The sequence below is a fragment of the Triticum urartu genome, chromosome 2, assembly GCF_003073215.2.
Source record: "Triticum urartu cultivar G1812 chromosome 2, Tu2.1, whole genome shotgun sequence".
In the NCBI taxonomy this organism is placed as follows: Eukaryota; Viridiplantae; Streptophyta; class Magnoliopsida; order Poales; family Poaceae; genus Triticum; species Triticum urartu.
In genome coordinates, this window is record NC_053023.1 from 338,630,942 (window position 1) to 338,703,030 (window position 72,089).

At 45.6% G+C, this 72,089-nt stretch overlaps 1 protein-coding gene across 3 annotated transcripts; it reads right to left on the reverse strand.

Moving 5' to 3' along the window:
- Positions 1-22,520: 22,520 nt before the first annotated feature.
- On the reverse strand, positions 22,521-33,954 carry LOC125537232 (ADP-ribosylation factor 1). 3 transcript variants are annotated; one of them, XM_048700535.1, is made up of 7 exons: positions 33,800-33,954; positions 33,296-33,468; positions 24,299-24,369; positions 24,066-24,185; positions 23,567-23,685; positions 22,845-22,926; positions 22,521-22,744 (listed from the first exon to the last, which is right to left on the reverse strand). In XM_048700535.1, exons 2-7 carry the CDS (start codon positions 33,441-33,443, stop codon positions 22,739-22,741), a joined length of 546 nt encoding a protein of 181 aa, XP_048556492.1. In that variant the 5' UTR covers positions 33,444-33,468; positions 33,800-33,954; the 3' UTR covers positions 22,521-22,738. The 3 variants fall into 3 exon arrangements, with proteins under 3 accessions (XP_048556492.1, XP_048556491.1, XP_048556493.1); XM_048700534.1 differs by having other exon boundaries at positions 33,565-33,856; XM_048700536.1 differs by having other exon boundaries at positions 33,627-33,810.
- Between the last annotated feature and the right edge of the window lie 38,135 nt (positions 33,955-72,089).

Below are 72,089 nucleotides of genomic sequence, written 5' to 3' on the forward strand. Positions count from 1 at the left end.
TTGTTGGGAGGGGTGACATTGCCCTTCTTGACATTGTTCTTCTTCTTCTCCTCAGAGGCACTCTCTCCCTCCCACACAAAGGTTTGCATGAGAGGAGGAGGTCTTTTGGTCTTGTCATTCTTCTTCTTGTTCTTGGAGTCGGGCACGTACCCAACCCCTTCCTTGGCCACAACTCCCGTTTGGTTGATCAAGAGATCGTTGAGGTTCTTCTTGCCTTGTATGCAAGTTGCAAGACCTCTCTCAAGTTTCCCCTTTAGCTTAGCGTTCTCCTCAACGAGATGCACATGCTCACAACACGGGTTAGTAGCATTTGCATTATCAATTAACATCATGCGAGGGAAAGTGGCTTTTTCCTTGGTTAGCTTTACTTGAAGTTGATCATGAGACTCTTTGAGGCTAGCATGAGTACCCTTCAAGACCTTGTGAGCCTTGTCAAGTAGATCAAACTCCTCTTTGAGTCTAGCAAGATCAACCTCAAGTTCGGCCTTCTCGGAGTTTAGCACATGAGAAACTATGAGGACATGATCATAATCTTTCTTTAACTTAGCATGATCAACGTTGTGTGACTCCTCAAGAGACAAACGAAGACCATGCTCTTCCTCAAGAGCATTGGAAAGATCCGAAATCTCATCGGCATAGTCACGACTATGCCCTTCCATCTTAGTGATGGTGTCTTCGTGAGCCTCGATCATGTCATTGGCTTCACCAAGTTGTTCCAAGAGAGCAACAAAGTGCTTCTTGGATTTTCCCTTGAGTTTGCCCATAAAGGCCTCAAACTCGTTAGCCTCCACATTAGCTCCCTCAAGTTCATTAATGCTATCCGTCGGAGAAGGATGATTAATGATGGTAGTTTTGATGTTGGAGGTTACCTTGTTGGTGGCTTTAGCCATGAGGCACTTGGCGGTGATGCTCTCATTGGGTGAGTCGAAGAGAGACACCCGTGAAGTCGTTGCAATGGCAACGGAGGCCATGGCAACCGACTCATCATCTTCATCATCGTCATCATCCTCATTGTACTCTTCTTGTACAACCAATGCCTTGGGAGGAGTCTTCTTGGTGAAGTTGTTCTTGTTGGGGAACGACTTGGCCTTGTCCTTTCGGATGAGCTTGCCACCATTGTCTTCCCTCTTCTCATACGGGCATTCCGCAACAAAATGACTCACGTTGCCGCAATTGTAGCAAGTCCTTACACGTTGCTTGCCCCTGTGCCACTCGAGTTGTTTTTGCTAAAGTTTGGCCTCGAGTTTTTCTTACTCCAAAATTGCCTTGAAGCAAGTGCCATGTATTCATGATAAGCATACTTCGTATCTTCGGGGTTGCTCTCCTCTTCTTCCTCTTCTTCTTCTTCAACGGTGAGCTTGGCCTTCAATGCAAGGTTAGGCTTCTTTGCCCGTTGAGAACGGAGCACCGCATTGTCAGCGGTCTTGTCCAAAATGTTCGTGGCCACAAACTCATCCAACACTTTGCTAGAGGTCAAAGTGTGGAAGTCCGGTCTTTGACGAATGACGGAGGACATGGCCTTGTGATAGGGCATCATTGCCTTGGGGAATTTGCGCTTGATCCAATTGTCATCCGTGTCCTTGCTCCCGTGATCTCGTAGTGAGACCGCGAGTTTGGTTACTCTCCGATAAAGCTCACGAGGTTCTTCATCTTCTTTCATTGCAAACTCATCGGCCTCATCTTGTACCACTTCATAGTTGGAGCGTTGAATGCTTGCGCTTCCCTGGTAGAGAGAGACGACACAATGCCAAGCATCTTTGGCCAAGGCGAAGGGACGAAGATGAGGTAGGTCTTCGGGTGGAATTGCATCTTGAATGATGAAGAGAGCATTCTCATTGAATTGATTGTCCGCGGCTTCACGAGGAGTGAAGTTGCTTGGATCATGTGGATAGAAACCTTCTTCAATGATTCTCCAAAGGTTAGTGTTCACATGATTTAAATGACGTTTAAAGAGATAGACCCAAGAATCAAAATCCTCATTTTTCACAATCTTAGGGGGAGGATCGGCATGATTCAAATGAGTGGAAGGAACTGGTCCACCATAACCAAGTGGTGGTTCCACATGGGCAAAGATGCCGGTGCCATTCTTACCACTAGAAGAAGGAGCCTTTTCACTACTAGCTTCCCCCTTGTCGGGGATAGCATCCGTCACCTTGTTGGCGGGATCACCCACTTTCAACAGTGCGATGGATAGTTTAAGCCCCTCAAGAAATTTAGTAAACATGCTTTCAACTTCGGTCGTCATGGAGGTTTTCAATGTCTTCAAGGCCACATTGAACTCCTCACGTGAGACCGAGGTTCCCCCATCGCCCGTAGACGAGATAGGATTCACACCGGAGTGTTCCTCCACACCGTCTACGGTATCAACCATACTCTTTGGACGGTAAAGTCCTTAATAAAGAGACGAGGCTCTGATACCAATTGAAAGGATCGATATGGTTGACTAGAGGGGGGGTGAATAGGCAGCTACCAATTTTTAGCTTTTCTTTACCAAATTAAACTTTGCATCAAAGTAGGTTATCTAGATGTGCAACTAGGTGAACAACCTATATGATGCAATACCAACAAGCATACAAGCAAGCAAGAGAAGTAACACTACAAGGCTTGCACAAGTAAAGGTAAGAGATAACCAAGAGTGGATCCGGTGAAGACGAGGATGTGTTACCGAAGTTCCTTCCATTTGAGGGGAAGTACGTCTCCGTTAGAGCGGTGTGGAGGCACAATGCTCCCCAAGAAGCCACTAGGGCCATCGTATTCTCCTCACGCCCTCACACAATGCGAGATGCCGTGATTCCACTATTGGTGCCCTTGAAGGCGGCGACCGAACCTTTACAAAAAAGGTTGGGGCAATCTCCAAAACTTAATCCGAGGCTCCCAACACAACCACGAAGCTTCACCACAATGGACTATGGCTCCGCGGTGATCTCAACCGTCTAGGGTGCTCAAACACCCAAGAGTAACAAGATCCGCTAGGGATGAGAGGGGGAATCGAAAATCCCTTGGTGGAAGTGTAGATCGGGGCCTTCTCAACCACTCCCGAGCAAATCAACAAGTTTGATTGGCTAGAGAGATAGGTCGGGCGAAAATGGAGCTTGGAGCATTTAATGGAGCTTGAGCAATAAATGGAGCTTGGGGGAGGAAGAGGTAGGTCAAAGAGAAGAAGGGGACTCCCTTTTATAGTGGGGGCAACAATCCAACCGTTGCCCCCACCAACCAGCCCCGCACAGGGCGGTACTACCGCTGAGAGGGGGCGGTACTACCGCCAGGACAGCGGTACTGCCGTGCCAGCCAGCGGCACTGCCGCGCAGAGGAGACTAGTAGGAAAGGACCCAACCGCGGTACTACCGCGGTGGTAGGGGCGGTACTACCGCCTCTACAACCGCGACTAGTGCCGCAAAACCCGACACGAGAAAAAGACCTCTCAAATCGAGGCGGTAGGAGCCAGACTGCCCAGCGGTACTACGGCAGTGGGGTCACGGGCGGTACTACCGCTGTGGAGCGGTACTGCCGCTTGTGACCCTTCGGCCGTACTATCGCTGGTAGTGCGGTACTACCGCTGGGGCACAAGAGAGAGAGAGAGAGAGAGAGAATCTCTCCAAAGATGCTAAGGACGAGACGGAGGTGCCAGGCACCCCAGCGGTACTAATGCTGTGGAGCCACGGGCGGTACTACCGCTGTGGAGCGGTACTGCCGCTTGTGGCTCCTCAGCGGTACTACCGCTGGGTTGCGCGGTACTACCGCTTGGACCCAGACAGGACAAGGAAGAGAGGAGAGAACTCTACAATGGAATGGAAAAGCTCGGAGGGTGAGAAGCTGATGTGTACGTGATGATTCCACCCATGCAATACCCCAGCGGACCCCCTCTTGATAGTATGGTGCCCTCTATGCAACTAGTCCACCGAGAAAGAGACGAAAGAGCTACACCGTCTTGAAATACACTCCGAGGGGAAGAAAGCGTCTCGTGCGAGGGGAGAATCTATGAATTATTCAAAGCACAAGATTAGTCCGCAAACATGTTGTCATCAATCACCAAAACTACCTTGAGAGAGATATGTCGTAACACCTACCAAGAGTCATCTAGATTCTGACGTCAATGGTAAAGAGTTCGATCAAAAGGTATACCGCTCCATGATTGGTTCCTTGCTTTACTTATGTGCATCTAGGCCAGATATCATGCTTAGTGTTTGCATATGTGCCCGATTCCAAGCGGCACCAAAGGAATCGCATCACTTAGCTGTGAAGCGAATTCTTCGATATTTGGCTCACACCCCAACGCTAGGATTATGGTATCCAAAGGGCTCAGAGTTTGCTCTAGTTGGATTCTCGGATGCTGATTATGCTGGTGACAAGGTGGATCGCAAGTCTACATCAGGCACATGTAACTTTCTGGGATGATCACTTGTATGTTGGTCTTCAAAGAAGCAGAACTGTGTATCTCTCTCCACTGCTGAATCTGAATACATTGCTGCTGGATCTTGCTGCGCTCAGCTTCTATGGATGAAGCAAACACTCAAAGACTATGGCATTCATCTGAAGCAAGTGCCACTCTACTGCGACAACGAAAGCACCATCAAGATCGCCAACAACCCAGTTCAGCACTCGAAGACAAAGCATATTCAGATTCGTCATCACTTTCTCAGAGATCATGTCATGAAGGAAGATATTGATATCATTCACGTCAGCACTGAAGAGCAACTGGCAGATATCTTCACAAAGCCATTGGATGAGAAAAGGTTTTGCAAGTTGCGGTGTGAGCTAAATATCTTGGAATCCTCAAATGTCATGTGATCATGCACACATCCTAACACTTATGCAAGTTGATGACTTAGATGTGCAAACACACGAAGTAACGTATATCTTCAACTAATGAAGACTTACACTCTAAGTGTGAATACATTAACGCGGAATTTGACTTCGGAGCGCCACGATAATTGTGCGTCGTGTCTGGGTCTAATACTTCCTATACGGTGGGTAACGCCACCACCAAACTTGTGTTTGGAATAATTTCTGTTGGCGTTACATTTGCAAAGTCTTCGCATTTGGTTTGTCTTCATTGTTAACATGGCTTCATGTTTATTTTCAATGTACTAATTTGGTTTTTGTCCTCTACAACATTCACTTATAGCTATGTCTTCTAGTTGAATCTTTTGAACTAAGTGAATGTGATCAGACCCTGACCTTTCTATGCTCCCGTCTTAAGTCTATCTATCCAAATCATATGCATTCTATTGAAACTGTCGAATGTCTTCGTTGCGTCTTTGTCAGCAGAAGATACAGAGACAAACATTAAATCTGTTTTAAATGTTCAATCCTTTTTACCTGAAACCCAGAGAAGCGGGAACGACCACCCGACAATCCAGGCGTGTGTGGGAACATGGAACAACCTCCTATGTGTTGCATGATCGCCACGTGTCCTTCAGATGTGAACCTCCAGGGGCACCTGTGTAATAATATTGTGCCGTCCCTGTCCCTATAAATACACGTCTTACCCCAGTCATTATCTCTTCTTCCACTCTCGCACAAACCCTAGCGCCACCGCTAGCCCTCGACGACACCGGCAACGAAGCGCTTAGCTACCGCGACCTCACCGACGCCGTCATCACGCCGGCCGCGGACATCTTCTTCTCTGTCGTCGCCGTAGGTGTCCTCCGTCGCCAAGTTAGGGCATGGAAGATCGAACTGCTCGGCCTCCTCTCCCACTCCGTCTAGCAGTTCCCCGTGTGGTAAATAAAACCTCTTTTTACAGTCTTTTTGATCCGATAGATTCATCCTTTCCAACCACAAGTGGTTTCTGTTGCTACAAAATTGGATCTATCATGTTCTGCATCTCATAGCATGCCTAGTATGTTCACTTATGTTTCACAAAGTAGTTAGATTCCTCACTTGTACTTATTCGTGGATTCGTGCAAATCTGGAACTAACTCACTACATATGAGTGAATGTCTTCGCACTATGAGGTCAATGTCTTCTAAACTGATTTATCTTCAAAATCTTCTAAGAATGCATATGACCTCTTCCCCTTCCCTCGCATCTCTAATACTGTCACAGGTACATGTCCGTGGGAGAATCCCTTGGTTCTCATAGTTTGCGTTCATTTGCAAAGTTCTTACAGCGTCACACAAATTCTCCTGAAACCAGTTCCTGTCTGACCAGTAGACGGAAGACTTCGACAATGTCGAAGCCTTTCAGTCTAAACTTCATGACAACTCAAAAATCAGTCAGGAAGGGCGGCAGACAACGCCGTGGAAACACTACTAAGGACCTGCGACCGGATCTCTATGAGTTATACAAGTCAAATCCAGAAGAAACCTATGGAGAACGCAAGAACCGAATCCAATGGATTCGAAGACATTGGGCAGAGGAATGGTTCAAGTACAGATTCGTCACCAAGGATTATGCTGAGAAGAATGCCTTAAAGGGCCCCTGGGGAGACATAATTTACAAAGGTCTTCAGCCCAAGTCAAAGTCCGAAGCTATTGCTCAAGGCTTCTACCCCTGCATGATTCGTGGACCTCAGCCTGCTAATGCCGACCCATCCTCTCTGTTATGGTGTCGTGAAGATAATCTGTTCAAGCGCAACTATCAGGCTGCAAAGAACTCGGCCAAGGAAAACAAGAAGTCTTTGGGATTAGACTTCAACCCAGGCCCCTCTGCACCACGAGCTGACGGCACACGCGAATCTGAACCCAATCTTATTGGGACCTTCTACAACTTAGAAGGTCTCATCACTCACATTCAGGTTCAAGGGGCAGTCATGGACCACTCTGCGGATGACACTGATTCTAATGAAGCACCTGCACCACCGAAGCCTGTGAAGCAAAAGAAACCAAAGGCTTCAAAGCCCTCTTCTGCACCAAAGGTCTCATGGGAGAAGCCTCTGGCCACTGCACCTCCTGAAGTCAGTGTGCAATCTGAAGATCTCTCACGCATCTCCAAGTCTGACAAGATGAAAAAGCCCATGCAACCCACTGGTCAAGCACTGACTCCTGCTGTTGGTTTGAGAAACGAGAATGACGCCATTGATATGTCCAGCGACGATGATCTTGGCGATGACGCTCTAGAGCAATTGATAAAGAGCAAGCAAGAGGCGGAAATGTTCAATGATCTTCCTCTCTTTGATGTGGAGATTCTGTACAAGTTTATTGATGAGTGGTTTGACAGCCCAGACCTCAGTTTTGATGATCTTCAGCTCCCAATTGTCCTCAACGTCTTCTTCCATGGAGCCATTGCTCCTGAGCTAGCTCTTGCACAGAAGATTGTTGAGCTGAAGCACAAGATTGATTATGAAAAGTCTCAGTTCAAGAAGCACATGGCCAAGCTCAATGTTGAAGCCATTCAAAATTTCAAGGTCATGATGCATGAGCTCAAGGAGGCATTCCACAAGAAATGAGAAGAAGCAAAAGGTTCTCGTGAGCGCATGAAGAATCTTGCTGCCAAATGTGTTCAAGGCTACAATGAAGCTGAAAAGTGCAAGGCTTTGGGGCGACCAGGCATCGACCCCAGAATGGCTGCCAAGAAGAAGAAGAAACCAGCTGTGGTCGAACCAGAAGCATCAAGGCAGGAAGAACCTCGCATTGTCTTCCCGGCCAGTATGACAGGCTCGAAGCCTAAGGTCCCCATAGTGGCTTCGAAGTTCAAGAAAACTAGAGCAGCTAAAGCCGAAGCCAGAAAGCGCAAGACCAAAGCCACCACTAATGATGCTGTCGGGGAACGCAGTAATTTCAAAAAAATTCCTATGCACATGCAAGATCATGGTGATGCATAGCAACGAGAGGGGAGAGTGTTGTCTACGTACCCTCGTAGACCGGCAATGGAAGTGTTGATACAACGTAGAGGAAGTAGTCATACGCCTTCCCGATCCGACCGATCCAAGTACCGAATGTACGGCACCTCCGAGTTCTGCACACGTTCAACTCGGTGATGTCCCTCGAGTTCTGATCCAGCAAAACGGTGAGGGAGAGTTTTGTCAGCACGACGGTGTGATGACGGTGATGATGTTCTACCGACGCAGGGCTTCACCTAAGCACCGCTACGATATGACCGAGGTGGAATATGGTGGAAGGGGGCACCGCACACGGCTAAGGAACGATCATGAGGATCAACTTGTGTGTCATGGGGTGCCCCCTTGCCTCAGTATATAAAGGAGGGAGAGGGGGAGGTGTGGCCGGCCCTATGGGTGCGCCTGGAGGAGTCCTACTCCAACCGGGAGTAGGACTCCCCCCTCTTGCCTCGTTGGAAAAGGAAGGAGGAAGGGAGAAAGAGGAAAGGGGGGCGCCCCCCCCCTTCCTTGTCCTATTCGGACTAGGGGGGAGGGGGCGCGCGGCCTGCCCTGGCCGGCCCTCCTCTTCTCCCTTATGGCCCATGTAGGCCCAATAACCCCCGGCGGGGTTCCGGTAACCCCCCGGTACTCCCGTAAAATCCCGATCTCACCCGGAACGTTTCCGATATCCAAATATAGGCTTCCAATATATCAATATTTATGTCTCAACCATTTCGAGACTCCTCGTCATGTCTGTGATCACATCCGGGACTCCGAACAACCTTCGGTACATCAAAACACAAAAACCCTAATTACGATCGTCATCGAACTTTAAGCGTGCGGACCCTACGGGTTCGAGAACTATGTAGACATGACCGAGACACGTCTCCGGTCAATAACCAATAGCGGAACCTGGATGCTCATATTGGCTCCTACATATTCTACGAAGATCTTTATCGGTCAGACCGCATAACAACATACGTTGTTCCCTTTGTCATCGGTATGTTACTTGCCCGAGATTCGATCGTCGGTATCTCAATACCTAGTTCAATCTCGTTATCGGCAAGTCTCTTTACTCGTTCCGTAATACATCATCTTGCAACTAACTTATTAGTTGCAATGCTTGCAAGGCTTGAGTGATGTGCATTACCGAGAGGGCCTAGAGATACCTCTCCGACAATCGGAGTGACAAATCCTAATCTCGAAATACGCCAACCCAATAAGTACCTTCGGAGTAGGGGTGGGCATAAAAACTGACAAACCGAAGACCGAACCGAAGCCGATACCGAAAAAACCGAATTTTCGGTTTTTTGCTGCTACAGGAAATTTCGGTTTTCTACTCTATTAACCGAATTAAATTCGGCAGGTTTGGTTTAACACCGATCACCGAAACAGAAACCGAAGTAATCGCAACGAACAACAGTGCCCAGGTAGCTAACGACGTAGCCAGGTTGCGATGGGTGGCCGCACGTGAGTCAGTGGCAAAAAGTGCACGTACGTGGTACTATGAAGGACCACAAGTATGTGGTAGCTACTCGCTTGGGCTGACCACACGTACGTGGTACCATGAAGGCCCAATTTTTTGTGAATGGCATCTCCCAGCCCATGTGGGCCATGTCACTCTTCGCTAAAGAAAGAAGTGGGCGAGCGAGCGTCCTACCAGGGACTGTTTAGTCCCACATCGCCTGGCTTATGAGAAATGGTGGAGACTTGCGGCTATACAAGAGGGTGCTCTGGCCACTGTCATTACACGCAAGGTCCATTCGGCATAAACCGGACACCGCACCGAATCAGTCGGTTAACCGAAATTTCGGTTTTGTATTTTATGTTGGCATTTTCGGTTTCTAGTTTTGCAAACCGAATTTAAAGAAAAACCGAATGGTAGAAACCGAAAATTCGGTTTATACCGAACGCCCACCCCTACTTCGGAGACACCTGTAGAGCACCTTTATAATCACCCAGTTACGTTGTGACGTTTGGTAGCACACAAAGTGTTCCTCCGGTAAACGGAAGTTGCATAATCTCATAGTCATAGGAACATGTATAAGTTATGAAGAAAGCAATAGCAACAAACTAAACGATCAAGTGCTAAGCTAACGGAATGGGTCAAGTCAATCACATCATTCTCCTAATGATGTGATCCCGTTAATCAAATGACAACTCATGTCTATGGTTAGGAAACATAACCATCTTTGATTAACGAGCTAGTCAAGTAGAGGCATACTAGTGACTCTCTGTTTTTGTCTATGTATTCACACATGTATTATTTTTCCGGTTAATACAATTCTAGCATGAATAATAAACATTTATCATGATATAAGGAAATAAATAATAACTTTATTATTGCCTCTAGGGCATATTTCCTTCAGTCTCCCACTTGCACTAGAGTTAATAATCTAGATTACACAGTAATGATTCTAACACCCATGGAGCCTTGGTGCTGATCATGTTTTGCTCGTGGAAGAGGCTTAGTCAGCGGGTCTGCAACATTCAGATCCGTATGTATCTTGCAAATTTCTATGTCTCCCACTTGGACTAAATCCCGAATGGAATTGAAGCGTCTCTTGATGTGTTTGGTTCTCTTGTGAAATCTGGATTCCTTCGCCAAGGCAATTGCACCAGTATTGTCACAAAAGATTTTCATTGGACCTGATGCACTAGGTATGACACCTAGATCGGATATGAACTCCTTCATCCAGACTCCTTCATTTGCTGCTTCTGAAGCAGCTATGTACTCCGCTTCACATGTAGATCCCGCCACGACGCTTTGTTTAGAACTACACCAACTGACAGCTCCATCGTTCAGTAAAAACACGTATCCGGTTTGCGATTTAGAATCATCCGGATCAGTGTCAAAGCTTGCATCAACGTAACCATTTACGGTGAGCTCTTTGTCACCTCCATATACGAGAAACATATCCTTAGTCCTTTTCAGGTATTTCAGGATGTTCTTGACTGTTGTCCAGTGATACACTCCTGGATTACTTTGGTACCTCCCTGCTAGACTTATAGCAAGGCACACATCAGGTCTGGTACACAGCATTGCATACATGATAGAGCCTATGGCTGAAGCATAGGGAACATCTTTCATTTTCTCTCTATCTTCTGCGGTGGTCGGACATTGAGTCTTACTCAACTTCACACCTTGTAACACAGGCAAGAACCCTTTCTTTGCTTGATCCATTTTGAACTTCTTCAAAACCTTGTCAAGGTATGTGCTTTGTGAAATTCCAATTAAGCGTCTTGATCTATCTCTATAGATCTTAATGCCCAATATATAAGCAGCTTCACCGAGGTCTTTCATTGAAAAACTCTTATTCAAGTATCCCTTTATGCTATCCAGAAATTCTATATCATTTCCAATCAATAATATGTCATCCACATATAATATCAGAAATGCTACACAGCTCCCACTCACTTTCTTGTAAATACAGGCTTCTCCAAAAGTCTGTACAAAACCAAATGCTTTGATCACACTATCAAAGTGTTTATTCCAACTCCGAGAGGCTTGCACCAGTCCATAAATGGATCGCTGGAGCTTGCACACTTTGTTAGCTCCCTTTGGATCGACAAAACCTTCTGGTTGCATCATATACAACTCTTCTTCCAGAAATCCATTCAGGAATGCAGTTTTGACATCCATTTGCCAAATTTCATAATCATAAAATGCGGCAATTGCTAACATGATTCGGACAGACATAAGCATCGCTACGGGTGAGAAGGTCTCATCGTAGTCAATCCCTTGAACTTGTCGAAAACCTTTTGCAACAAGTCGAGCTTTGTAGACAGTAATATTACCGTCAGCGTCAGTCTTCTTCTTGAAGATCCATTTATTCTCAATTTCTTGCCGATCAACGGGCAAGTCAACCAAAGTCCACACTTTGTTCTCATACATGGATCCCATCTCAGATTTCATGGCTTCTAGCCATTTTGCGGAATCTGGGCTCACCATCGCTTCTTCATAGTTCGTAGGTTCATCATGATCTAGTAGCATGACTTCCAGAACAGGATTACCGTACCACTCTGGTGCGGATCTTACTCTGGTTGATCTACGAGGTTCGGTAGTAACTTGATCTGAAGTTTCATGATCATTATCATTAGCTTCATCACTAATTGGTGTAGGTGTCACAGAAGCCGGTTTCTGTGATGTACCACTTTCCAATAAGGGAGCAGGTACAGTTACCTCATCAAGTTCTACTTTTCTCCCACTCACTTCTTTCGAGAGAAACTCCTTCTCTAGAAAAACTCTGAATTTAGCAACAGAAGTTTTGCCTTCGGATCTGTGATAGAAGGTGTACCCAACAGTCTCCTTTGGGTATCCTATGAAGACACATTTCTCCGATTTGGGTTCGAGCTTATTAGGTTGAAGCTTTTTCACATAAGTATCGCAGCCCCAAACTTTCAAAAACGACAACTTTGGTTTCTTGCCAAACCACAGTTCATAAGGCGTCGTCTCAACGGATTTCGATGGTGTCCTATTTAACGTGAATGCAGCCGTCTCTAAAGCATAACCCCAAAACGATGTTCCGGGGGCGTTCCGGGTGGCGTGAGTTGCGAAACTATTCCGCATTGTTTCAAAATGTAGACCAAACTCGTAACTCAAATATTCACCTCCACGATCAGATCGTAGAAACTTTATTTTCTTGTTACGATGATTTTCAACTTCACTCTGAAATTCTTTGAACTTTTCAAATGTTTCAGACTTATGTTTCATTAAGTAGATATACCCATATCTGCTTAAATCATCTGTGAAGGTGAGAAAATAACGATATCCGCCACGAGCCTCAACATTCATTGGACCACATACATCTGTATGTATGATTTCCAACAAATACGTTGCTCTCTCCATAGTACCGGAGAACGGCGTTTTGGTCATCTTACCCATGAGGCACGGTTCGCAAGTACCAAGTGATTCATAATCAAGTAGTTCCAAAAGTCCATCAGTATGGAGTTTCTTCATGCGCTTTACACCAATATGACCGAAACGGCAGTGCCACAAATAAGTTGCACTATCATTATCAACTCTGCATCTTTTGACTTCAACATTATGAATATGTGTATCACTACTATCGAGATTCATCAAAAATAGACCACTCTTCAAGGGTGCATGGCCATAAAAGATATTACTCATATAAATAGAACAACCATTATTCTATGATTTAAATGAATAACCGTCTCGCATTAAACAAGATCCAGATATAATGTTCATGCTCAACGCTGGCACCAAATAACAACTATTTAGGTCTAATACTAATCCCGAAGGTAGATGTAGAGGTAGCGTGCCGACCGCGATCACATCGACTTTGGAACCATTTCCCACGCGCATCGTCACCTCGTCCTTAGCCAATCTTCGCTTAATCCGTAGCCCCTGTTTCGAGTTGCAAATGTTAGCAACAGAACCAGTATCAAATACCCAGGTACTACTGCGAGCATTAGTAAGGTACACATCAATAACATGTATATCACATATACCTTTGTTCACTTTGCCATCCTTCTTATCCGCCAAATACTTGGGGCAGTTCCGCTTCCAGTGACCAGTCTGCTTGCAGTAGAAGCACTCAGTCTCAGGCTTAGGTCCAGACTTGGGTTTCTTCTCCGGAGCAGCAACTTGTTTGCTGTTCTTCTTGAAGTTCCCTTTCTTCTTCCCTTTGCCCTTTTTCTTGAAACTGGTGGTCTTATTGACCATCAACACTTGATGCTCCTTCTTGATTTCTACCTCCGCGGCTTTTAGCATCGCGAAGAGCTCAAGAATAGTTTTATTCATCCCTTACATATTATAGTTCATCACGAAGCTTTTGTAGCTTGGTGGCAGTGATTGAAGAACTCTGTCAATGACACTATCAATAGGAAGATTAACCCCCAGTTGAGTCAAGTGATTATGATACCCAGACATTTTGAGTATATGTTCACTGACAGAACTATTCTCCTCCATCTTGCAGCTATAGAACTTATTGGAGACTTCATATCTCTCAATCCGGGCATTTGCTTGAAATATTAACTTCAACTCCTGGAACATCTCATATGCTCCATGACGTTCAAAACGTCGTTGAAGACCCGGTTCTAAGCCGTAAAGCATGGCACACTGAACTATCAAGTAGTCATCAGCTTTGCTCTGCCAGACGTTCATAACATCTGGTGTCGCTCCTGCAGCAGGCTTGGCACTTAGCGGTGCTTCCGGGACGTAATTCTTCTGTGCAGCAATGAGGATAATCCTCAAGTTACGGACCCAGTCCGTGTAATTGCTACCATCATCTTTCAACTTTGCTTTCTCAAGGAACGCATTAAAATTCAACGGAACAACAGCATGAGCCATCTATCTACAATCAAACATGGACAAGCAAGATACTATCAGGTACTAAGTTCATGATAAATTTAAGTTCAATTAATCATATTACTAAAGAACTCCCACTTAGAAAGATATCCCTCTAATCCTCTAAGTGATCACGTGATCCAAATCAACTAAACCATGTCCGATCATCACATGATATGGAGTAGTATCAATGGTGAACATCAATATGTTGATCATATCTACTATATGATTCACGCTCGACCTTTCGGTCTCCGTGTTTCGAGGCCATATCTGTTATATGCTAGGCTCGTCAAGTTAAACCTGAGTATTCCGCATGTGCAACTGTTTTGCACCTATTGTATTTGAACGTAGAGCCTATCACACCCGATCATCACATGGTGTCTCAGCACGAAGAACTTTCGCAACGGTGCATACTCAGGGAGAACACTTATAATTTGATAATTTAGTGGGGATCATCTTATAATGCTACCGTCAATCAAAGCAAGATAAGATGCATAAAAGATAAAGATCACATGCAATCAATATAAGTGATATGATATGGCCATCATCATCTTGTGCTTGTGATCTCCATCTCCGAAGCACCTTCATGATATAACAACGCAATTGCATTGCATACAATAAAGCGACAACCATATGGCTCCTGCCAGTTGCCGATAACTCGGTTACAAAACATGATCATCTCATACAATAAAATTTAGCATCATGTCTTGACCATATCACATCACAACATGCCCTGCAAAAACAAGTTAGACGTCCTCTACTTTGTTGTTGCAAGTTTTACGTGGCTGCTACGGGCTTAGCAAGAACCGTTCTAACCTACGCATCAAAACCAAAACGATAGTTTGTCAAGTTGGTGCTGTTTTAACCTTCGCAAGGACCGGGCATAGCCACACTTGGTTCAACTAAAGTTGGAGAAACTGACACCCGCCAGCCACCTGTGTGCAAAGCACGTCGGTAGAACCAGTCTCGCGTAAGCGTACGCGTAATGTCGGTCCGGGCCGCTTCATCCAACAATACCGCCGAACCAAAGTATGACATGCTGGTAAGCAGTATGACTTATATCGCCCACAACTCACTTGTGTTCTACTCGTGCACAACATCAACGCATAAAACCTAGGCTCGGATGCCACTGTCGGGGAACGCAGTAATTTCAAAAAATTGCCTACGCACACACAAGATCATGGTGATGCACAGCAACGAGAGGGGAGAGTGTTTTCTACGTACCCTCGTAGACCGGCAACGGAAGTGTTGACACAACGTAGAGGAAGTAGTCGTACGTCTTCCTGATCCGACCGATCCAAGTACCGAACGTACGGCACCTCCGACTTCTGCACATGTTCAACTCGGTGACGTCCCTCGAGTTCTGATCCAGCAAAACTTTGAGGGAGAGTTTCGTCAGCACGACTGTGTGATGACGGTGATGATGTTCTACCGACGCAGGGCTTGGCCTAAGCACCGCTATGATATGACCGAGGTGGAATATGGTGGAAGGGGGCACCGCACACAGCTAAGGAACGATCACGAGGATCAACTTGTGTGTCATGGGGTGCCCCCTTGCCTCAGTATATAAAGGAGGGAGAGGGGAAGGTGCGGCTGGCCCTATGGGTGCGCCTGGAGGAGTCCTACTCCAACCAGGAGTAGGACTCCCCCCTCTTGCCTTGTTGGAAAAGGAAGGAGGAAGGGAGAAAGACGAAAGGGGGGCGCCGCCCCCCCCCCCCCTCCTTCCTTGTCCTATTCGGACTAGGGGGAAGGGGGCACGCGGCCTGCCCTGGCCGGCCCTCCTCTTCTCCCTTATGGCCCATGTAGGCCCAATAACCCCCCGGGGGGTTCCGGTAACCCCCCGGTACTCCGGTAAAATCCCGATTTCACCCGGAATGTTTCCGATATTCAAATATAGGCTTCCAATATATCAATCTTTATGTCTCAACCATTTCGAGACTCCTCGTCATGTCTGTGATCACATCCGGTACTCCGAACAACCTTCGGTGCATCAAAACACAAAAACTCTAATTACGATCGTCATCGAACTTTAAGCGTGCGGACCCTACGGGTTCGAGAACTATGTAGACATGACCGAGACACGTCTCCGGTCAATAACCAATAGCGGAACCTGGATGCTCATATTGGCTCCTACATATTCTACGAAGATCTTTATCGGTCAGACCGCATAACAACATACGTTGTTCCCTTTGTCATCGGTATGTTACTTGCCCGAGATTCGATCGTCGGTATCTCAATACCTAGTTCAATCTCGTTACCGGCAAGTCTCTTTACTCATTCCGTAATACATCATCATGCAACTAACTTATTAGTTGCAATGCTTGCAAGGCTTGAGTGATGTGCATTACCGAGAGGGCCTAGAGATACCTCTCCGACAATCGGAGTGACAAATCCTAATCTCGAAATACGCCAACCCAACAAGTATCTTTGGAGGCACCTGTAGAGCACCTTTATAATCACCCAGTTACGTTGTGACGTTTGGTAGCACACAAAGTGTTCCTCCGGTAAACGGGAGTTGCATAATCTCATAGTCATAGGAACATGTATAAGTTATGAAGAAAGCAATAGCAACAAACTAAACGATCAAGTGCTAAGCTAACGGAATGGGTCAAGTCAATCGCATCATTCTCCTAATGATGTGATCCCGTTAATCAAATGACAAGTCATGTCTATGGTTAGGAAACATAACCATCTTTGATTAACGAGCTAGTCAAGTAGAGGCATACTAGTGACTCTCTGTTTTTGTCTATGTATTCACACATGTATTATGTTTCCGGTTAATACAATTCTAGCATGAATAATAAACATTTATCATGATATAAGGAAATAAATAATAACTTTATTATTGCCTCTAGGGCATATTTCCTTCAGATGCTCCACCAACCAAGAAAAGAAAAACAAAGAAGAGAGATCGGGCTGCTTCCATAGAGCCCCTTGTTGTCGAGCCAATTTATGTTGCTCGTCCTGCGTCTGAACATCGTGAACGTCGTCTGGTAGTTCATGAGCCTGCTTCCACAGAGGCTCCTGAATCTAAAGAGAATCCAGCTGTTGACCCCACCATAGCTGAAGACATTGGTCCTCACGACAATATTGAAGATGATGAAGTCCTTCCTCAGATCGAGCACAATTTGGTATCATCGCCTGTTCTCACGAACAGCGAACTCATCAGCATTGGTCATCCATTGACGCCAATTGCTCAGGATGACTCATGGGTTGATCACCCTCAAGAATCCCCTCGTGCTGAAGAAACACCAGTCACTCCCCCACCACAGGTCACCACTCCGGTGATTGACAGTGAAGACTTTGAGGCCCAACCAACTCCATCTCCACAGGCGTCGCCAGCATTTCGCAGGCTTCGCAAAGGACCAAGGCCACAGGTCACATTGTCAAGTGTTCCAGAAGGAGAAGAGCGTCAATCCGTTTCACGCGAAGTCTTTCCTGAAGCCTCTCCTACTATGAACATCCCTGAATCTGAAGCCAAAGCGGCTGAAGATATTCCGGCTACATCAGCCGATGAAGAAGAAGAACCACGTGATGAAGAAAGAGTTGCTACAGCCCCGTCCAACCCTGAAGTTGTTCTCGAGGAGAACGTGTCCGACCCTCCAGCTCCTGAAGTGGAGGTTACCAATACTGAGGCGGCCACTAACATCAACACTGAAGCCAATGACGTTGTCATGGCTGAAGCTAATGTGGCGCCTGAAGCTAATGTGGTGCCAGAAGTGAATGCACCTGAAGCCAATGCAGCACCAGAAGCAAATCCGCTGCCTGAAGCCAATGCCTCTGCTCTTGTACCTCCTCCAAGGCCACACACCATCGAGCAAGCATATGATCGTGGACAGCTTGTTACCGTCCGCTGGCCAATCCTGGTTCCTCCGCCTGCTCCCGGACCTCAGTTTGCCTATCATGTGGAGCACAAGCCTCAGGTCCAGAAGCCAAAGCCAAGGCTACCACGATTTCCAGGTACTGCAACTTCACCAGGATCCATTTAATCTGAATGGATTCAAGGCACACAACACATTCTTCGATAGTGACAAGAACCCCTACACAAGGCCAAGAATCTCTTCGGACCGATTCTGGAGTTATCAGCAGCGAAGCTATTATTCATGCATCTTGTACAATCAGAGACGCATCTTCCCTCATATGCATCTTGATTGTGAAGCCATTGCTGGACTGCCATGCCTTGAAGAAGCCCTTGACTGCTTCCGTGATGCGGGTCTGCTCAACTTTGTGACTGCAAAGGAACACTGGAATGAAGAACTTCTGCTTCAGTTCTATGCTACCCTCCACATTCGTGGATACAACAGGGATCCGAAGACTTGGATCCTTGAGTGGATGACAGGCGATCTTCATCATGAAGCTAAAGCCCAAGACATCATTGAGCTCACAGCCCTGCCCACTCCTGGCGAATATTATGAACCAGGTTGTCAACAACACCAGAATGCTTTGGAGAGCATTTTCCAGAAGCCAGAACCCAACATGAGCCAATTGCTGAGCATGATGAAGCCTTTGCCTCACGACGCTGAATACCCAACCAAATTCTTTGTTGAAGACCTAGAGTATCTGCCCCGCACCATTTACCACATCATCAGAAAAACTCTATGGCATGTCAAAGGACATTTGCAACGAAGCTTGAAGGAGCAATGAAGACTTTGGTTTTCTATATCTTCAATGGCATAAGCTTCAATGCTCAAGACTTCTTCATCAGGCAGTTGGCTGCAGCTGGCTCCGACATTTTTGGTCTAAAATTCTATGCTCCACGGGTCATGCGCCTTATCAAGCTTGACTCTGCCTTCAACTATCAGCCGTCTGCGCGCAATCATCTTGTATTCTTGCCAGAGGTTGATCTATCTGTTGAAGCTATTTACCCAGAGCCTGCTAAGGATCCAATCTATCTTCACAACGTTGATCGTCAAAGCTTCACCCAGCCCATTGAAGGAGTTCAGGCAGTCTCTCGTGTTTATCCCTTGGCTGGTAACACACGTGCCCCTCGCGCCCAAACTGACGCAACTGGAAGCACCATTGCCCAAAGGCCTCGGAAGCGATCTCGTGTTCTTAATGACCGAGAGCTTCTCGTCGCGCTAAATCAGAAACAGGATAAGCATCATGACTGGCTTAAGCGTCAGATGCAAAGCCTCTTGGTGGACGTCAATCGCATTCGCAATCTTGCCACCAAGAATGCCTTTGTTACACATGAAACCTGTCGGAGGTCTTGGAAGAGTTTGACTTTGCTCACTGCTGAACAAGATCTTCACGACGATGGCTTCACAGAAAGATTCAAGTTTGACTCCACTCCTCCAAGGAATGCTCACTTGCGTCGGACTCCCTCCCTTGAAGACTCTGAATATTCTTCCTGAGCTGCAACGGTGAATGCCAGAGTTATCGATGATCAAGATGATGCCACTTCACCACCTCCACCTTCAGCGCGTCTCGACACTGCACCAAGTTCTTCTGCACCACCGGACCTCAACGACGACCCTGCTGCTTCGCCTACTCCTCATGGGAACGAGTAGAAGCTCTATGTCTTCAAACCTTTTTGGTCATTACTGACAAAAGGGGGAGAAGCATATGAGTTGATAGTCTTCAAGCGGGTCCATATGGGTGGTTGCTTTACTTTTTGCTACTTTTGCCAAGTGCTTACAACTCTCGCTTTTGAAACATTTGGTTCATTTTGAGTTGTAACACTTAAACTTGATGGTCGTCTGCTACCTTTTTCGACACTATGTGATGCGATGATAAATTCCGCATGTGCGACGATAAATTCCGCACGAAGTCATTTGGCAGACGTCCATTTTCCATTATGCATGTCATTATCTTCGATATAACCTTTCATGCATGATGAATTGTCTTCATAAGTAAAAGAGGAGCTCCGCAAGTACAACCTGCCATGTGCATTTGCATTCAAAAGCAAATACTTATATGCACATCTTCAGGGGGAGCCTTTTCCTGCTACTTACGAAGACAATACTTAAATCCTTTACAATTTCACATACTTTTATCCCCGTTGAAAACTTCAACCAGTTTGTCATCAATCACCAAAAAGGGGGAGATTGTAAGTGCATCTAGTGCCACCCCTTGTTGGTTTTGGAGTATTGACGACAAACCTGGTTGAGGGACTAATGTGTTTGTGAGAATTGCAGGATAACACAGGTAGAAGTCCCTCATTGATTCGTTTTTCCTACCGGAGATGACCCCTAAAAATGAATGAAGACATTGAAGTCAAAGGTGGTATGTGAAGACATTCACATTGAAGACTATGACAAGAGAAGACATCGCGTGAAGACTATGGAGCGCGAAGACTTACTTGTTTCGTCGTTCTTTTTCTTCTTTGTTGAGTCATAGAAACCACCGTACTATTAAGTGGGGTCCAAGTGAACCAGTCAGAATGACTGAAGTGATGCTTAACCAAAATCCTATGTCTTCGAACGAAGACAATGAGAGCAAATCTTATCCAGAGTTGGATAAGTCAGCTTTGCTCGTAGCTCAAGTAAAGTTGCCGTGTATGTTTGAAATCTGACCGTTGGAACACGTGTCAGTTCCTTAGTGACCCAGGGTCATTTCGGATAAATCAGGTCGGGTTGCCTAGTGGCTATAAATAGCCCACCCCCTACACCATAAATTGGTTGGCTGCTCAGAGTTAGTGCACGGCTTTTGTCGTTTGAGAGCAACCCACCTCGAAGCCTTTGAGAGAGAAATCCTTGCGAGGACAAAGCCCTAAACACCCAGAGCCAAAGAGTGTTAGGCATCACTGAAGTCTTCCTGTCTGTGTGATCTGAAGACTTATTACACTTGAGGACTGTGAATCCTTTAGCCGGTTAGGCGTCGCGTTCTGCGCATCCAAGAGTCATTGTGGATCGCCGGTGAACGAAGTCTGTGAAGGTTTGGAAGTCTACCTTGAAGACTTACCAGAGTAATTGGGCGAGGACTGGGTGTCCTTAGCTCAAGGGGAATAAGGTGAAGATGCAGTCTTCTAAGTTGAATCTCAACCTCCCTAACCAGATGTACAGTTGTCACAGCAACTGGAACTGGTCCAACAAATCATTGTCTTCAACGAGCCACTGGTTCTATCCTTCCCATCTCTTTATTTGCAGATTAGTCATTGTGAAGTCATTGCCTATTTGCATTATCTATTTGTCTTCACTGTGTGACTGTTTGTTCTGATTGGCTTCATATTATCTTCCATCCTGATCCATACTGCCTAGCTGCTATTAGTCTTTGTGCTTTCACTTCATTAAATACTTGACTATGGCTTGCCTAGTGTAGTCTACCTTCCGCTGCATGTTAATATGTTCATTTCTATCGTCTGTCTTCGAAACTTCCATGTTTTGAAGACTTTCGTAAAAATCGCCTATTCACCCCCCTCTAGTCGATCACTAGCAATCTGTACCATCCATGATTGATTTGATGGCCCAGATAGATTTTTCTATTTTTGCATCACAATGCTAGATTCTATTGTAGTTGCTCCCGGATCAAGGGTTTGCTTCATACTGTTTAAGTGGCGTTGATTTGTTCGTCAAGTAGCCAACCCCGTTAGCTGGGATGAGGGTTTTCTTCACGTGGCGTATTCATTCATCAAGCAGATCCTCTATTAGGCCTTGTTCAGTTGCCGTGGTTAGATTCCACGAGTGGTTTCTAACCTCCTAGGAATTAGGTGATCCCCTACTTGTCACCCAACCCCTGCTGTTCCTCATCCACATGAATCCCTATGACCATAACCTGTTCCGTTACTCCCTTCCTATATTCTCTTGGCGGCACATCAGGTCAAATCGGGAGGAGATGGGAAAGAAGAGTGGGAGAGGAGAAGGAGAAGAGGCTTACCGGATGGGAGAGAAGGGAAGGGTGGGGAAGTATGCCACCATCGTCGCCTCTAGATGGCTGCATCGCCGCTGCCGCTGCCGCCGCCACCGAATCTCAGGACTCGGGAAGAAAGGGCTTGAACCTTTTCTTCTCGCGTAGCGTTTCGTCCGTCGCAAGAGGGATTGGTTCCATGAGTAGAGGGGCAAGGATTATATCCCAGGTAGTTCCACCTGGTTTGGGAGGGATTGGGCAGGGGTGTAGCCCTGACCGGGTTTAACCGAACACACTTATAAAGCAAGCCGAGGTCTAATCCCGATCGGGCCGAAACCACAGGGTTCGGCGGGGATTGGGCCCCAATCCCGGCGGGGGAGGTGCTAACCGAACAAGGCCTTAAGAAGATTGGGAGGTTAGATTGGGCAACCACATATAAGTGCATGTCCATATAATTCAGAGCCTCAGCCACATTTTTTATTTTGCGCACCACAAATAACGACGTGTGAAAGGTCCTACCAATCATCCAGGCTACCAGTGTTAAATGACATGAAAAGGAGTGAAAGGATTCAAGTCACGGATGTCAAAAAACAAAGGGGTAGAAGTCACCCGTATTTTCCAAGAAACCAAGCCTAACGTCAATACAATAAATTGCTGCTCATCATATCAAAGAAATAATATTTTGGCCTTATTTATATAACTAAGTGGACATGATAACTAGTCAAAAACGTATGATATTTGAAATCATTGTGCAAAGTATCAACAAGTAGAAAGAGCATCCAGGAGGCATTTAACTGGGACATCATTACAAAAACACTGAGCTTGCGAATGGCACATAACAGATCCACAGCTAATAGCCAGCTCCGCAGTCAAAATTCCAAGCCTCAAGCCTACAGGCACCAAAACACATGTCAATCAAATCAGGGTGTGAACTACAATTTTGTAGCAGAACGAAGAGATTTGTAGAACTGAGTATAGAGTGATAAATACCTTGCTGGCAATGTTACTGGATAGCCAGTCCAGGCCCTCATACAGACCCTCACCGGATGTAGCACATGTGCTCTGGATGTACCTGTTGAAATGAAGAGCATGAGTGGCTTAGAGCATCTCTAGCAGATCCTGTAAAAGCGGTCAAACCTTCGTTTTTACAGTACAAGCTGAAAAAAACGTAAAATAGCATATCACGTAAAAAAAATTGCAGGCTCCCGTATATTCAAGCTCCTATCCGTCATATATGGAGGATTTCAGCCATTTTTGGAGGATCCTGTAAAGCCGGTCAACGCCGGAGCTGGGGCCTCGCGACACCATGCATGAGCAGCGAGCAGGCGGAGGAGCTTGTCGGCAGCCGGCCGAAGCATTACCGGAACACGCGGCGCACCGGAACGTCGCCGGAGCGTGCAAGAGCAGGCAGCAGGCCACATCAGGCGGCAGGCCGGATCAGCGCCGTTCTGGCCGGCCGGAGTTTGAGTTTGTGCATGCTTCCGTCCTGGGGAAGAAGCGCGAGGAGAAAAAACAAAAAAAATAAACATTTATGGTACGGGTTTACAGGATCTGTTCCACCCGATGCCTCGCGGTACCGTAAATTTGTTTTAGGGGCCTGTATACTGTTTTCTACAGATGGTGCTTTACAGGATCTGGTACGGATGTGGGTGGATTCCAAAACTTATTCCACTGCAAAAGATAAGCAAGAAAAACAAGTAGGCCTTGCTTACCAGTGACGTTGACGAAGGGAATGTAATCCAAGCTTATCAGTAATTTCAGCAGCATTCATAGCATTTGGAAGATCTTGCTTGTTGGCAAAGACAAGCAACACAGCATCGCGCAACTCATCCTGTCATCAATAATGACTATCATATAATGCAGTTGAACAAAATATCGCTTCCCAACTACACAAATTAAAAGTTACTTAGATGTATGTATGCTAGAACAGGTGCAGCAAAACCATATACTATAGTAACTCTGTACTAGCTAATAGACAACAAAAACTGCATTAACAGGCCACTTCCTAGAGATAATTTTTCCCAAAAAAGGGGTTAAACGTAATAAACAGTAAGTGGTCTCATATGAACGTCCTGTCAAAATAATTGCTTCTTCTCACATTAGTGTGTTATAAATTATGATAGTTCAAACAATGATTATGTTAATCAAGCTCACCAATTGGTTGCTATATTGAATGGATAGCATGATAAGAGTAATCCAGCACAAATGTACCTCATTCAGCATCCTGTGGAGCTCATCTCTGGCTTCAACAACACGGTCCCTATCATTGCTGTCCACAACAAAGATAAGACCCTGCGTGTTCTGGAAGTAATGCCTCCAGAGAGGTCTGATCTGTTCTTACAAGCACAAAGCATCAGCTTAAATGAAATGTAACAATTTGCAGGAAGATTAAGGTAAGGAAAACACTGAATTTACAATACACAGAACACTGCAACAGGTCATACCTTGTCCTGACCCCCAACATCCCAAACAGTGAAGCTAATGTTCTTGTACTCGACAGTTTCAACATTGAACCCTGCATTTTAAAGGAAACATTGTTACCATGTCATGGTTCAAGCTTAAGTAGAGGCTGTTCAATAAGAACCAAGTGTTCAAAGCATTTTGTCCACTTTTTGTTGATATCAGCCTGTGTAACTATATGTTCTGTCAGTTATATCATTGCAGAGGCCACAAGTAATGATGGCTTCAGGGCCCATTATAGGCAATCTTTTCCTACATCCTACTCCCTCCTTTCCGGTTTATAAGGCTTATTTCAACTTTTTTGTTTTTCCAATTTACAGGGCTCATCTCCATCTCATTTTTAGTTTCCAATGCGCATTAAATCTTTGCATGCAAGAATTAAAGAGGAATGGCCAAGCATGCATGCACTGCAATTAATCCAAATTAATGCATGAGTTTAATTGGGGTAGTTTTGTAAAGTACGAGATACATTCCTCCACTCACAAAATGCCTTGGTTGATGAGATTTGAGACTTGAGCCTTATAAACCGGAAAGGAGGGAGTATTATTCAAGCAAGCATTTAATGATTTTGCTTTCTAAATTAACTTCCATTACATAAACTGCCATAGTTATCAAGAGACAACACATACCACTGAATTCATCAACCGCATCAAGACTTGAAGAAGAGGCAACAATTCTGATGGGCATAACAATAGTTCAAGCAGGAAGAATACAGACGAAGTACTACGAGTTTGCAACTTCGTTATCAATTAAGAATTTGAGATTGAGATGTACTCCCTCCTTCCCAAAATAAGTGCCATGGCTTTAGTTCAAATTTGTTATAACTTGAACTAATGCCAGGACACTTATTTTGGGACGGAGGGAGTAACTTTTATAGCATGCGCTTGAAGTAGAGCAGCGATAGGCTGTTCCAACAATTGGCCACCTCAATCGTACAACCTTTTCAGGTAGGGATGCCTCGAAAAACAGTTGCATATTTTTAAACATCAAGTAAAATAGGCTCTACCGCTTAGAATTCAGGTTTCCACACTACTGATCCATCAGATCCTCATAGTTCAACTAATAACCTTCTATATACAATGAAAAAAAAACAAATATGTTCAGTTAAGAATGAAGTGTATATGCCCACCTAAACTGTCACAAATTTCGGCTGCATCACCCCCTCCGAATATAAAACCGTTATATAATCCCTCAAGTTCCCAATATCAAAGTATCAAACAGAACACCGCCTAGACCAAAATAAGCTGTTTTGGAAGCCGGTTTTGCTGATGTGGACAGACTGCACATGATCATTGATGCTAACAAGCTTTCCACCAAGTGCGCCATGCCAATATTAGAGCATCTCTAGCCCATTCCCCAAGAGTTATATATGGGCAGAAACTTCCATTTTGGGGAATTAACAGCCATCTTGCCCATCCCCGATTTCCTTTAGCTCCCCAAGAATTAGCTTTTCATCCCCAAAACATTTCCCTCTAGCCCATTTTTGCTATGAGAAGAGCACTTCTCATTAAAAATGGGGAGGCCACTCCACTCTTGCATTCATGGCATGGCGGCCAATAGCACGACACCAATTAATGAACCGCCTCGATCTCCCCACGCCGCCTCCCAAGTGTTGCCAACGTCCCTCGATCTGCCGGTGCCATCCCGAGCCGTCTTCCCAATCGCCGAGCCCCCGCACAGCTTGCCGATTCCTACCTCGTTCTCCTATCCCTGTCGCAGCAGCTGCCACCAAAGGACCGCGTCATTAGGCTCCAGATGTAGGGCAAGTGGGTGACGGAGATCCATACCATGGTCACGGCAACGCTGGTGTGGCCTGGCATGCGCCTACGACGCCTTCGTGCTCCAGTTATTCAAGAGCCGCGTGAAGCTTAACTTCCTCGATAACGCCATGGCCACCATCACACCTCCTGTTAGGTACACCTCTTGGGCCAAGGAGCACCACGCTACCTAGCATGTTGATGCCGCCTTGGTGGCCACACTACTCAAGGACCCACGAATCGTCGATGAGAATCATGTGTTCTTTGTGTCCATGGAAACCACATGCACGATCGAGCACGAGTGTCGCGAGATCACCTGCCTCGCCAACGAAGACGACTAGATGTGGTGGAGTCAGCCCACTGCCAGCGACCACGGGGCCAACCACTGCGACGGGGGGAGGGGATGATCCCTATCTACTCTAAGTCCGACTTCTTGGAATTCTCCGAGTAGAGCTCGGGGATGATCCCTATCTACTCTAAGTCCGACTTCTTGGAATTCTCCGAGTAGAGCTCCTCTTTATATATCTAGTATCTAGTTCTATTTAGTTTACGTTATATCTATATCTATATCTATTTACCTACTAATAAAGCAAGTGATATGCTTAGTTTCGTCCCATTTAGGTGATTTTATATTTAATCTATATATGCGAGGTGGTACTAATTTGAGGACCTATTTTTGGCTTCTTCCGCTCAGTTGGGCTGAGTCCGCCTATGTACATAGCTCGATTGGGCCTCAACCTAGGCCTGCACTCACGCTCCAGAAGGTAGACGTATTTCAACTTTTTTTTCACTCGGTCGTTTGCGTTTCATGTAAGCAAACAAATAAAAACGTTTCGTGCCTGCCCAGATTCGAACTCATGTCGACAGAAAAAAGAGCCCAACAAAGCTTGACCGGCTAGCCAACTTAACCATGCCTTGTTCGTGCCAAAGTGAAAAACGCAATATTTATTTAATCATTGCACGGGGCTTGCATAGCCTGGACCGCCGCCCATGCATGCAGCCAGGGCCTTGCATTCCTGATTCAGCTGAGTCCGAACGTGCGTACACATTCAATAAATCAGTTAAAGTCCTTGGTACAAAATATGATAAATCAGCCAAAAAGTCTCATCTTGCCTCATTACATCAAATTCTTGTAATTTATATACGCTTGGTTGAGGAGATAATAAGGAACGTACGCGAGAATCAATGGCAAATAAATCGGTGAAACAAGGAAGGAGGCGCCAGCGGTAGAGGAAGGGAAGGAGAGGAGGCGAGGCTGAGGGGCGCCGGAGGCAGCGGCCGATGGCGCATGTCGCCGGATCTGGAGGCGCGTCGCCCTGGCAAAAGGGGATGAAGAAGATGCTTGGCCTTTTGTGCAAATGGGCCGGCCTGCTGGTGGCCCTCTCTTCCTCTGTTATTCTCTTCTTTTTCCATTTGACAAAACAAACAGAAAAGCACAAAGGGCTTGCACAGAATATTTTAAGTGTGCATATTTTCGTGGACTCATTTAAATATGTTTGATCCAGAAAAAATGCAAAGAGACATGTTGATGGGTTTTGAATAAATCGGCAGGACTTGGGCTAATTATTAAAAGGTTATAATCGGTGGCCTCTCTACACCCACATACAGAAATATTCAAAGAAGGGCACCTGGGCTAATTATTAAACATATGTGTTACCATAATTAAATTGAAAACATCGGCATATCTTGTGCATTTCATTGGACGTGAGGGCGTGTTAGCTCGTAGAAACACTCGCCAAGTGCAGAAGCCTTCCTCGCACATGCCCGGAAGAGAACTAATCACCAAATGTGGTTAAGGTATTATGGGCTAGAGGCATATGAAGATTTATCACCCGTTGCAACCCACAGGCACTTTTGCTAGTGTGTGTGTGTGTACATATGCATATATATACATATATATATATACATAGGGAAAATACATCCTACCCCCACATGTCTTATATACTACCATGTGGTATTATATATACTACTTTATCAAGTATGTTCATATATTATATACAACATATTTCAAAGTGAGTTACATGAAAAAATTGTAAGTTGGCTCATAGTTTTATTATATTTGTGAAATACGTATATATTTGTACGTAAAAAGGAGCATACTCAAAATACAATGCATGCTACCTAAAAAGTAGTATATCTATATCTATATACCTACTAATAAAGCAAGGTGCGTTTCTCCAATTTTTTCATCCGTTCACCATCGAAAAGTTTTTTCTATTCGAGGTGGTACTAATTTTTTGTTCGTTCTCTATTAGAAAAGGAAAAACGCCCGAATTTCATACATGGGCCGCCAATAGTGTGGCCCAGCAAAGCCAGCCCGTTTATTTTCGTGCCCACGTAAGTAGCAAAACTCTATTTATTGTAATGAGCGTCAAATAGCAGCAAATTCGCACATGGCCACCAAGCTGGGCTGACCCGTTCTCTTTTTCTTTGTTATATTGCAGTGAGCATCAAATAGCAGCAAACTCTATTAATTTTGTGCCCATGCAACTGGAAAACTCCTATTAATCGCACTGAGCGTCAAATATTTACAAATTCGCACAGGGCCCCCTAGCTGGGCTGAACTGTTTTTTCTGGTTCCGTGTTATGTTTCTATTTTTCTTTTTCCATTTCTTTCTTTTCTTTCTTTCCCGTTTCTTTTGTCTTATTTCCTTTCAAGTTTATTTTTCTTTCTCCCTTTTTCATAAATTCAAAAAAAAATCGGAACAGTTCATATTATTAGAAAAACTTGATTTTTTAAAAAGATCCAAAGTTTCAAAATATTTTTTTTGAAAAATGTTCAAAATATTAAAATTTTGTTCTCATTCCAAAAGTGGTACAGATGTTTTTTAAATGTTCCATTTTTCTTTGTCTTTCCAAAGTTTTTCGGGTTTTCCAAAAAAAAGCATTTAAAAAATGTTCCAAATATGAACAATATTCTCTTTTTGGTGAAATATTCACAAATTCAGGATAATGTCCGAGGTTAAAGAAAAACATTTTAAAAAATTGTTCTGAGTGTTCAAAATGTTTTTCCTTTTTCAAAAGCAATCACAAATTCGAAAAATGTTCTTGTTATTTTAAAAGGTTCATGTTTTTAAATTAAATTGTGAATTTCGAACGATTCAAATTTTGTTGTATATATTTAAAAACTTTTTTCCGTTTCTATATCTTTTTCTTTCCTGTTTCTTTTCTCTTTCTTTCTTTCAAGCTTATTTTTCTTTCTCCCTTTTTTTGTAAATTTAAAATTTTCAAAAAAGTTCATAATACCAAAAAAATTCGAATTTTGAAATATATTCCGATTTGAAAATTCTGAAATATATTTCATTTTGAAAAAAATTCGGAACATTAAATCTTTGCTCTCATTCTAAAATAGTCACAAATCCGCATAGGGCGCCCAAGCTTGCGTGAACCGTTTTCTTCCTTTTGGTCTGTGTTATGTTTGTATTTTTCTTTTTTTTCCCGTTTCTTTTGTCTTTTTCCTTTCAAATTTGTTTTTCTTTCTCCTTTTCTCATAAATTCAAAATTTTCAAAAAAGTTAAGATTATTAGGAAAATTGGAATTTTTTTAAAAATGTCGAAAATTTGAAAATATATTATGTTTTGAAAAATGTTTGAAATACAAAAAATGTTCTCATTCCAAAATTGGTATATATTTTTATACACGTTCCATTTTTTTCTTGTGTTTTCCAAAGTTATTTGAGATTTTCCAAAAAAATCATTTTAAAAATGTTTGAAATATGAAAAATATTCTTGTTTTGGTGCAATGTTCGCAAATTCAGAATAATGACCGAGTTTAAAGAAATACATTTAAAAAAATCTGAATGTTCAAAATGGGTTTCCTTTTTAAAAACCAATCACAAATTCAAAAAGTTTTCAAGTTATTTTAAAAGGTTCATGTTTTCACATAGAAGGGACATTGGTGTCTGGTGATGTGCTAAATATGCTAATGAAACATGATTTATGCGCTACAATTAGTAATTCATCCTGTTACGCAATCATAAGAGAGAATGGTCGAAACTACCGTGCCCCAAAGGTCGCCGCGTAGCTACCAAATGAGGTAGACACAACCCCGACACAGAGGCGGACCCGGAGAAAAAAAGGCACAAGTTAGATGGTTGCCGGCACACCGACTAATCCCACCACTATCAAGATCTCACAGGACAAACATGACCCGCGAGAAGTCCACAACACCTCTCTCTATCACATCGCTATGCTGATCGTTTTTCTTTGACATGTTATGGTGATCTTTTTGGTGGACACATCAATTATCTCTCCCATTGCTTCCGGCAAAGAAATATCTCTCCCGTTGCAACGCATGGGCATATGTGCTAGTATACTACCTAAATATTCTTATATACTACATACTACGCGTACATACTCTCTGATTTGATAAATACTACTTAGAACTCAAGTGGTGGTAATTACCACCGGTGGTAGATAAAATTATATATATATATATAGGTGCGCTAAAGTGAGCCCGAGCGCATTGTGCTTATTCTACGCTCCGACCCATGGAGCGCACCTTGTCTGCTAATCAGTTACGTCATTCTTTAATTAGCGCAGCCACATGCATGCATATGGTAAATAACTTAATTCATTTACTATGTTTGGCCGGCGTTTTACTAGCATGCGAGTCGAGGATGCCAGACGGAGTACATTGCAGGTTGGCTGTAATTCATTTAATCCTGTTACTATATTTAGCATGGTTTTTTACTAGCATGGGAAACAAGAATAAAGGACGGGACCAATGCATGCGGATGATAACTGTTTTAATTCGGTTACCATTCCTACCATGCTTTTTACTACCATGTGAAACAAGAGTCCATAAGATGTAGGATGCAGACATGCAGTAACCCAATTTGTTCTATTACCAAGTTTTTCATGAACGATTACTAAGTTACTATAATTCTCATGGTTGATTACTATATGCCATTCCAAGCAGGCATATAGAAAGAAAAAATGGCGATGGGACCATGCACCTGTTAAATATGTTACTACTTTTTTCATGGTTGATTATTGTGTATCATTATGAGCATGGATGTAAAAAAGACAAATGGTGGCAGTGCGTGAACTAGTGGGTGCAGATAGTAACTGAATTTATTGGGTTACTATATTTCTTATGGTTGTTTACGATGTGTTGTTACAGCCATGCATATAAAAAAAGAAATGGTGGCGGGACCGATGCATGCAGATGGTAACCGAATTAATTCTATTACTATATGTTCCACAGATTTTACTAGCAGGTGGAAGAATAATGCCGATTAAGCCGAACGGTGCGTGCGACACAGGCGGAGCGCAGAATAAGCGTTTTACGCTCCCACTTAGTTTAGCGCCACCGTTAGTTAGTTAGTTAGTTAGTTAGTTGGTTAGTTTGATGTCAACGTAGTGGTGTAGTAGGTAATGACTGTTTAACTATGCTATGCATGATGTTGATGTGGTACTGTTGTTTAACTATGCAATGAAGTAGTTCAAATTTGTGTTTGAAAAATTCGCATGCATTTGCGGGGTCAAGTCTTGAGGGTGGGGCTAGACAGACAAAAGTTCAATTCCCTAAAAAATGAGGAATTAAAGGATGGGGAATTAAAAAATAGGGGATTGTCTAGAGATGCTCTTGTCGATCTTGGTGTCACACCACCATCGTGCTGCACCATGACCTTGCTGACCATAGCATAGCATCCACCACGGTCGAGGCGCACCCGCCGCGCCATCAGCACTAACAAAGCTCCGCTCAAGCTCTTTACGTACATTGAGGCGAACGGCGACGTGGGGCCATCGCAGTGGTACACAAAGCCCTTGGCGAACTGCAACATTTGGTGGACATGGCACTGGCTCAGGTATGGCAGGAGCAGAATGTGCCCTGCTGCCGACAATGACTCCTTATGCATCCTTGCATTGAGAAACAACGCAACCGACTTCTTATGCATACTTGCGACGAGAAACAACATTGGGTGGACGTGGCACTGGCTCGGGTATGGCAAGAGCATCATGGCCCCCAATGTCAGTGTTGGCTTCTTATGCGTCCTCACGATGAGAAGCCATGGCTACTTAGCTAAGCTAGTTATGTGTCACAATACTAGCGGCCAACGTTGCTAACCAAACATATGAAGAGGAGGCAAGAGGCCCTTCGGCATCGCTCACTGCCAAGACAAACCACTACATCTTGACACTGCCAAGACATTTCCCTTCATCACACAGCCGCCAGCCACCGCGCTCGGCAAAACCCAGTACCCCAACTCCCATATCAGCTGACACCCTATCAAGCTGAATAATGTCAACGAAGCACGCAAGTGAGAGGAGCCACCAGCACACACACTCAAATCATTGTACCAGTCTAGGTAAGTCAAATCACGCTGGCACCAAAACAACGCGGGAGAAGGGGTTTGAGTCGACGAAGGGCAAGCCGGTGCTACGAGTAGCGGTGTCGTGGTCCGCAGGAGGTGAGCCCTTTGTAGTGGTGTCGTTGTCTGCAAGAGATCTTAGCGCAGCATAGCTTGCTCCGATGCAAGCAGGTAGGTGCACAATTGCAAACAAGGACAACAAGAAGTGGGTGCACACCAACAGAATGATGAAGAGCAAACGGGTCACACTGGTGCTGACGTACGCGTTCTTCGAGTGGATCATCTCATAACGCTCCTCCCCTGCATAGCATCTTCTCCTCCTCATAGCACAGACTGCTCCTACTCAACAACCGAGATCCTCTTCCCAACAGCATGGTGTGGGTGCCAGCTTTAGCGTCTAGACTACACCGCAGAGATGTTGCGCCTGACATGTGCGGGGACTGTGAGGCAGCTTTTCCAGGAAGGCACTGCTATAATGGATGAGGCAGAGCAAGCTCCATATGGTTCCCAGGATGATGTGCCAATATAAGTTAAACAATAAATCCTAGTCCGCATGCTATGCGGGTCAAACCATAAAACTTCCACACACAAAAAAGCATCTTCAAAACGAACTTGGAGGTCTGCGATCAGGTGTGTTGCCCGGTTTTGGAAACTTGAGGTGATTATATAACCAATTTTAGAGTTAAGGTGGTGATGCAATCAAAGCGTGAAAGTTTAGGGGGTACATCAACTCTTTTCTTTGGTTGGTTGATTAATTACATGGCATGCCCTAACATTTTTTTCGTTTTTTCCCAGCTATTGGTTAGCCAAAATATTGGCTAGAGATACCTTGACCTTATTGGCCAAAATTTTGCACCAAAAATAGTTCTGAAAGATTAGCATGTAAACAAGACAGAAGCACATCTTACCTATGGTTGGGATAGTGGTAACGATCTCGCCGAGCTTCAGCTTGTAGAGGATGGTGGTCTTTCCGGCAGCATCAAGACCGACCATGAGGATCCGCATCTCCTTCTTGGCGAAAAGCCGGCTGAAGAGCTTCCCGAACGCGAGCCCCATCTCGCCCTACCCCTCTTCCGAACGCCTGCAATTCGCGACCATTACTCGCTCAGATCTCCATTACGGGATCCAACCCAAAAAAACAAACGGCTCAATACACATCCTCATGCACAAATCTAACCCCACGAATCGGATATATCACACGAAAGTCGTATGGATAGTAGAATCACAAACTACACGCGCCCAAATAAATTCGAGATCCGCGACGTGACGGAACGGTCGCAGATCTAGCGCCGCCGAGGACCACGCAATTCGAACGTCAGATTCAATCTTTGGATCGGTGGTATCGGCAGAAAACCGATGATCGATTCCTCTGCGACGACGGGAGCAGACAGAGAGATCATGAGGGGGTTCACCTGCGAAGAAATTTCGAATGGTGGGGAGACAGAGGAATGGAATGGGGTGGGTTAGTGGGACGAGACTTGCCTGCTCCCGTCTAGGTGTCTTGATTTGATTAAAACAAAATAAGACCCGGCCCCATTCTTTTAAAATCAGAAGGGAGATAATTAGATCAGAAAGAAAAAAAAATAGCCGTAGGATGAAGTGGGAGCACAGATGGGAACACAAGAAGAGAGCAGGCAAGTCGGATCCGGATTAGTGAGGCTCCTTCATCCCCACGACATTATTTTTCCAAATTGAAAGGTCACGTCTAACTTTATTTACTCATAAGTCACACAAATATATGTGCGTTGCGCGAACCAATCTGTGGTTGGATGATTAGGGGACTGTGGTATCCTCGGTTCATCAGGGTTTAAATTCTGGTGCTCGCATTTATTTTTGGATTTATTTCAGGATTTCCGGCGATGCGCATTCAGTGGGAGAAGACGTTCCCGTCGATGATGAGATGCCTTCGGTAACTTCGTAAATTTTAAAAAAATATGTCGGCTCAGTCTTTCGAAGATGCTCATAAGGGTAGGGTATGCGTGTGTGCGTTCATATGAATGAGTGTATGCGCATGTATATGAGTGTTTGTGTCTGTACTGATGTTCAAAAAATATATGTGCGTTGCCACGGACGATAAAAACAATACGATATTATTAGAATATTAGGTAAATTCATGATTAATTTCAGTAAATAATTCATAACTAGAACAAAAACTAACATGCAAGAAGCATATTAGATGAACAGAAAAATATGCACAGCGGCATCATGCATGTAACAACAATTATAAATAGAGAATGAACAGATTAGGAAGGACGTAATGTTCGTTGAGAGCGATGTTGTTGATGATGATCTGCTATTAACGGGCTTAAAGACGATGAGTAGCGTCGTTGACGGAGTACTCGAAATGAGGTACTCTAATCCTCAGTAAATGTTAATTAGTATGTGGTGCTATTAAGTCGCTCGTGTCGCCCCACCCCGCGGGCGATCCGGGCGAAACCTAGCCGCCGCACCAGCCTCCTCCAGATCCGCCCACCTCCCCTCGCCGCCGCCGGCAAGCGCCGTCGGGCAAAGCTCGCGCGACGTCGGCGGCGGGGGGCCTTCCTTTTCTTCCCTCTCGCGAGGCTATGGCGGTGCGGGGCCGCTTGGCCAAGGAGAGGCGCGGGGGCGTGGCGCACGCGAGGAGCAGGCGTGGTCGGCGCGGCGCGCGCGGCGTCGGGACGCTAGGCAGGCGCAGCGAGCAGGCTGCGATGCGCACGGCGGGCGTGGAGTGCAGGCGGTGGCGTGCGCGGCGGGCGGGCGCCGCCCGCTCGGGTGCCGTGGGGGTGCGGGGGCGTTGCGGTCGGCTTTGGCCAGATCTGGCCTCTAGCAACCTATGGCTGGAGGGCTGGCTCGAGGAGGCACCAGGCGTCGTTGGAGAGTGGCTGCATTTCGCGCCTAGTCCGGCGATGTGTGGTGGCTGCAGCAGTGGTGTCGGGAATGGCTGGTGGTTGTCTCTCCTTCAAGCGCGTCCACGCCTGGCTCCTGGAGCTGTGGCGCCATTCAGTTTGTCTTGTGCTACAGAAGGTTCGGGCAGGCCAGATCTAGCATGGATAGTCCTGTTCTTGCGCGCGGCGGTGCGAGCCACACAGTCTGGCCTGGATCCTGCCAAGTCCTGCGCGCGGTGGTGCGGATCGGCTATGTTTGGTTTCTCCCTTGACCTTTCCTGGGCGCTGCGGTGCGAAGGATCGCCTAGGTCTACGCACGGAGGTAGAGGATGGCCAGATCTGGCTTGGATCGCCGAGGGCCTGCGAGCGGCGGTGCGGGTCGGTCGGGTTGGCGTGTGCTCGCCGAGTTCCTGCGAGCGGCTTGACCAATTCGTCTCTAGTAGTGTTTGCTTTGGGCTCATGTTGCACTGTGGCGCTGGTGGCCTCGGATCCTTGGATTGTTGGTGGAAGACTCGGCTCCGGATGAAAATCATGCATCGACTCTGTCTTTGCCGACGGTAATGGCGTGTACGGATGTCGTCTTCCTCCTTGGAGGTATCGTTGTGGAGCCGTTCCCTTCCTTCCCAATAGCGTGAGATCTCCGGGTGAAAACCTAAGATCAGGTAGTGCCAGATCGGGTGACGATGGAGTCCTCAGCTTCGTTTTCCTCTTTGGAGGTGTCACCTTGGTGATCCCGCCGAGGGGTTCTGATGGTGTTCGCGTTTGATGGTAGAGCTTGGGTTTGTGGTGTTGCCGACGGGTCCTTTTCTTTCTTTTCTTTTTGCGCTGCCTTTGCGGTGCTTTCCTCCTCTAAGGAATCTTGTTACACCTTCTTCTGATCAATGAATTTGGCAGTTCTTCTGTCAACATTAAAAAAAATCCTCAGTAAATGGGTCTCGTTGGAAATACCTTATCAGCCTAAAACTTGAAAAAGATTTATTTACCACTAACTGCAGTTTGACACACCGAGATACACACAGATACATGGCTACCATGACCACATAGGCCACAAGAAATCACCAAGGAGGCAGATCCGCAGATGACGCCAGCCAGCGGTGATGAAATCAGGGGTTGGAGTCCTAAGCATCCAGGACACGCGTCACAAGGGCGGGCGGCCCTTGCGGAGCACTCCATTGACAGGGCATTTAATATCTTGTCAGACTATCTGACCAAACCTGGTGCAAGCCAATGACGAGAGGCCATCTTCACGATGATTGAGGGGATGGGCGATGTGACCAGACCCTGCCACGACCCCGAGACCGAAGAAGAGTGGTGTTGTGACACCTCCGTTTATAATCATGCACTAATCATACATGTATCAAGCACGATCACGAACGGTGACTCACGTTAATATCACAACACAACTCTACGACACAAAGGATAAACATAAAACTTTATATTACAAGCCAGGGTCTCGATGGCCCAAAAACATAAGTGATAACCCACAAGTATAGGTGATTGCAACAGTTTTCGAGGGTAGAGTATTCAACCCAAATTTATTGATTCGACACAAGGGGAACCAAAGAATATTCTCAAGTATTAACAGTTGAGTTGTCAATTCAACCGCACCTGAAAAACTTAATATCTGCAGCAAAGTATTTAGTAGCAAAGTAATATGGAAGTAACGGTAACGGTGGCAAAAGTAACAGTAGTAGTTTTGTAGTGATTGTAACAGTGGCAACGGAAAAGTAACTAAGCAGATCAATACGTGAAAAGCTCGTAGGCATTGGATTAGTGATGAATAATTATGTCGGATGTGATTCCTCATGCAACAGTTATAACATAAGGTGACACAGAACTAGTTCCAGATCATCAATATAATGTAGGCATGTATTCCGAATATAGTCATACGTGCTTATGGAAAAGAACTTGCATGACATCTTTTGTCCTACCCTCCCGTGGCAGTGGGGTCCTATTGGAAACTAAGAGATATTAAGGCCTCCTTTTAATAGAGTACCGGACCAAAGCATTAACACTTAGTGAATACATGAACTCCTCAAACTACGGTCATCACCGAGAGTGATCCTGATTATTGTCACTTCGGGGTTGCCGGATCATAACACATAGTAGGTGACTATTAACTTTGCAAGATATGATCAAGAACTCACATATATTCATGAAAACATAATAGGTTCAGATCTGAAATCATGGCACTCGGGCCCTAGTGATAAGCGTTAAGCATAGCAAAGTCATAACAACATCAATCTCAGAACATAATGGATACTAGAGATCAAACCCTAACAAAACTAACTCGATTACATGATAAATCTCATCCAACTCATCATCGTCCAGCAAGCCTATGATGGAATTACTCACGCACAGCGGTGAGCATCATGAAATTGGTGATGGAGAAAGGTTGATGATGACGATGGCGACGGATTCCCCTCTCCGGAGCCCCGAACGGACTCCAGATCAGTTCCCCCGAGAGAGATTAGGGCTTGGCGGCGACTCTGTATCGTAAAACGCGATGAATCCTTCTCTCTGATTTTTTTCTCCCCGAACATGAATATATAGAGTTGGAGTTGAGGTCGGTGGAGCCTCAGGGGGCCCACGAGACAGGGGGCGCGCCCCCACCCTCGTGGACAGGGTGTGGGCCCCCTGGTGTTGATTCTTTCGCCAGTATTTTTTATAAATTTCAAAAATATTCTCCATTAAGTTTCAGGTCATTCCGAGAACTTTTATTTCTGCACAAAAATAATACCATGGCAATTCTGCTGAAAACATTGTCAGTCCGGGTTAGTTCCATTCAAATCATGCAAGTTAGAGTCCAAAACAAGGTCAAAAGTGTTTGGAAAAGTAGATACGATGGAGACGTATCAACTCCCCCAAGTTTAAACCTTTGCTTGTCCTCAAGCAATTCAGTTGACAAACTGAAAGTGATAAAGAAAAAAATTTACAAACTCTGTTTGATCTTGTTGTTGTAAATATGTAAAGCCAGCATTCAAGTTTTCAGCAAAGATTATGAACTAGCCATATTCACAATAACATTTAGGCCTCATGTTTACTCATATCAATGGCATAATCAAATAGCGAGCAATAATAATAAATCTCGGATGACAACACTTTCTCAAAACAATCATAATATGATATCACAAGATGGTATCTCGCTAGCCCTTTCTGAGACCGCAAAACATAAATGCAGAGCACCTCTGAAGATCAATGACTGACTAGACATTGTAATTCATGGTAAAAGAGATCCAATCACAGTCATACTCAATGTGAATTAATAGTAATGCATGCAAATGACAGCAGTGCTCTCCAACTGGTGGTTTTTAATAAGATGATGATGACTCAATATAAAAGTAAATAGATAGGCCCTTCGCGAGGGAAGCAGGGATTTGTAGAGGTGCCAGAGCTCGATTTTTTAAATAGAGATAAATAATATTTTGAGTGGAATACTTTCATTGTCAACATAACAATTGAGAGATCTCGATATCTTCCATGCTACATACATTATAGGCGGTTCCCAAACAGAATGGTAAAGTTTATACTCCCCCACCACCAACAAACATCAATCCATGGCTTGTCCAAAACAACGGGTGCCTCCAACTAACAACAATCCTGGGGGAGTTTTGTTTGCAATTATCTAATTTAAGCATGGGACTGGGCATCCCGGTTACCAGCCATTTTCTCGTGAATGAGGAACGGAGTCCACTCCTCGTGAGAATAACCCACCTAGCATGGAAGATATAGACAACCCTAGTTGATACATGAGCTATTCGAGCATACAAAACAGAATTTCATTTGAAGGTTTAGAGTTTGGCACATACAAATTTACTTAAAACGGCAGGTAGATACCGCATATAGGAAGGTATGGTGGACTCATATGGAATAACTTTTAGGGTTTATGGAAGTGGATGCACAAGCAATATTCCCGCTTAGTACAAGTGAAGGCTAGAAAGAGACTGGGAAGCGACCAACTAGAGAGCGACAGCAGTCATGAACATGCATTAAAATTAATTAACACTGAGTGCAAGCATGAGTAGGATGTAATTTACCATGACTCGTCGAGGCTATGTTGATTTTGTTTCAACTACATGCGTGAACATGTGCCAAGTCAAGCCACTCGAATCATTCAAAGGAGGATACCACCCTATCATACCACATCACAACCATTTTAATAGCATGTTGGCACACAAGGTAAACCATTATAAACTCCTAGCTAATTAAGCATTGTATGAGCAACTATAATCTCTAATTGTCATTGCAAACATGTTTCATTCATAATAGGCTGAATCAGGAATGATGAACTAATCATATTTACAAAAACAAAGATAGATCGAGTTCATACCAGCTTCTCTCATCTCAATCAGTCCATCATATATCGTCATTATTGCCTTTCACTTGCACGACCGAACGGTGTGGATAATAATAATAGTGCACGTGCATTGGACTAAGCTAGAATCTGCAAGAATTTAATACAAGGGAGAAGACAAGGTAATATGGGCTCTTGGTTAGATCAACAATAATTCATATGAGAGCCACTCAACATTTTCATCATGGTCTTCTCCTCTCCACCCCCAAGGAAAAGAAAAAAAATAAAACTATTTACACGGGAAAGCTCCCAACAAGCAAAATAAGAACGAGAAATCTTTTTGGGTTTTCTTTTTAATTACTACTACTACAAGCATGTGAAGTAAACTAGCTAAAAGCTACAACTAATTTTTTTTTTGTTTTTTCTTAAGGTTTTTCAAACACACAAGAAGAAGGCTTACAAAGAAAATAAACTAGCATGGATAGTACAATGAAAAAGTATGAGCACCGACAACTAGAATGAGCGTGTGAACATGAATGTAATGTCGGTAAGAAATACGTACTCCCCCGTGAAGGAAATATGCCCTAGAGGCAATAATAAAGTTGTTATTTATATTTCCTTATATCATGATAAATGTTTATTATTCATGCTAGAATTGTATTAACCGGAAACTTAGTACATGTGTGAATACATAGACAAACAGAATGTCACTAGTATGCCTCTACTTGACTAGCTCGTTGAATCAATGATGGTTATGTTTCATAACCATAGACATGAGTTGTCATTTGATTAACGGTATCACATCATTAGAGAATGATGTGATTGACTTGACCCATCCGTTAGCTTAGCACGATGATCGTTTAGTTTGTTGCTATTGCTTTCTCCATAACTTATACATGTTCCTATGACTATGAGATCATGCAACTCCCGAATACCGGAGGAACACTTAGTGTGCTATCAAATGTCACAACGTAACTGGGTGACTATAAAGATGCTTTACAGGTGTCTCCGATGGTGTTTGTTGAGTTGGCATAGATCGACATTAGGATTTGTCACTTCGAGCATCGGAGAGGTATCTCTGGCCCTCTCGGTAATGCACATCACTATAAGCCTTGCAAGCAATGTGACTAATGAGTTAGTTACGGGATGATGCATTACAGAACAAGTAAATAGACTTGCCGGTAACGAGATTGAACTAGGTATTGAGATACCGACGATCGAATCTCACGCAAGTAACATACCGATGACAAAGGGAACAACGTATATCGTTATGTGGTTTGACCGATAAAGATCTTCGTATAATATGTGGGAGCCAATATGAACATCCAGGTTCCGCTATTGTTTTTTGACCGGAGACGTGTCTCGGTCATGTCTACATAGTTCTCGAACCCGTAGGGTCCGCACGCTTAACGTTTGCCGATGATTGGTATTATGAGTTTATGTGTTTTGATGTACCGAAGATAGTTCGGAGTCCCGGATGTGATCACGGACATGACGAGGAGTCTCGAAATGGTCGAGACATAAAGATTGATATTATTGGATGACTATATTCGGACATCGGATGAGTTCCGGGGGTCACCGGATAATTATCGGAGTGCCGGGGGTTATCGGAACCCCCGGGGGATCTAATGGGCCAACATGGGCCTTAGTGGAGAGTGAGGGCCGGCCAAGGCAGGGCCACGTGCCCCTCCCCCTCTAGTCCGAATAGGACTAGGGAAGGGGGCGGCGCCCCCCTTTCCTTCTCTTCTCTCGCTCTCCTTCCTTTCCCCTTCCTGATCGTCCTACTCCTACTAGGAGGACTCCTCCCCTCCTTGGAGCGCCACCAAGGGCCGGCCGGCCTCCCCCTTGCTCTTTTATATACGTGGGCAGGGGCACCCTAGGACACACAAGTTGATCATTGATCCTGTTGTAGGGTGGAACCCTAAGTGGAGATCTTTCACGAATTGGAGGGGGAATCCCCAAGAACAAGATGAACACAAGAGGGAAAACAAGAGGAAACACTCAATTGACTAGATCCAATCACACATATGCTAGATCCAAGAACATACAATAGGTCACAATGATTCAAGAACAAAAAAGGAATGATACAAGATACTAGTTCATCCCAATCCTATGAGGAGAGAGGTCTTGATGATCCTATGATGGGGATCCTTCCCACATGTGGGGGTCTTGATATCCACAAGTGGATCTTCTCCCTTAGGAGGACATGATCTCCTAGAGGAGTGGGTACAAGGAGCAAAGCTCACATAATCATCTCATATACTTTGCTATCCCTAACAAATGGTCTAGGTACGGAATATATAGGTGGTTGGAGGTGAGGGACGAGGTGGATGAAGAGGAGGCCCAAACAACAATCACAGTCGTCCATCCTGTAGGGCCCGTGCGCACGGGGTAAGTTGGGCCCGTGCGCACGGGGGTCCCGTGGGCACGGTACAAGCCCGTGCGCACGGGGTGCTCCAGCGCCAGCTCCCTGTGTAGTCCGTGCGCACGGGGTCTTCGAGGCCCGTGGGCACGGTGTCGCTTGGGAGGTGTAGAGTTGATCTTGTTGCACTCCTTCTTCCTCCTTGTGGCCTTAGGATCCTTCTCCTTTGCCTCCGGGATGCTCCCCAACTGCTTGGTGGCAGTCGTCCTCGTACCTAGTGATGCACAATGATGCATGGTGAGGTAGCAACCAAGTCCTATGGATATTCATGTAAATCTTGGAGAGGAGTGGGTTCACCTTAGGTTCGTTAGGTCCACTTGGGGCTTGAGGTGCAATGAAGGTGAACATGGTGATGTCCATAGGATGCTTCGCATCATCCCCTCCCCCCTTGGGAAAGATCCGGCCTCGGATCGTAAACCATATCACCATGGGAAAGAGATGATGTCGTCGTGTATAAGTTGACGATCACCAAGAATTCGTCCTCTTGTAGCTTGAAATGGGCACTCTCCAATGTCGCACCCTCTTGAAATTCCTTCAAAAGGAGCAAAGATAACAAGCACTTGGAAAAACAAATGTGGTTGGCATTAGAGCAAAACCAAGCATTCGAGAGGTGATTCACCCAACAAGTGTTGTCATCAGGCATAGCATATGGTGTAACAAAGGATTGTGACATGTCATGAAAGCACATAAATTGAGCGAAGTCAAGGACATCATGGAAACAAGCATGTAAATGTGAGTTAGTGATGCAAATATGTGTGTCAAGAGAATAAGCACTCAAACTCATAGAAAGCATGCATAAGGCGCTCAACAAATGGTCTATGGTATGCATATGAAACATTCACAACACCAAATATAATGAGATGTCTAAACACATGGGGCAAGTGCAAGACAATCCAAGCATAATGTGCACGGGGTGTAGTGAATATAGGGTGGCACTCAAAAAAATAGAAAGAGCAATTGTTTATCATGTGCGAGGCAATCATAGTGATCAAATAGTGCAAGCTAGTAGTGCGAAGATGCAACATACTAGAAGGAATCATGGCTAGCATGTCATATGTACAAATAGTGGGCATGGATAATTCACATGACATAGCACAAGCATGAAAGCAAGATATGAGCAAAACATCATCAATGTATTGGCGAGAGGGCATATGTAAATAGCAATGGGGCATAATGACTCTCCCAACACAACAAGCATCAAAAGCATTGGGCATAGAGAAATCATGGCAATAGCTACTAGGATCTCCACCAAGCATGCAAATACACAAAGAAGTAGTATAAAGATGAATCATGGGTAGATGCAAGCAAGGGTCACAATTGCATGGCAAAGGCATGGAAGGAGGCATAGCATGCAAAGTGAACACGAGAAAATGGGCATAACATAACAAGTGATATATAACCCAAAGCCGTGTGAGAGCCAAGTAGAAGAGATGCGCGTAGTCGTTGTGCGAAGGGAACGGTGGTAAGGATAGTCCACGTGATCCCAAGTCATCGTTGCTCTCAAGAGCTCGTTTCGTCAACTCTTGGGATTGAGAGGTTGACGAATATACGTGAGTACCTACACAAAACAAAGGCAAAGGAAAAATTGTGTGTGCGTGGTAGATGTACACATCATCCATCATGATGTGCACGTGCTTGTGTTGGTTAGCACAAAATATCCAATGCTCAAATAAATGAGTTGCATGATATAGAAACATGTCATCCATCATGAGAGGTTTGTTGTTATGTATAGCATAATGGAGACTCAAAGGATGTAATGCATCACTCGCAATATCTAGAGCATTGTGAGGAATGGTATGCATGTGGTGCACACAAGGGATGTAATCATGCGATACACAATAATTTTCATGGCATGGCATATGAGATGAATTGCACAAGTCATGTAAGGGAAGCATGACAATATCATCACATGAAAAACAAAAGCCAATGACCATCATCTCGTCATCTATGCCATATGTGCAAATAGGATTTATTTTAATGGGGCATGCAATGTTACTATGTTGAGATTGAAATGATGCAATATGGGATATCTCACTCATAGCATATGACAAGTTCAATGGATTGTCAAACATGATGTGACCAAAATAATTTTCACATGGTATCCTATGGAGCATAGCATCACAAGTAGGCAATTCAACATGCTCATCATCATATTCATCATACATGGGTGGCATATCGAAACAAGACATAGTATGTGATGAATCCATAGGGTGATCATCATCATGCAAGCAATCATTTGCAATATAGTCCACTAGTGGGACAAGAGAAGCACCATCACCTATGTTACCTATGGAGATCCACTCATGTGGTGTAGGTGAGGTGTCGAAGATCGAGTCGTGGTCATCTTCATCGTGATGGAACCATGTGGGGGTGCATCGTATTCCACCATGGCCATCATCTTGTCCATAGGAAGGACGAAGTCATCGAGGATCGACGCATCATCATAAATGGGACCTAGCACCAAATGAGAAGACACAATAGAGGTAGAGGTCAAGTCGTTAGAGTTGAAAGTGGCCTCACATGACCTATCAACTATCTCACTCTCTCTATGTGGTGGTTCACTCACTCCCTCAAGGTAGGTGCACTCAAACTCACGTATGGTGGAGTCACTCATCTCACTCAAGTGGTGGGGGTTGTGGCTCTCCTCACATGGGAGTTATGGCAACTCGTCATATATGGGGCTAGTGGTGAAGTCACTCTTACTCTCAATATGGTGGCACAAGTCACTCAAGTCATCATATGTCGCCGTGGTCGAAGGGAAAATCCCATGCTCAACCATCTCTCTTGAGGGGCTTCCGAAGATGGAAGTGTCGCCCTCGCTCGTAGGTTATCGCCTTGGACTTGATGATGTCGAAGTAGGCGTACTTGTCGGAGGTAGGCGAAGATGCCATACGTCGAAAGGCGAAGATGCCTTGATAACCCTTGGTGAAGATGCCGAAGTGGTGGTAGTAGTCGTAGCTCCGTCTTGGTGGTGCTCGTCTCGCGGTCTTCTCTTGTACGCACGAAGGTTTTCTTGATGGTGCCACGTGGTACTTGCATCTTGTGGCCGTAACGAAGACTTGCGACTTGAGCGTCTCCGCCGTGAAGATGACGAAGAGGAAGATGACTTGTAGTTGGCCCACACATGTCGGATGTCATCCAATTGTGCGTCCAACTTGGTGTCGATGTATTCCCTTGTCCGTGCTTCGCGTAGGTGAATGTCGATGGTGAGTCGCTCAATGCCTCGCATTGCTCGTTGTAGTCCAAAGATGGGCGTTTTGGTGATGTAGTTGTTCGCGCCGTCGTTGTCGTGGAAGACCGGAGTGCCTATCCATCACAAGACTTGAGCAAATGTGAGTGGAAGAAAGGAAAGAACTAGACCAATGTACCTTATCAAATGTTGAAGATGGATCAATGATCACTCAATAATGTAACAAGGAAATAACACAATTGGTACCGGATCTTATCAATTCTCACACCTACACAAGTAAGGCTTATGGTGGAGCTAGGTGAGGATAGTGGCACAAAAAATTGATGCAAATTGTTAGCAAGAGTCAATAATGCTGGAAAAGATTCACAAATTCGCAAGTGAAACAAGTAGACCAATAGCAATATGTGGCACATGAAAACACACACACGGATAGATAAATGGGTCGTCCAACCAAGGAATGAGCACGAAATGTGGAATCCACGGAAAACGCTCGTGTTGCACAACTCAAGAGAGACGCTAGCACGATTGCTCAATAGGCGGATACGACACTTGTGCACAACCTATAAGATGAAAAATGTATGAGCCTTCTATCCCAAGTATGCTATGTGTATGATGCTCCGGTGTTCTGCATACGATGATCCAAGATGATCAATATGGTAGTATGGTATGCAATGTGGCGATGCTATGGCTCTTGCTTACAAGCTTCTTTGCTCTCTTTTTGCTTAAAAGCTTATTCTCTTTTTTATGGCCACTATGAGAAATGCACAAACCAAAATAGCGATTTTGTATATGCGGGAACAATCTTGTGACACAAGAGATGATATGATGCCAAGATGATACCAATATGATATGGTATGTATGCAATGGAAGGTACGAATCACTAATGTACACAAGTAACGTTGCCAGCAATACTCAAATGGCTAGTCTTGATAGGCAAGTGACGCAAAATGGGCTAAGGGGTTAACAAAGTAATGGCAAGAATGTACAATGATGGGATACCACAATACCAAGATGATATAAAGGTTACCGTTCTTGCTTACGGTTAGGGTGTCAAAATGGTGAAGATGTCAATGTCGATGACGACCTCGTGGCGATGATGAGTGGCAGTGTTCTTGATGTAGATACCAAGATGATGTAGACCCGTCCCTAAGTAGCAGAAACACCTTAGGAAACGGTAAAAACCGCAAACTCAAAATCTCATAGGAAAAGGTCAGATGGTGGAAGCGGAGATGGCAATGCGGAAGTGGTGGTGGTGGTTGATGAAGAAGCAACTGTCCCTAAGTAGCCGAAACACCTTAGGATACTCAAGTCACCACTTAAACAACCACAAATGCTATATGGATCAAAAATGGGTTAGGTTGCGGAAGGTTATGGTGGTTTTGCGGATGATATGGTGGAGGGCCAAGGCAAATATGCCAAAATGGACAAAATCAACAAAACTAGGCTAGAAAACAAAGAGGGGGACTCCAATTTCGTGATCAACCTTGCTCATGATACCAAGATGTTGTAGGGTGGAATCCTAAGTGGAGATCTTTCACGAATTGGAGGGGGAATTCCCAAGAACAAGATGAACACAAGAGGGAAAACAAGAGGAAACACTCAATTGACTAGATCCAATCACACATATGCTAGATCCAAGAACATACAAGAGGTCACAATGATTCAAGAACAACAAAGGAAAGATACTAGATACTAGTTCATCCCAATCCTATGAGGAGAGATGTCTTGATGATCCTATGATGGGGATCCTTCCCACATGTGGGGGTCTTGATATCCACAAGTGGATCTTCTCCCTTAGGAGGACATGATCTCCTAGAGGAGTGGGTACAAGGAGCAAAGCTCACATAATAATCTCATATACTTTGCTATCCATAACAAATGGTCTAGGTACGGAATATATAGGTGGCTGGAGGTGAGGGACGAGGTGGATGAAGAGGAGGACCAAACAGCAATCACAGCCGTCCATCCTGTAGGGCCTGTGCGCACGGGGTAAGTTGGGCCCGTGCGCACGGGGGTCCCGTGGGCACGGTACAGGCCCGTGTGCACGGGGTGCTCCAGCGCCAGCTCCCTATGTAGTCCGCGCGCACAGGGTCTTCGAGGCCGGTGGGCACGGGGTCGCCTGGGAGGTGCGGAGTTGATATTGTTGCACTCCTTCTTCCTCCTTGTGGCCTTGGGGTCCTTATCCTTGGCCTCCGGGATGCTCCCTAACTGCTTGGTGGCGGTCGTCCTTGTACCTAGTGATGCACAATGATCCATGGTGAGGTAGCAACCAAGTCCTATGGATATTCATGTAAATCTTGGAGAGGAGCGGGTTCACCTTAGGTTCGTTAGGTCCACTTGGGGCTTGAGGTGCAATGAAGGTGAACATGGTGATGTCCATAGGATGCTCCGCATTAGACCCCTTAGCCGTGTGCGGTGCCTGCCTCCACCATAATCCACCTCGGTCATATCATCGTAGTGCTTAGGCGAAGCCCTGCACCGGTAGCTTCATCATCACCGTCATCACGCCGTCGTGCTGACGAAGCTCTCCCTCGACACTCAGCTGGATCGAGAGTTCGTGGGACATCACCGAGCCAAAAGTGTGCAGACCGCGGAGGTGCTGTACTATCGGTACTAGGATCGGTCGGATAGTGAAGACGTAATACTGTGATTGGATCTCACTTTGTTCATCGTGTTACTAACGTAGGGCTTCGCCTAAGCACCGCTACAATATGACCGAGGTGGATTATGGTGGAGGGGGGCACCGCACATGGCTAAAAGATCAACTGGTCAACTTGTGTGTCTTGGGGTGCCCCCTACCCCCGTATATAAAGGAGCAAGGGGGAGGCCGGCCCTAGCAGGGTGTGCCAAGAGGAGGAGTCCTCCTCCTAGTAGGAGTAGGGCTCCCCTTTCCTAGTCCCACTAGGAGGGGGAAGGAAGGAGTGGGAGAGGGGAAAGGCAAGGGGGCGCCGCCCCCTTCCTTGTCCTATTCGGACTCAAGGGGAGGGGGCGCGCGGCCCTGCCCTGGCCGGCCCCCCTCTCTCTCCACTAGGGCCCAACAAGGCCCATTAACCCCCGGGGGGTTCCGGTAACCCCCCGGCACTCCGATAAAATCCCGATTTCACCCGGAACCATTCCGATGTCCAAATATAGGCTTCAAATATATCAATCTTTATGTCTCGACCATTTCGAGACTCCTCATCATGTCCGTGATCATATCCAGGACTCCGAACTACCTTCGGTACATCAAAACACATAAACTCATATTACCGATAGTCACCGAACTTTAAGCATGCGGACCCTACGGGTTCGAGAACTATGTAGACATGACCGAGACTCGTCTCTGGTCGATAACCAATAGCGGAACCTGGATGCTCATATTGGTTCCTACATATTCTACGAAGATCTTTATCGGTCAAACCGCATAACAACATACGTTGTTCCCTTTGTCATCAGTATGTTACTTGCCCGAGATTCGATCGTCGGTATCTCAATACCTAGTTCAATCTCGTTACCGGCAAGTCTCTTTACTCGTTCCGTAATACATCATCCCATAACTAACTCATTAGTTGTATTGCTTGCAAGGCTTATAGTGATGTGCATTACCGAGAGGGCCCAGAGATACCTCTCCGACAATTGGAGTGACAAATCCTAATCTCGATCTATGCCAACTCAACAAGTACCATCGGAGACACCTGTAGAGCACCTTTATAATCTCCCAATTACGTTGTGACGTTGGTAGCACACAAAGTTTTCCTCTGGTACTCGGGAGTTGCATAATCTCATAGTCATAAGAACATGTATAAGTCATGAAGAAAACAATAGCAACAAACTAAAGGATCATCGTGCTAAGCTAACGGATGGGTCAAGTCAATCACATCATTCTCTAATGATGTAATCCCATTAATCAAATGACAACTCATGTATATGGTTAGGAAACATAACCATCATTGATTCAACGAGCTAGTCAAGTAGAGGCAAACTAGTGACACTCTATTTGTCTATGTATTCACACATGTACTAAGTTTCCGGTTAATACAATTCTAGCATGAATAATAAACATTTATCATGATATAAGGAAATATAAATAACAACTTTATTATTGCCTCTAGGGCATATTTCCTTCATGGACATTGGTTGACTTGCCCGTTGATCGGCAAGGCATAGAGAATAAATGGATCTTCAAGAAGAAGACTGACGCTGACGGTAATGTTACTGTCTACAAAGCTCGACTTGTTGCGAAAGGTTTTCGACAAGTTAAAGGAGTTGACTATGATGAGACCTTCTTACCCGTAGCAATGCTTAAGTCCGTCTGAAAGTGCAACTATCCCTATGTGGTTTTGGTAATCCCTAACAACATATAGCTCATTGAGCTAATGCTATTCCAAGATTAATATTTCAGGAAAAGCTCAATGAATGGCATGGCATGGATGAGGAAAGTGGACCCCTCAAAATACTAAGGACAAAAAGATTGGCTCAAGCTCAAAGCTCAAGACTCTACATTTTATATTTTAGTGATCCAAGATCACATTGAGTCTGTAGGAAAAGCCAATACTATCAAGGAGGGATGAGGTGTTGCTTGATGAGGTTCTTGCTTCATAGTGCTTAGTGATATGCTCCAAAACCCTCAACTACCTTCCCACATCCACATATGACCTAAACCAAAAGTTAAACTCGGCCCCACCGATTCTTTCTATCTGGCGCCACCGAGTTCAGATGTCATAGCCACTGCCACAAACCCTAGGCAAATCGGTCTCACCGACAGGGATCTCGATCACACCGAGATGGCGTTGTAATCTCTCTGTTTCCCTTCGTAATGTTTTGGTCCTACCAAGATGAGCGATCGGTCCCACCGAGATTGCAATGTAAACTCTCTGTTTCCCTTTTGTAACATTTCGGTCCCACCGAAATGAGCGATAGGTCCCACCGAGTTTACCTGACCAACTCTCTGGTTAGCTTATTACCAAAATCGGTCCCACCGAGTTTGTGTAATCGGTCACAGTGATATTACGTTATGCCCTAACCCTAACCATATCGGTCCCACCGAGTTGCATCTCAGTCCCACCGAAAATCCTAATGGTCACTAGGTTTGCTAAATCGGTCCGACCGAGTTTCTCAATTCGGTCTCACCGAGATTGGTAAATTGTGTGTAACGGTTAGTTTTTGTGTGGAGGCTATATATACCCCTCCACCCACTCTTCATTCGTGGAGAGAGCCATCAGAACATACCTACACTTCCAATACACATTTTCTGAGAGAGAACCACCTACTCATGTGTTGAGGCCAAGATATTCCGTTCCCATCATATGAATCTTGATCTCTAGCCTTCCCCAAGTTGCTTTCCACTCAAATCTTCTTTCCACAAAATCCATATCCTGTGAGAGAGAGTTGAGTGTTGGGGAGATTATCGTTTGAAGCACAAGAGCAAGGACTTCATCATCAACACACCATTTGTTACTTCTTGGAGAGTGGTGTCTCCTAGATTGGCTAGGTGTCACTTGGGAGCCTCCGACAAGATTGTGGAGTTGAACCAAGGAGTTTGTAAGGGCAAGGAGATCGCCTACTTCGTGAAGATCTACCGCTAGTGAGGTAAGTCCTTCGTGAGCGATGGCCATGATGGGATAGACAAGGTTGCTTCTTCGTGGACCCTTCGTGGGTGGAGCCCTCCGTGGACTTGCACAACCGTTACCCTTCGTGGGTTGAAGTCTCCATCAACGTGGATGTACGATAGCACCACCTATCGGAACCACGACAAAAACATCCGTGTCTCCAATTGCGTTTGAATTCTCCAAACCCTTCCCTTTACATTCTTGCAAGTTGCAGGCTTTACTTTCCGCTGCTCATAGACTCTTTGCATGCTTGCTTGAATTGTGTTAAGATTGCTTGACTTATGCATAGATAGCTAAAATCTGCCAAACACTAAAATTGGGAAAAGGATAGATTTTTAATTGGTCAAGTAGTCTAATCACCCCCCTCTAGACATACTTTCGATCCTACAAGTGGTATCAGAGCTTTGGTCTCCATTTGCTTTGATTTCCATAGCTTTTGGTGGTCATAGCCTTGGTTTCACAACCTAGGAGAGTATGGCGTCTAGCGAGGGAAATTACCACCGTAGAGGTCCTTACTTTGATGGTACTAATTTTGCTAGTTGGAACCATAAGATGAAAATGCATATTCTTGGACATAACCCCGCCGTTTGGGCTATTGTGTGTGTTGGCTTGCAAGGTGAATTCTTTGATGGGAGAGAACCGAATCGTGAAGCTACCGCGGAAGAGTTGAAGATGCTACAATACAATTCTCAAGCTTGTGATATCCTCTTCAACGGATTGTGCCCCGAAGAATTTAACAAAATCAGCCGTCTTGAGAATGCAAAGGAAATTTGGGATACTTTGATCGATATGCACGAAGGTACCGACTCCGTCAAGGAATCCAAGTTGGATGTGCTTCAAAGTCAACTTGATAAGTTCAAAATGAAGGATGGTGAAGGTGTCGCTGAAATGTACTCTAGGCTTGCTCTTATCACAAATGAGATTGTCGGCTTAGGAAGTGAAGAGATGACCGACAAATTCATCATCAAGAAGATCCTAAGAGCCTTGGATGGAAAATATGATACCGTATGCACATTGATCCAAATGATGCCAAATTACAAAGATCTCAAGCCAACGGAAGTCATTGGAAGAATTGTTGCTCATGAGATGTCACTCAAGGATAAGGAGGAGCTCCATAACAAGTCAAGTGGTGCTTACAAAGCCTCATGTGAAGCCCCCACATCATCAAGTGAGAAACAAACCTTCAATGAAGAATTGAGCCTAATGGTGAAGAACTTCAACAAGTTCTACAAGAATAGAAGCAAAGAGAGAAGTTCCAAGTCAAGGTCCTACAATGACAAAAGATCTTCTAGTCGAGAGCGAAACTGCTACAATTGTGGAAGACCCGGACACTACTCAAATGAGTGTACGACTCCCCACAAGAGAATAGAAGATTCTCCCAAAAGGAGAAGTAGAAGAGAAGAATCACCATCAAGGGAGAGAAGGAGTAGGGATGATCGATATGAACGAAGACCCTCTCGGAGAAGCAAGGATTTGGAAAGGAAGGACAAGTCATCAAGGAGCTACACAAAACGAAGACATCAAGCTCATGTTGGTGAATGGGTATCCGGCTCCGACTCTGACAATGACTCCGAGAGAAGCTATCACTCCGACTCCGAATATACTCAAGATAAAGGTGTTGACGGTCTAGCACTTGTGTCAACCAACTCCTACGACATATTTGATTCACCAAATGAAGGAATTGGAAGATGCTTCATGGCCAAAGGTCCAAAGGTATCACACCTCGAGTATGTTGATTTCAATAGTGATGAAGATGACTTGTTGGGTGATGATGATTTACTTGTTGACAACTATAGTGATGAATACTATGATGAAACGAATGACAATGATAAGGAGAAGATTGAGTCTCTAACTAAAGAACTAAACATTCTTAAGTTAGCTCATGAAACTATCTTAGGAGATCATCGAGAACTTTTAAGGACTCATGAGAAATTACGTTTTGAGAAGCTCAACCTTGAGCAAGAGCATGAGTTCTTAAAGGCAATCAATGATGATCTTCGCAAGAAAAGTTCTTCTTACATTGCCAAGCGTTTACTCTTATCCACTTACATGCCTCAAGTCAAGTCTAGTAACAAGAACAAGAAAGATTCTTCCTCTAGTAGTAACAATAATCATGCTAAATCCAATGTTGTTGCTTCTAGTAGTTCTCTTGATTCCACTAATGATTATCTTAGCCAAGTTACACTTGAGCAAGAAAATAGCTTATTGAAGGGAATTATAGAGAAAGGTGTTTACAAGAGCCTTGCCGGGAGTAAACAATTCGAGGAAATTGTACGCAAGCAAGGAAGGCACCGGAAGAATCAAGGTATTGGTTTTGAACGAAAGTTCAATGCCAATGGAGTTGAGTGGGAAGAAGATCAATACCCCAAGACGAAGTTTGTTCCTCAACAAGAGAAGTATGATCCTACTTCTTTCAAAGGGACACAAGCTCAAGATGATCTTCCACCACAAGACCACAAGCAAAAAGGCAAGGACAAGCTTCAAGAGGAAATTGATGCGTTTGAAGAAGCTCCTAAGGCCTTGGTCAAGTGGGTTCCCAAGACTACATCAAGTTCCACTTCATCAAGTACAACTACAACTCCGAGGATTCCCATCAAGATGGTGTGGATCTCGAAGAAGAAGAACTAGAGAGTTCTTGAGGGTGACTCCGCCAACATACTTCACTCTTATCATTTTGGCAAGAACAAGTGCAATCAACTTCCACATATTGCACTACTTCGAGGAGTCACAAACCCTCTTGTTGGTAAGACAAGGGACAAGGTAACCTAATGCTCTCATAGACATCATCTTGTGTGTGCATCACTCTATGTCTATGGATATCCTTGTTTGTTCCTTGTGGGACTAACCCGTGTAGGTATTGAAAGTGCAACTCACTCCAAAGGATAGCCCCGAATGATCTACATCAACTTAGAGCATCCACATCTTCAACACCTACATGAAGTCATCATCGACAAAACCCAAGGTTAGTTCATCCCTCTTAGGGGGGATCTCACATCTAGGGGGAGCTTTACTCTAACAATTGAGTTAAAGCAGCTCTAATGGTGTGAAAACAACAACACTTTTATGTAAAAGTGGTAACCCCACTTGTGCTTAAACGATGAGTATGACCTATGATCAAATGTTCTCATTTGACTCCTAAGTCAATATACTCATATATAGATGACCTAGTCATCGCTAATTGCTTGATAGATGCTAGAATTGTTTGTGCATGCTTTGCCACATATTTCATTTGTCATTTTATTGTCTGAGCATGTTGGTTGCATAATTTACTCATTCGAGGACATCCACTTGTTGTTTTGATTGATTGGTTTCCTTTTCTTTTGGCCAAGTGGATGGACAAGAATGCCTAAGAACCTTCTCTAGCTATCTATGCTTTTCTCGTCTCAAACTCTATTCATGCTGCATCACAAAATTTGATCAAGTCAGATTCGAACCACTCTGTGTGAGGAGCACTCAGAGTCCCCGATTCGTCATAGACTTAAACTTCCAAAACTTTATGCGTTTCGGTCTGACCGATTCACCCATTTCGGTCATACCGAGATCACTAAGTCGATCTAGGTTTTCAATCTCGGTGCAACCGATTTGAACTTTTCGGTCACACCGAGTTTCAGTAACTGCTTGCAGTTATGAATCTCGGTGCCACCGAGTTGTTCCACTCGGTCACACCGACAGGGTCGGGCTATATATACCCACGGGTAAAATTTTGGAAATTTTCTCCAAACTCTTTCGCCCGCGCTTAGCCCGCTCTGCCTCTAGGGTCTCCGGATCGTCCTCCTCGTTGCTAGCCTCCTGCCGCTGGTCTCCGCCGTCGTCAACGGGGATCATCTCCGCCGTTGCCGCCGTAGCAAGTTCATCGCTGAACTAGGGTATGGACTTGAACTTTATGCTGTTCTAACTCTGATTCCCCAGCACATTGCTTTGCCATGTATCTTGCCATGATTGAGATCATTCTATCCATCGAAAACACTCCGTAGTTTAGTCGTGAATTGAAAATTTAGGGTTAGGTTTCCGCTGAAACCATCTCGGACCGATCGAGTTGATGAAATCGGTTCCACCGATTTGGCTCAGGCCATTGCACATGTGATTCTCAGTCTGACCAAGAATTGCAAATCGGTGTGACCGAGTTCAGCACTTTGTGAAACCCTAGCAGTCTCGGTGCCACCGAACTGTGACTCGGTCTGACCGAGTTCACTAGTTTAGGTTCCAAAAGCTGCTTCGGTATCACCGAGTTTGCAAATTGGTAGATCTGAAATGCTTTCTGTGGAAAACTAAAACTAAGTTTTTAATTCATTCTTTTGCAAAAAACCTCTGTATTTTGTGATGCTTATCCACTCTACCTCATCTATAATCTATTCACAGGGTCTGTTGTTAGTGTTTGCATCATGTCAGATCAGAGTGACAGTCAGAACAAGTCAGACGAGCAGGTTCACTTGAGTGAGGGCACTAGTCCCTTTAGCAGCTCAGATGTTGGCAGCAGGAGCACACTAAGCAATCTGCCAAAGGCTGCCACCAGGGCCAGCAAGAAAAGAACCTCAAAGTTAGAGGATGAGGACAATGTGGCTGAGGAAGAAGAAACCACCTCAAAGAGGAAAGTCCTGAAGAAGGAATATGGCACAGCTTCTGCCACCAAGCCAGGAATGAAGCAAAAGGTTCCTGCCAAGAGAGCTCCAATGTCTAAGGCCAAAGCATCCACTCAAGAGACTTTGGGATCTGCACCCAAAGAGCAGGTTGTGGCAGAAAAGAAAAGGAAAGAGAGGGTCAAGAAGACCACTGCCGGAGTGCTTGGGAGATCCTCAATCATGAAAGACTCTGAAGAAGAGGAAGAGGAAGAGGATGCTGCACCAGCACCTAAGGCACAGAAACTTATGGGAGATGCCATAAGATCAGGGGCTGCTCAATCTAAGCCCAAAGGAACTTCCAAGCCAGCTGCTCCAAAACCCAAAACTGCACCAAAGAGGAGTACCAGGAACATTCCAGCTGCTGAGAAAAACAAGGCCCCGGTGCCTGAAACTGTTGCTGAAGAAGAAGATGATGAGACACATGTTTTGAGGAAGTTAAATAAAAATTCCAGATCATAATGATGCTCATCCTGTAGCAGAAAACATGAAGATCAGGAAGGACTCAGGATTGAGGATATGGAGAGAGTCAGATCCATATGCCACCAGAAGGAGAACTGCTGTGGACTACAGGTTCCATACCAAAGAACAACATGATTTTTATGAGACAGTGTTACTTGACAAGAAACCAATAGTATGTGACATGAGATGGGTCAACTGGGAGTACATCAAGGAGAATGAAGAACATTATCCAGGAGTATATGACAGTTTCAAGGCTTGTGGAGTTGATGAGTTTGTGGCTCAGAAGCTCACTGACGGTGTCGTGGACAAGGAGGTACTCACCATGTCATCTCCCGATCTATTAGATTGGGCCGAGGACCCCCGTGGCCGTATACTCATGGGCCAGTTCGGACAGTTGCCACATACATGGAAGATTCCACAAGACTTGGTGATCAAGACAGGGACTCCTCCCCACCGGCGTATTCGGCTAGGACTCTTGTTATCCCAGGCCTCTGGTGCATTATATAAACCAAGGCCAGGCTAGTCGATAGATCATATACAACAATCATACCATAGGCTAGCTTCTAGGGTTTTAGCCTCTACGATCTCGTGGTAGATCAACTCTTGTAATACTCATATCATCAATATCAATCAAGCAGGACGTAGGGTATTACCTCCATCAAGAGGGCCCGAAACTGGGTAAACAACGTGTCCCCTGCCTCCTGTTACCATCGATCCTAGACGCACAGTTCGGGACCCCCTACCCGAGATCCGCCAGTTTTGACACCGACATTGGTGCTTTCATTGAGAGTTCCGCTGTGTGATCGGCAAAAGGATCAATGGCTCGCCCGCAGGTCAACTGCGACGCCGGCATCTTCATCGCCGGCTCGACTGGTCACCTTGGCTCGACCGAGGACCGTGCTCCATCTTTGATCATCATGTTCGGACGGGGGCCTTCTTCAACATCAACTATGATCTCTATCATAATCATAGAGGAGTCATCCATGGAGCTCGAGGGCTCAACGTCAACATTGCCCTCGGGCGGCCGTGCTTTTTTTATGGACAACGAACTTGTATTCGCCGTCACCACCTCCTCGAGCATCGGTTTAACGATTGCTTCAGTGGAATAGTGCGGAATTACGTCTACAACAGCCATGCAAAATTTCGTCGAGTTCTGATGGAGGAATCTCCGACAATCTACGATATACCGGAGCCCGCTCAAATCTGGACGGGAATGTGGACGAGTTTAAGGCGTGGTCTCCAGAGCCCAGCTCAGAGGTCCTTTGGAAGATCCAACCGTTCATCTACCGCGGAATTCCCATATCTACCATCCCTTCAAATTTCAGCTCGATCCGACGGTTCAAACTCCGGGAACCTTCCGATGAGTGGACCAATTTTAAGATTCGTTTTCTGCGCGAATACGAATCCGACCCAAATTCATGTTTCTTTAGGGACGTGATATTGGACATCCTTTTTAGAGGAATTCTATTCTAGGGTATTGTGCGTTGTTTTTAAACACGTGGCCGTAAATTGTTAAACCTCCCCTGGGGTCATCTTCATCATCTTGCTGGTGTCAAACCAGTCCGGCAATATTGCTCTAAGGCTGCCGACCTGCGCTAGACGCGTCGTCACTTTGTTGAGCCGAGCTCAACTTCTTCAGATCATCATCTCGGCAAGCCGAACAAGAGTCCGGCATCGCGAAGGATAAATCATCACCAACATCGCCGCCCCACAGATTACATGGAGCGGGCACACCGGCATCGCCGCACGATCACTTCATCAAGCTGACATCGACCACGTCACGACCGGCATCGGTAGGGCCGCGCTATTGCTGCTTGAAGCCGATATCCATCATGCCGACCTACTTTGACTCATCGGCGGACAACGAGGCTTCGACATCTCGGCTGGACCGAGGGCTTCGCCATCTCTTCATCAACCTACTCTGGAGACTTCAGCGTCACTAGTCGACCAGCTTCGTCACGTTAGCTGGACCGAGGGCTTTGCCTCCGCAAGCCAACCTTTGCGAGCATCGCCATGCCGTCACTTTATCTCCCATCAGGCAATGGGTGTGTGGATCGAGTCCCAATTTTTGGGAGTCACTTTTCTTCGGATTGCTACAACAAATAAACCAGGTGCTATTAATCCTAGTAATTTTTGCTTGTTGGAGTTTATTTTTCCCAAGAAATTATTACTCTGGTTTGTTCCTGTACACAGTGTTGGAAATATGCCCTAGAGTCAATAATAAAAGCATTATTATTATATTTCTTTGTTCATGATAATTGTCTTTATTCATGCTATAATTGTATTATCCGGAAATCGTAATACATGTGTGAATAACAGACACCAACATGTCCCTAGTAAGCCTCTAGTTGACTAGCTCGTTTATCAACAGATAGTCATGGTTTCCTGGCTATGGACATTGGATGTCATTGATAACGGGATCACATCATTAGGAGAATGATGTGATGGACAAGACCCAATCCTAAGCATAGCACAAGATCGTGTAGTTCGTTTGCTAGAGCTTTTCCAATGTCAAGTGTCTTTTCCTTTGACCATGAGATCGTGTAACTCCCGGATAACCGTAGGAGTGCTTTGGGTTGTTACAAACGTCACAACGTAACTGGGTTGACTTATAAAGGTGCACTTACAGGTAACTCCGAAAGTGTCTGTTGGGTTGACACGGATCGAGACTGGGATTTGTCACTCCGTATGACGGAGAGGTATCACTGGGCCCACTCGGTAGTGCATCATCATAATGAGCTCAAAGTGACCAAGTGTCTAGTCACGGGATCATGCATTACGGTACGAGTAAAGTGAATTGCCGGTAACGAGGTTGAACAAGGTATTGGGATACCGACGATCGGATCTCGGGCAAGTAACATACCGATTGACAAAGGGAATTGTATACGGGGTTGCTTGAATCCTCGACATCGTGGTTCATCCGATGAGATCATCGTGGAGCATGTGGGAGCCAACATGGGTATCCAGATCCCGCTGTTGGTTATTGACCGGAGAGCGATCTCGGTCATGTCTACATGTCTCCCGAACCCGTAGGGTCTACACACTTAAGGTTCGGTGACGCTAGGGTTGTAGGGATATGTATATGCAGTAACCCGAATGTTGTTCGGAGTCCCGGATGAGATCCCGGACGTCACGAGGAGTTCCGGAATGGTCCGGAGGTAAAGATTTATATATGGGAAGTCCTGTTTCGGCCATCGGGACAAGTTTCGGGGTCATCGGTATTGTACCGGGACCACCGGAAGGGTCCCGGGGGTCCACCGGGTGGGGCCACCTGTCCCGGGGGGCCACATGGGCTGTAGGGGGTGCGCCTTGGCCTACATGGGCCAAGGGCACCAGCCCCAAGAGGCCCATGCGCCTAGGGTTTCAAGGAGGAAGAGTCCTAGGAGGGGAAGGCACCTCCTAGGTGCCTTGGGGAGGAGGGATTCCTCCCCCTTGGCCGCACCCCCTAGGAGATTGGATCTCCTAGGGCCGGCGCCCCCCCTTGGCCCTCCTATATATAGTGGGGGTAGGAGGGATTTTCATCCACGCCTTTGGTTGCCTCCTTCTCCCTCTCCAACACCTCCTCCTCCTCCATAGCGCTTGGCGAAGCCCTGCCGGAGTACTGCAGCTCCATCAACACCACGCCGTCGTGCTGCTGCTGGTGCCATCTCCCTCAACCTCTCCTCTCCCCTTGCTGGATCAAGAAGGAGGAGACGTGGCTGTTCCGTACGGTTGTAGGGATATGTATATGCAGTAACCCGAATGTTGTTCGGAGTCCCGGATGAGATCCCGGACGTCACGAGGAGTTCCGGAATGGTCCGGAGGTAAAGATTTATATATGGGAAGTCCTGTTTCGGGCATCGGGACAAGTTTCGGGGTTATCGGTATTGTACCGGGACCACCGGAAGGGTCCCGGGGGTCCACCGGGTGGGGCCACCTGTCCAGGGGGGCCACATGGGCTGTAGGGGGTGCGCCTTGGCCTACATGGGCCAAGGGCACCAGCCCCAAGAGGCCCATGCGCCTAGGGTTTCAAGGGAGGAAGAGTCCTAGGAGGGGAAGGCACCTCCTAGGTGCCTTGGGGAGGAGGGATTCCTCCCCCTTGGCCGCACCCCCCTAGGAGATTGGATCTCCTAGGGCCGGCGCCCCCCTTTGGCCCTCCTATATATAGTGGGGGTAGGAGGGCTTTTCATCCACGCCTTTGGTTGCCTCCTTCTCCCTCTCCAACACCTCCTCCTCCTCCATAGCGCTTGGCGAAGCCCTGCCGGAGTACCGCAGCTCCATCAACACCACGCCGTCGTGCTGCTGCTGGTGCCATCTCCCTCAACCTCTCCTCTCCCCTTGCTGGATCAAGAAGGAGGAGACGTGGCTGTTCCGTACGTGTGTTGAACGCGGAGGTGCCGTCCGTTCGGCGCTAGGATCTCCGGTGATTTGGATCACGCCGTGTACGACTACCTCATCCCCGTTCTTTGAACGCTTCCGCTCGCGATCTACAAAGGTATGTAGATGCATATAATCACTCATTGCTAGATGAACTCCTAGATGGATCTTGGTGAAACCGTAGGAAATTTTTTGTTTTCTGCAACGTTCCCCAACAGTGGCATCATGAGCTAGGTCTATGCGTAGTTCTTCTTGCGCGAGTAGAACACAATTTGTTGTGGGCGTAGATGTTGTCAACTTTCTTGCCGTTACTAGTCTTATCTTGCTTCAATGGTATTGTTTGATGAAGCGGCCCGGACCAACCTTACACGTACGCTTACGTGAGACCGGTTCCACCAACTAACATGCACTAGTTGCATAAGGTGGCTGGCGGGTGTCTGTCTCTCCTACTTTAGTTGGAGCGGATTCGATGAAAAGGGTCCTTATGAAGGGTAAATAGAAGTTGACAAATCACGTTGTGGCTTTCACGTAGGTAAGAAAACGTTCTTGCTAGAACCCTACTTCAGCCACGTAAAACTTGCAACAACAATTAGAGGACGTCTAACTTGTTTTTGCAGCAAGTGCTTTGTGATATGATATGGCCAAAGTTGTGATGAATGATCTATATGTGATGTATGAGGTGTTCATGCTATTGTAATAGGAATCACGACTTGCATGTCGATGAGTATGACAACCGGCAGGAGCCATAGGAGTTGTCTTTATTTTTGTATGACCTGCGTGTCATTAAGAAACGCCATGTAAATTACTTTACTTTATTGCTAAACGCGTTAGCCATAGTGGTAGAAGTAATAGTTGGCGAGCAACTTCATGGAGACACAATGATGGAGATCATGGTGTCATGCCGGTGACAAGATGATCATGGAGCCCCAAGATGGAGATCAAAGGAGCTGTGTGATATTGGCCATATCATGTCACTATTATTATTTGATTGCATGTGATGTTTATCATGTTTTTCATCTTGTTTTCTTAGAACGACGGTAGTAAATAAGATGATCCCTCACAACAATTTCAAGAAGTGTTCTCCCCTAACTGTGCACCGTTGCTAAAGTTCGTCGTTTCGAAGCACCACGTGATGATCCGGTGTGATAGATCCTTACGTTCACATACAACGGGTGTAAGACAGTTTTACACATGCAAAACACTTAGGGTTAACTTGACGAGCCTAGCATGTGTATAGACATGGCCTCGGAACACAGAAGACCGAAAGGTCGAGCATGAGTCGTATAGAAGATATGATCAACATGAAGATGTTCACCGACGTTGACTAGTCCGTCTCACGTGATGATCGGACACGGCCTAGCCAACTCGGATCATGTAATACTTAGATGACTAGAAGAGGGATGCCTATCTAAGTGGGAGTTCATTATAATCTGATTAGATGAACTTAATTATCATGAACTTAGTCTAAAATCTTTACAATATGTCTTGTAGATCAAATGGCCAACGTTGTCTTCAATTTCAACGCGTTTCTAGAGAAAACCAAGCTGAAAGACGATGGCAGCAACTATACGGACTGGGTCCGGAACCTGAGGATCATCCTCATAGCTGCCAAGAAAGATTATGTCCTACAAGCACCGCTGGGTGACGCACCTGTTCTCCCTGCAGAAGACGTTATGAACGCTTGGCAGGCACGTACCGATGACTACTCCCTCGTTCAGTGCGGCATGCTTTACAGCCTAGAGCCGGGGCTCCAAAAGCGTTTTGAGAGACATGGAGCATATGAGATGTTCGAAGAGCTGAAAATGGTTTTCCAAGCTCATGCCCGGGTCGAGAGATATGAAGTCTCCGACAAATTCTTCAGCTGTAAGGTGGAGGAAAATAGTTCTGTCAGTGAGCACATACTCACTATGTCTGGGTTACATAACCGCTTGACTCAGCTGGGAGTTAATCTCCCGGATGATGCAATCCTCCAGTCGCTTCCACCGAGCTACAAGAGCTTTGTGATGAACTTCAATATGCAGGGGATGGAGAAGACCATTCCTGAAGTATTTGCTATGCTGAAATCAGCAGAGGTAGAAGTCAAGAAGGAACATCAAGTGTTGATGGTCAATAAAACCACTAAGTTCAAGAAGGGCAAGGGTAAAAAGAACTCCAAGAAGGACGGCAAGGGAGTTGCCACGCCCAGCAAGCAAGCTGCCGGGAAGAAGCCAAAGAATGGACCCAAGCCCGAGACTGAGTGCTTTTATTGCAAGGGAAGTGGTCACTGGAAGCGGAATTGCCCCAAATACTTAGCGGACAAGAAGGCCGGCAACACCAAAGGTATATTTGATATACATGTAATTGATGTGTACCTTACCAGTTCTCGTAGTAACTCCTGGGTATTTGATACCGGTGCCGTTGCTCATATTTGCAACTCACAGCAGGAGCTACGGAATAAACGGAGACTGGCGAAGGACGAGGTGACGATGCGCGTCGGGAATGGTTCCAAGGTCGATGTGATCGCCGTCGGCACGCTGCCTCTACATTTACCTACGGGATTAGTTATAAACCTCAATAATTGTTATTTAGTGCCAAGTTTGAGCATGAACATTGTATCAGGATCTCGTTTAATACGATATGGCTACTCATTTAAATCCGAGAATAATGGTTGTTCTATTTATATGAGAGATATGTTTTATGGTCATGCTCCGATGGTCAATGGTTTATTCTTAATGAATCTCGAACGTAATATTACACATATTCATAGTGTGAATACCAAAAGATTTAAGGTTGATAATGATAGTCCCACATACTTGTGGCACTGCCGCCTTGGTCACATAGGTGTCAAACGCATGAAGAAGCTCCATGCAGATGGACTTTTAGAGTCTCTTGATTATGAATCATTTGACACGTGCGAACCATGCCTCATGGGTAAAATGACCAAGACTCCATTCTCAGGAACAATGGAGCGAGCAACCAACTTATTGGAAATCATACATACTGATGTGTGCGGTCCAATGAGTGTTGAGGCTCGCGGTGGCTATCGTTATGTTCTCACCCTCACTGATGACTTAAGTAGATATGGGTATGTCTACTTAATGAAACACAAGTCTGAAACCTTTGAAAAGTTCAAGGAATTTCAGAGTGAAGTTGAGAATCAACGTGACAGGAAAATCAAGTTTCTATGATCAGATCGTGGAGGAGAATACTTGAGTCACGAATTTGGCACACACTTAAGAAAATGTGGAATAGTTTCACAACTCACGCCGCCTGGAACACCTCAGCGTAATGGTGTGTCCGAACGTCGTAATCGCACTCTATTAGATATGGTGCGATCTATGATGTCTCTTGCCGATTTACCGCTATCCTTTTGGGGGTATGCTTTAGAGACTGCCGCATTCACTTTAAATAGGGCTCCGTCGAAATCCGTTGAGACGACACCGTTTGAATTATGGTTTGGTAAGAAACCTAAGTTGTCGTTTCTGAAAGTTTGGGGATGCGATGCTTATGTCAGGAAACTTCAACCTGAAAAGCTCGAACCCAAGTCGGAAAAATGCATCTTCATAGGATACCCTAAAGAAACTACTGGGTATACCTTCTACCTCAGATCCGAAGGCAAGATCTTTGTTGCCAAGAATGGGTCCTTTCTAGAGAAAGAGTTTCTCTCGAAAGAAGTAAGTGGGAGGAAAGTAGAACTTGATGAAGTATTACCTCTTGAACCAGAAAATGGCGCAACTCAAGAAAATGTTCCTGAGGTGCCTGCACCGACTAGAGAGGAAGATAATGATGATGATCAAGATACTTCTGATCAAGCTCCTACTGATATTCGAAGGTCCACAAGGACACATTCCACACCAGAGTGGTATGGCAACCCTGTCTTGGAAATCATGTTGTTAGACAATGGTGAACCTTCGAACTATGAAGAAGCGATGGCGGGCCCGGATTCCGACAAATGGCTAGAAGCCATGAAATCCGAGATAGGATCCATGTATGAAAACGAAGTATGGACTTTGACTGACTTGCCCGTTGAACGGCGAGCCACAGAAAATAAATGGATCTTTAAGAAGAAGACAGACGCGGATGGTAATGTGACCATCTATAAAGCTCGGCTTGTCGCTAAGGGTTATCGACAAGTTCAAGGAGTTGACTACGATGAGACTTTCTCACCGGTAGCGAAGCTAAAGTCCGTCCGAATCATGTTAGCAATTGCCGCATTCTATGATTATGAGATATGGCAAATGGACGTCAAAACGGCATTCCTTAATGGTTTCCTTAAGGAAGAGTTGTATATGATGCAGCCGGAAGGTTTTGTCGATCCTAAGAATGCTAACAAGGTGTGCAAGCTCCAACGCTCGATTTATGGGCTGGTGCAAGCATCTCGGAGTTGGAACATTCGCTTTGATGAGATGATCAAAGCGTTTGGGTTTACACAGACTTATGGAGAAGCCTGCGTTTACAAGAAAGTGAGTGGGAGCTCCGTAGCATTTCTCATACTATATGTGGATGACATACTTTTGATGGGAAATGATATAGAACTCTTGGACAGCATCAAGGCCTACTTGAATAAGAGTTTTTCAATGAAGGACCTTGGAGAAGCTGCTTATATATTAGGCATCAAGATCTATAGAGATAGATCAAGACGCCTCATAGGTCTTTCACAAAGCACATACCTTGATAAGATTTTGAAGAAGTTCAAAATGGATCAGTCCAAGAAAGGGTTCTTGCCTGTTTTGCAAGGTGTGAGATTGAGCTCGGCTCAATGCCCGACCACGGCAAAAGATAAAGAAGAGATGAGTGTCATCCCCTATGCTTCAGCCATAGGATCTATTATGTATGCCATGCTGTGTACCAGACCTGATGTAAACCTTGCCGTAAGTTTGGTAGGAAGGTACCAAAGTAATCCCGGCAAGGAACACTGGACATCGGTCAAGAATATCCTGAAGTACCTGAAAAGGACAAAGGACATGTTTCTCGTCTATGGAGGTGACGAAGAGCTCGTCGTAAAGGGTTACGTCGACGCTAGCTTCGACACAGATCTGGATGACTCTAAGTCACAAACCGGATACGTGTATATGTTGAATGGTGGAGCAGTGAGCTGGTGCAGCTGCAAGCAGAGCATTGTGGCGGGATCTACATGTGAAGCGGAGTACATGGCAGCCTCGGAGGCAGCACGTGAAGCAATATGGGTGAAGGAGTTCATCACCGACCTAGGAGTCATACCCAATGTGTCGGGGCCAATCAAACTCTTTTGTGACAACACTGGAGCTATTGCACTTGCCAAGGAGCCCAGGTTTCACAAGAAGACAAGGCACATCAAGCGTCGCTTTAACTCCATTCGTGAAAATGTTCAAGATGGAGACATAGAGATTTGTAAAGTACATACGGACCTGAATGTAGCAGATCCGTTGACTAAACCTCTCCCTAGGGCAAAACATGATCAACACCAGAATTCCATGGGTGTTCGATTCATCACAATGTAACTAGATTATTGACTCTAGTGCAAGTGGGATACTGTTGGAAATATGCCCTAGAGGCAATAATAAAAGCATTATTATTATATTTCTTTGTTCATGATAATTGTCTTTATTCATGCTATAATTGTATTATCCGGAAATCGTAATACATGTGTGAATAACAGACACCAACATGTCCCTAGTAAGCCTCTAGTTGACTAGCTCGTTTATCAACAGATAGTCATGGTTTCCTGGCTATGGACATTGGATGTCATTGATAACGGGATCACATCATTAGGAGAATGATGTGATGGACAAGACCCAATCCTAAGCATAGCACAAGATCGTGTAGTTCGTTTGCTAGAGCTTTTCCAATGTCAAGTGTCTTTTCCTTTGACCATGAGATCGTGTAACTCCCGGATACCGTAGGAGTGCTTTGGGTGTACCAAACGTCACAACGTAACTGGGTGACTATAAAGGTGCACTACAGGTATCTCCGAAAGTGTCTGTTGGGTTGACACGGATCGAGACTGGGATTTGTCACTCCGTATGACGGAGAGGTATCACTGGGCCCACTCGGTAATGCATCATCATAATGAGCTCAAAGTGACCAAGTGTCTGGTCACGGGATCATGCATTACGGTACGAGTAAAGTGAATTGCCGGTAACGAGGTTGAACAAGGTATTGGGATACCGACGATCGGATCTCGGGCAAGTAACATACCGATTGACAAAGGGAATTGTATACGGGGTTGCTTGAATCCTCGACATCGTGGTTCATCCGATGAGATCATCGTGGAGCATGTGGGAGCCAACATGGGTATCCAGATCCCGCTGTTGGTTATTGACCGGAGAGCGATCTCGGTCATGTCTACATGTCTCCCGAACCCGTAGGGTCTACACACTTAAGGTTCGGTGACGCTAGGGTTGTAGGGATATGTATATGCAGTAACCCGAATGTTGTTCGGAGTCCCGGATGAGATCCCGGACGTCACGAGGAGTTCCGGAATGGTCCGGAGGTAAAGATTTATATATGGGAAGTCCTGTTTCGGGCATCGGGACAAGTTTCGGGGTTATCGGTATTGTACCGGGACCACCGGAAGGGTCCCGGGGGTCCACCGGGTGGGGCCACCTGTCCAGGGGGGCCACATGGGCTGTAGGGGGTGCGCCTTGGCCTACATGGGCCAAGGGCACCAGCCCCAAGAGGCCCATGCGCCTAGGGTTTCAAGGGAGGAAGAGTCCTAGGAGGGGAAGGCACCTCCTAGGTGCCTTGGGGAGGAGGGATTCCTCCCCCTTGGCCGCACCCCCCTAGGAGATTGGATCTCCTAGGGCCGGCGCCCCCCCTTGGCCCTCCTATATATAGTGGGGGTAGGAGGGATTTTCATCCACGCCTTTGGTTGCCTCCTTCTCCCTCTCCAACACCTCCTCCTCCTCCATAGCGCTTGGCGAAGCCCTGCCGGAGTACTGCAGCTCCATCAACACCACGCCGTCGTGCTGCTGCTGGTGCCATCTCCCTCAACCTCTCCTCTCCCCTTGCTGGATCAAGAAGGAGGAGACGTGGCTGTTCCGTACGTATGTTGAACGCGGAGGTGCCGTCCGTTCGGCGCTAGGATCTCCGGTGATTTGGATCACGTCGTGTACGACTACCTCATCCCCGTTCTTTGAACGCTTCCGCTCGCGATCTACAAAGGTATGTAGATGCATCTAATCACTCGTTGCTAGATGAACTCCTAGATGGATCTTGGTGAAACCGTAGGAAAATTTTTGTTTTCTGCAACGTTCCCCAACACACAGGTCTATCGAATGATGTCCGCACTAACGATGATCGCGTGGTGGTTCGGTCAGTTTCCGTACATAGTCCGGCGAACGCCGCATCCAGAACTCGGACCGACCTGTGAATTCATGCTTTGCCACACCTTTACCGCATCACGCCGATGCCCTGCGTCGACATTGACTTCGGCGCCAGGCCATATTTCTTTTATTACTCACTTTGCATAAATTATTTAGTATGCAACATTTTTTATTATCATGACTATTATCTCTGGTTTGCACTATTTTTTGTGCACAGGAAAATGATCCGGGTTGGGAAGTATCGTCAACTCGGCGTACTGACATACCACGTCACCTCGGTTAGACAGGGGGCTTCATCAACACTTCATTACCCCATGCCGGGGACTTCGACATCACTCTGCCGGCCTGCATTGACCATGCTATGTCACCACTTCGGAGTGCCGAGCCCTTTGCTCCACCACCTCGGGACCGGCTTGGGGGATGGAAGCTTGTCCCGCATCAAGCTCGGACCGCGTCATCAATACCGAACACATTAACTAGCTAAGTTGCCTGCATGCTCAAAGTTTTAAATTTTTAACTTGTGTTTGGTTCGACCAAGCATTATACTTTTTTGGAAAAATGTTGCTTGTAAAAGATTTCCTTGTCCAAACTTTGTTTGTGACGCACAAATTCAAATACCCCGTTTATTTGGGGGCTTCCTTTATGAAGCTTTTCCTCTTGCAAATGATTATACTTGTACGGCTTCGTTCCTTGTTCGTGTATTACGCCACAATATGCACCATATTGACTTAAGCGATTTTCAAGCTGGGTTGCCTGGCTCCTGTGCTTACCCCTACGTTCCCGATTGTTCGGCTAGGGAGTAAAGGGAGCACCTCTGCGATTGTCACGACCGGGTCCTCCGAGCTCTGACCTCAGACTGGGTGAAGCCGAAAGCTAGCGCTCTTATTGTTTTCAATAATGGTCGGCACACAACGGAACTCATGAGTACAAAAAATCTATTGCATAAGTCTCATAATAATAATGAGCACCGAAGAAAGGTATCGGTGGGGGTACTATTTTCTTCGAAGATGCTTCTTACACTTCGTCAGTAATATAGCATAAGTTCCCTGAGCGCGCTTTGTCTGTTACAGCCTTATGGCCTGATTGCCTGGTCATCGGAGACACCGTCGATACTCTCAACTGGTGGAGTACATAACACTTTTCGGCCCTTGGCCAAAGAGGGAGAAGCCGATGGTCGGTTAAGACGCGTTTAAAGTTCGGGTGAATACAAATATGATATAAGTACTTCGGTACATACAATCATTATACATAAAATTCTTTTACCCAAGTCACTTGGGGGCTCTTAAAATTTATATATGAGCTGTAAATGTGTTTTCTTCTTGGTCATTGTCAAAACATGACAGAAGCACAATTTTTTCTTTCTCTTCCAATTTTCGGATTGGCACGGAACACTTGATCTTGTTCGGACGTCATGTTTTTACTGACGTTTTTTGGGTTTCCAAGCTTTTTGGCACTTTTAAACTATTTGTGCGTTTCCAACACAAGTCTCACAGTGCAATGCCGGGCACCTTTATAGATTCGGCAAAAACATTCTCGGATCTCTCTATATATGCATTGGTTTCGAATTGTGTCTTCGGTCAATAGTTGGGTTGCCCGGCTCCTGCGCTTGCCTCCTACATTCCGCTTTGTTCGGCTAGGTGTGCAAAGGGAGAACCACTGCGATTGTGCTTCCAGCTCACATGGTTAAGCACCTCAGTGGAGAAAGACGAAAATTGACTGTCACAATAAGCATAAACTGGCCAGCGATCCGATGACGGTGTTAAATGACGGGCCATCCATAACAATGGCCGAAGTGTTTACGACTTGACCTCGACTGTCGACGAACACTACCGGGGGCAAGTAACTAGCCTCCCAAACTAAATCCTCAATATTTTGCTCTTACATTAGAGCTGAGGTTTCATGATCATGCTTAGCATGACAACCCAAAGAAAGGAACCGATAGCGGGACTATTTACTTTGGAAGACATTTCTTATGTTAAACAGTAATATAGCATATCTCTCTGCGTACCTTTGTTTATAAAACCGTATGGCCAGATTGCCTTGTTTGTCGTAAATCTTTGCCCTCATAAAGGCTTTATAAAGTAGGACAAACACTCCTCGGCTATTGGCCGAGGAGGTGGAAGACCATGGTCGGTCAAGAAAGTTTTGTACAATGCGGATCCGAGCATTAATGACGTAAAGTACTTGGATAGATAGAGTCATTACACATAATTTGTGATTTTACTATGGATATCGATCCTTAATTCGGCCACCCGTGCCCGCATTAAGGCTCGGGGGCTACTGGGCTTCGGGCTTATTATTTACAAATATTAAAGGGGCACATCGATCCCCTGATCTGATGTTGCCACCCGACCAGTGTCTCGGGGGCTACTGCATTGCCTGTCCAATGCAGAAAATTTATGTGCTATATAGTTTCTGAGGAGATTTTGATCCTCAGGTTGGTCGGCCGCACCCAACCCGAGTCTCGAAGACTGAGCATGCCGCTTTTAGTATCCCGAAGTATTCTGCCGAGCTAGGACTTGATCCTCATACCGATTTTGCAAATCAACCTGAGTCTCAGCGGCTACTGGGATCAGCGGTCTTACGTCATCCTTCAGGTGCATCTCGGGTTTAGACCGATACACACCTTGAAGGCTACTGGCTATATATCTCGGCAGAGAATAAATTGCACCAATAAAAAATATTGACAAAAAATCGTCCCACAGTCGGGGTGGTGCACCACCTCGGAAGCAGTCCGGCATAAAGCTCGGGCGCTAGTGGCTGGCTCCATAGAGAGCATTTCCGACATTAAGCTCGGCTAAACTCCTTCAAATTTTTTGGACCAAGATGATCTATGACATCTTGGATATAGTCCAGCGTTGGAGCTTGGACACAGTCCGACGTTGGAGCTCGGATACATTTCGGCGTTGGAGCTCGGCTGCAAAAGATACCTCGAATGCAGTCCAGCGTTAGAGCTCAGATGCAAGAGGACACTGCCTCCCGGGAACAACTTCAAACCCGAGGTGTGGCATAAAAATAACAAGGCATTGATAAAGGCCGGAAACTTAAAGGGGCTCCTCGGATACCCGACGTGTAAACTCGTCGAATGCATTTCGGTGATCCTCAAGATCGAAGATGAGAAGATTTGTTGAACCAGTTTTCAAGACCGATGGCTGAAGATGAAGAACAGTACAGAAGAATCGCGGAGCGTCCCTAACTTGAAGACCGGTTCAGGGGGCTACTGACGGTGTCCTGGACAAGGGGGTACTCACCACGTCATCTCCCGATCTATTAGATTGGGCCGAGGACCCCCGTGGCCGTATACTCATGGGCCAGTTCGGACAGTTGCCGCATACATGGAAGATTCCACAAGACTTGGTGATCAAGACAAGGACTCCTCCCCACCGGCGTATTCGGCTAGGACTCTTGTTATCCTAGGCCTCTGGTACATTATATAAACCGAGGCCAGGCTAGTCGATAGATCATATACAACAATCATACCATAGGCTAGCTTCTAGGGTTTTAGCCTCTACGATCTCGTGGTAGATCAACTCTTGTAATACTCATATCATCAATATCAATCAAGCAGGACGTAGGGTATTACCTCCATCAAGAGGGCCCGAAACTGGGTAAACATCGTGTCCCCTGCCTCCTGTTACCATCGATCCTAGACGCACAGTTCGGGACCCCCTACCCGAGATCCGCCGGTTTTGACACCGACATTGGTGCTTCATTCAGAGTTCCGCTGTGTGATCGGCAAAAGGATCAATGGCTCGCCCGTAGGTGAACTGCGACGCCGGCATCTTCGTCGCCGGCTCGACTGGTCACCTTGGCTCGACCGAGGACCATGCTCCATCTCCGATCGTCATGTTCGGACGGGAGCCTTCTTCAACATCAACTCCGATCTCTATCATGATCATAGAGGAGTCATCCATGGAGCTCGAGGGCTCAACGTCAACATTGCCCTCGGGCGGTCGTGCTATTTTTATGGACAACGAACTTGCATTCACCGTCACTACCTCCTCGAGCGTCGGTTTGACGATTGCTTCAGTGGAATAGTGCAGAATTACGTCTACAACAGCCATGCAAAATTTCGTCGAGTTCTGATGGAGGAATCTCCGACAATCTACGATATACCGGAGCCGTGTCAAATCTGGACGGGAATGTGGACGAGTTTAGGGCGTTGTCTCCAGAGCCCAGCTCAGAGGTCCTTTGGAAGATCCAACCGTTCATCTACTGCGGAATTCCCGTATCTACCACCCCTTCAAATTTCAGCTCGATCCGACAGTTCAAACTCCGGGAACCTTCCGATGAGTGGACCAATTTTCGGATCCGTTTTCTGCGCGAATACAAATCCGACCCGAATTCATGTTTCTTTAGGAACGTGATATTGGACATCCTTTTTAGAGGAATTCTATTCTAGGGTATTGTGCGTTGTTTTTAAACACGTGGCCGTAAATTGTTAAACCTCCCCTGGGGTCATCTTCATCATCTTGCTGATGTCAAACCAGTCCCGCAGTATTGCTCTAAGGCTGCCGACCTGCGCTAGACGCGTCGTCACTTTGTTGAGCCGAGCTCAACTTCTTCAGATCATCATCTCGGCAAGCCGAACAAGAGTCCGGCATCACGATGGATAAATCATCACCAA

Bases quoted from the DNA above. Each gene is read 5' to 3' on its own strand.
- LOC125537232 (XM_048700535.1), bottom strand. From the start codon at position 33,443: ATGGGGCTCGCGTTCGGGAAGCTCTTCAGCCGGCTTTTCGCCAAGAAG. The intron at 24,370-33,295 runs GTAAGATGTGCT...TTTAAAATGCAG, and splicing joins TACCACTATCCCAACCATAG to GGTTCAATGTTGAAACTGTC. The intron at 23,686-24,065 runs GTACATTTGTGC...TATTGATGACAG, and splicing joins TCCACAGGATGCTGAATGAG to GATGAGTTGCGCGATGCTGT.